At 32.6% G+C, this 72,089-nt stretch overlaps 3 protein-coding genes across 19 annotated transcripts in view; 2 read left to right on the top strand and 1 right to left on the bottom strand.

Moving 5' to 3' along the window:
- The window catches only part of LOC107902032 (15-cis-phytoene desaturase, chloroplastic/chromoplastic), a 12,046-nt gene extending 121 nt beyond the window's left edge, over positions 1 to 11,925 (top strand). The window contains exons 1-18 of one of the 8 annotated variants that reach the window (XR_005903613.1): positions 1 to 42; positions 158 to 361; positions 446 to 578; positions 1,310 to 1,398; positions 1,955 to 2,012; positions 2,310 to 2,465; positions 3,772 to 3,920; positions 4,693 to 4,812; positions 5,202 to 5,415; positions 5,499 to 5,601; positions 6,097 to 6,144; positions 6,705 to 6,750; positions 6,991 to 7,178; positions 7,568 to 7,730; positions 7,986 to 8,119; positions 10,976 to 11,032; positions 11,144 to 11,197; positions 11,264 to 11,925. The exon at positions 1 to 42 is cut by the window's left edge and continues 121 nt beyond it. Coding sequence is in view for 2 of the 8 variants with exons in the window: in XM_016828261.2 (XP_016683750.1) it covers positions 200 to 361; positions 446 to 578; positions 1,310 to 1,398; positions 1,955 to 2,012; positions 2,310 to 2,465; positions 3,772 to 3,920; positions 4,693 to 4,812; positions 5,202 to 5,415; positions 5,499 to 5,601; positions 6,097 to 6,144; positions 6,705 to 6,750; positions 6,991 to 7,178; positions 7,568 to 7,730; positions 7,986 to 8,045 (1,689 nt within the window). In the remaining 6 variants the exon portion in view is untranslated. Of the gene's footprint in view, positions 68 to 157; positions 362 to 445; positions 579 to 1,309; positions 1,399 to 1,954; positions 2,013 to 2,309; positions 2,466 to 3,771; positions 3,921 to 4,692; positions 4,813 to 5,201; positions 5,416 to 5,498; positions 5,602 to 6,096; positions 6,145 to 6,704; positions 6,751 to 6,990; positions 7,179 to 7,567; positions 7,731 to 7,985; positions 8,273 to 10,975; positions 11,033 to 11,143 lie in introns of those variants that run through there. The other 7 variants (XR_005903614.1, XR_001685573.2, XR_001685575.2 and 4 more) reach the window with 7 other exon arrangements.
- Positions 11,926 to 32,157: 20,232 nt separating this feature from the next.
- Positions 32,158 to 34,285, top strand: LOC107902041 (WAT1-related protein At5g40240). 3 transcript variants are annotated; one of them, XM_016828286.2, is made up of 7 exons: positions 32,158 to 32,463; positions 32,546 to 32,614; positions 32,712 to 32,825; positions 32,917 to 33,127; positions 33,591 to 33,749; positions 33,848 to 33,996; positions 34,064 to 34,285. In XM_016828286.2, the coding sequence occupies exons 1-7, from the start codon at positions 32,267 to 32,269 to the stop codon at positions 34,191 to 34,193; spliced, it is 1,029 nt and encodes a 342-aa protein (XP_016683775.1). In that variant the 5' UTR covers positions 32,158 to 32,266; the 3' UTR covers positions 34,194 to 34,285. The 3 variants fall into 3 exon arrangements, with proteins under 3 accessions (XP_016683775.1, XP_016683783.1, XP_016683793.1); XM_016828294.2 differs by having other exon boundaries at positions 32,166 to 32,463; positions 32,549 to 32,614; XM_016828304.2 differs by having other exon boundaries at positions 32,166 to 32,463; positions 33,848 to 33,974.
- Positions 34,286 to 34,580: 295 nt separating this feature from the next.
- On the bottom strand, positions 34,581 to 49,060 carry LOC107902060 (DNA topoisomerase 3-beta). 8 transcript variants are annotated; one of them, XM_016828327.2, is made up of 15 exons: positions 48,837 to 49,060; positions 48,651 to 48,707; positions 47,239 to 47,342; positions 46,688 to 46,781; positions 45,610 to 45,709; positions 45,022 to 45,265; positions 40,169 to 40,331; positions 39,961 to 40,080; positions 39,178 to 39,257; positions 37,865 to 38,143; positions 37,451 to 37,619; positions 37,243 to 37,371; positions 36,914 to 37,126; positions 36,637 to 36,816; positions 34,581 to 35,474 (listed from the first exon to the last, which is right to left on the bottom strand). In XM_016828327.2, exons 1-15 carry the CDS (start codon positions 48,861 to 48,863, stop codon positions 34,815 to 34,817), a joined length of 2,619 nt encoding a protein of 872 aa, XP_016683816.2. In that variant the 5' UTR covers positions 48,864 to 49,060; the 3' UTR covers positions 34,581 to 34,814. The 8 variants fall into 8 exon arrangements, 7 of the variants coding, with proteins under 7 accessions (XP_016683816.2, XP_040935284.1, XP_040935283.1 ...); XM_041079350.1 differs by lacking the exon at positions 48,837 to 49,060 and adding an exon at positions 46,403 to 46,547 and having other exon boundaries at positions 46,688 to 46,776; positions 48,651 to 48,671; XM_041079349.1 differs by lacking the exon at positions 48,837 to 49,060 and having other exon boundaries at positions 46,688 to 46,776; positions 48,651 to 48,683.
- Positions 49,061 to 72,089: the final 23,029 nt, after the last annotated feature.

The following is a 72,089-nucleotide window of genomic DNA, read 5'->3' as shown; positions in this document are numbered from 1 at the left end:
ACCCACTTTCTATTCAACTTAAGTTCTTTACCCACCTTTGCTGTAACTCAATCTATTCCTTCTCTTTGTTGGTGTTCTATTGATTTACTTTTTCTTGTTTATGTTGATAAACGACAATTACCCATTTCTTGTTTTTGCTTATTTGCAACATCTGCAGTTGAATTCGGTCATCTGAGCTTTGGGATTGGTCTTGAAGAAAATGAGTCTCTGTGGGAGTGTTTCTGCCCTGTCCTTAAACTTACAAAGCAGCAAGATAAGCATGGGAAGTGTCTTAGCTTTTAGAAGTGGTGAATCCATGGGAAATACCTTGAGAATTCCCTTTAAAAAGAGGTCAAGTAAGGGTGCTGCTTGTCCTTTGCAGGTTGGTTCGTTGTTGATGAATTTTGGGGTAACTTTGTCCTCTTGTAATAGTTGAATCAATAATTTTACCTTTATTATGAGCCAGGTAGTTTGCATAGATTATCCAAGGCCAGAGCTAGAGAATACTGTTAATTTTTTGGAGGCTGCTTCTCTATCTGCTTCTTTTCGTTCTGCTTCCCGTCCAACTAAACCATTGAAAGTCATAATTGCTGGTGCAGGTATCAATTTTTTCTTAGTTCTTATATTCGTTTTCTTCATCTTTCGGGAAATCCATTTTCTACGCCATTGAACCTTTTTTTGCAGCTTCATAGTGCCTTTGGTGCTGCTAATTTTCTAAGAAGTTACTTATTCTTCCTACTGATGAACTGAGTTTTGGCTTGACTTAATTCCGCCTTGGTTTTTAGCTAAAATTATGAATATTTTCCAGTTGAGAATCTCATTGTCTGTCACTGGATTGTGATTTTGTGTTCAAAATGTGCCTGTTTTAAATTCCTTTTTCTGTTTGTATCTAGTTTTATTAGAAGGCTATGCCAGTTTAGGGCCTTGTGCTTTGTAAACATTGGATGGTTTCATGCGAGTAGACTTAGGTAATATAATTCAGCGTTCTTCTTCATAAGAGTCCAGAGTCTGTCAATGTATATGTTTTCCTTTTTACTGATTTTCAAGCAGGAACATGCTTTTGCTTGAGAGATAAGCGAGATTCTGCATGCTTAAAAGTTACTATTAGAATGTAAACATAGCCGTTTCGCTGTGGGTTGGTATTGATGTAATGCCTATAATTTTCTTCCTTAAGTGTTTTCTACATACTTTTTCCATGTATTTCCTTTTTGGGAAATAGTCTTGTGAATGCTATATTGGGTCATTACAGGGTTCTAGATATAATGCATGATCCATCACTCAAGTTTGTTTTTGCTAATAGAGTAGACTGGCCACTTTTGAATTTTTGCAGGTTTGGCTGGTTTGTCAACTGCAAAGTATCTTGCGGATGCAGGTCATAAACCAATATTATTAGAAGCGAGAGATGTTCTAGGTGGAAAGGTTTTTGCACTACTCTGTTTCATAGAAGTTTACCCCCATTGATATTATTGAATCATCTTAGTTCTCATTTCTGAAATCTTATTGTTCGTGACCTTAGGATATATCTTTTGAGTTCATCTATTATGAAGAAAACACAATTTTAATGGCAAGATTCGTTAGAAGGAAGCTTTATTATTTTTTGAATTACCGCACGCAGCCAGAAATAATTAGTGTTTACCATGAGAAACTAAACAGCTCCAATGACTAACTTGAGTTTCTGTATATAACGTCTTTGAACTTGCTGTTTCTTGAGCCTCCAATCACATGCCAGAAAGAAAGGGCCTTTCCTTCTAAAAAAGAAGTTGATATTCTACCAATTAAGACATCTTTTAATTTCTGCTCGTAAATAATAAAGCACTGACATGCTTACCTGTATAGTAATTGGGTTCTCTGATAGTGATTATGCTAGATATTTAGATGATTGGAAGATCACTTGGGGATATATGTTTTTATGTTCCGTTTCTTTTCCCTTTTCTCTGTCATCTGGGAGATAAGAGTTAGGTATTATTTTTAACAGGTGGCTGCATGGAAGGATGATGATGGAGATTGGTATGAGACAGGATTACATATATTCTGTAAGTATAGGTGCATTTTTTGTTTTCTCAGACTCCTACATCTGGTCTTCCTCTTTACAATTTTGAAGGTTGTAGCCTTGTTTCTGAAATCTCTTATTGGTAATTCATTTGTTTTATTTTTTTTTTACTTTATCATCCTCCTTTTTAGTACTTCAAAGTTGTAAATACATTTGGTTTTGGAGATTTAGGACAGTATTTCAACCTACTATTTTCTTTTTCATCTCCCGACTGTTTTATTATACCAAACTATCTGATACATCCAATGTTTTTTTAATTTAATCTTTTCTTTTTGGCAAGTTGGGGCCTACCCAAATGTGCAAAACTTGTTTGGAGAACTTGGCATTAATGACCGGCTGCAATGGAAGGAGCATTCTATGATATTTGCGATGCCAAATAAACCTGGAGAGTTCAGTCGATTTGATTTTCCAGAAGTTCTACCTGCACCATTAAATGGTAAACAACTAAAATGCATGGTAACTAAAGTATGTTTATGTTTGTAGAAATCTATGACAATTTGTTTTTGCCCTTACAAACAGTATGTGACAACAAGGTTTGGATCAAAAAATAGAAGCACTTACTTTTACCTATTTTCTTTTAATGGTTGGATGTATCCATGTTTGGAATGATTAATTAATATCTCGAACAAGTTTATTTGCTTGTGTCACTACTCTATCATATAGGTTTGTCAATGTATTCCAGTTTGGTTTGAGGATTGTTCTTGCCATCTATGTATATTTATTGTGAAGGACCAGTTAAATTTCTTTACATCTACTTTTGGTAGTATATATTATAGAGTTGGCATATTGGACATTACATTTCAATTAAAAGTTGTATGATTCCAGCCTCCCAATTTACCACCCTTTTTCCCTTCGTTTCCTTCATTTGTTTGTCATGGTAGAAAACATAAGACTGAAACATTAGTCTTCCCCATTAGTTTCTGATAATTACAGATCGCTTAGTTTGGGGTTTCCTGTGACCAACCTAATATTGAGGACTGCTCTTTCGATTTATTGCTAATTGATTTAAACTTAGATTTTGAAGATTATTGTTTTTCCTTTCTTGAAATCTTGAACTTGCAGACTGGGCCAATTTTGAAACCACACTTTGGTTTTTTTTTACTCTAGCTTGTGGTAGAATTTTGCTTCCTCAGTTTATGAAGTTTTGAGCTTATAAGAATGATAAAAATATGAGTGTGGTTTTACAGTCCAACTTTCAGTAACACCTGCTTATGTTTCAGCATAATCATGCTAAGGGGGATTAATCAATCCATTCTTCATCGATGAAAGGAGTCTTTTGATGTTTCTAAGTCTGCCAATGAGCTTTTGAGTGAGAAAAGCACATAATAATGATGTTTCATATAATTTTTCTCTATGTTTGCTTGTTCCCTGTTTCAATTCTTTTAGTTTTTTTTTTTTTGGGTCTGATTGATTCAAATACTAGATTATTTGCTTGGATGTTCCTTCTGTAAGTTTTTTGATCTAGGAACAAATCTCAACAGTTACTATTGTTTATTTAGTTTTGCTTGGTGCATGTATGTAGAAAGCTTTATCTGGCTGAGGCTAATTACATTCCTCAGATAGAATGTTTCTGATGTCGGAACCATTGGGGTGATTGGGAAACTTTTGTTTTTCCTTTATCAATTAAATTAATATGGAAAGTTTTTCTACAGACACTGAATGCCAGGAAAAACACCTAAAAATGTAAAAAATTACATTTTGCATCTATTTTGCTTATATTTCTTATCAATATAAACCGACAGGAATATGGGCCATTTTGAAGAATAATGAAATGCTGACTTGGCCAGAGAAAGTGAAATTTGCAATAGGACTCCTACCGGCAATGCTGGGTGGACAACCTTATGTTGAGGCCCAAGATGGTTTATCTGTTAAAGACTGGATGAGAAAGCAGGTATCTGGTTATTCTTTGATAAAATTCTCCCCTCGAGGCTAATACTACTTACAAAAATGGTATTGCTGTAAGTTTGGCTTGTTTCTGAGTGGTGAACTTAGTTCATCCTAGTGAATACATGCCAAAATGAGCATTGTTAGCTTGAAATTTGCTCATATAATGGAAATTAATTTACTGTCCTATTGTTACACTTACTTGCATGTATGGGTTACAGAGTTTCAAGCCTTTTACCTAATTCGTGATGCTTTATTTGCTTGAAAGGTGTATAAGAGCACAAGTATAATTCTCCAACAGTTGTTACATCTAGATTTGTTTGAAGCCATTTGCAGTCCTGTGTCTCATTTTCTGTGCTATATTCATAATATTATATCTGTGCATGTCTCTCCTTTATTTTAGGGTTGATGCTTCATTTTATTGAGTACAACATGAAACATCAAAATGCAAACCTTTTAGATGGGAGAAAAGCATTGCCAAAGGCTTCTAGGAAAATGGAAAAAAAAAAAAGAAAGGAAGAGGGAGAGGTGTTAATTTCTGGAATTGTGTAACTAAAGAAAATTTTAGTAACCAAGTTGCCATGTACTGAGTTATGTTTATTAGGCTGTAACTTTCGTAAGTGCTGCAAAGTGTATCGGTTAATTTATGCATTATCCTCTGCATTCATTCTAATCGTGCTTATGTCTGACTGTTAAGAATCTGGTATGAATTGCATTATTAGCAAAACTTGTTGAATGATTAAAAGACAGAAAATTGGTTTCATTAATTTTCTTTGCAGGGCGTACCTGATCGTGTGACTGAGGAGGTGTTTATTGCCATGTCAAAGGCACTGAACTTCATTAACCCTGATGAACTTTCTATGCAATGTATATTGATTGCATTGAACCGATTTCTTCAGGTATGGTTCCTTTGTTTGCCCTACTGACTTTGTATTTGTAACTTGATTATGGTGGATACAAGGTCAGCAACAAAATCTTTAAATGATCCTTGGCCGAAGTTACTTGACTGTGAGCAGTAACCTTATGCCAAAGGAATCTATATGAAACTTGGATCCCTTAATTTCCTCATCATAAGGCGTACTGGAGAATTTGAGATCACAGGTTTTTCTTGCAACTCTGATCCACTAGTCTTGAAGTAATTTGTACTTAAAGTAAGGTTGTATATAAATTTTTTGGATAGTCATGTTCATTCATTTATATTAAGGTTGTATAAAATAGAAGGAAAATTTGGTATATGACATTACACATTTACACTAGCTTGCGAAGAATTACTAAAATCTACCAACAGGAGAAACATGGTTCAAAGATGGCATTCTTGGATGGAAACCCTCCCGAGAGGCTTTGCATGCCTATCGTCAATCATATCGAATCACTGGGTGGTGAGGTCCGGCTTAATTCACGTATAAAAAAAATAGAGCTCAATGAAGATGGAACTGTGAAGAGTTTTCTTCTAAATAATGGCAATACAATCGAAGGAGATGCTTATGTAGTTGCAACACCCGGTATACTCTGCTTCCTATTGAACTATTTAGCTTCCGCTGTTACCGGCTTCTCTAATAATAGCTGATGGATGTTGAACTTTCAGTTGATATCTTCAAGTTACTTTTGCCTGAAGACTGGAGAGAGATTTCATACTTCAAGAAATTAGAGAAATTAGTTGGAGTTCCAGTTATCAACGTTCACATCTGGTTAGTAACAAACTCTATTATTTGTTCATATAACTTTTGATATTGCTATTTCTCTGTCACATTTTCCCCACCTTTTTCTCAATCTCTGTGCTTCAAAGAGGGTTATTTGAAGTAGGTACATCCCATTGACTTTCTGTAGATATTTGTTCAACTGATTCAACCTATGAACTTAACAGAAGTGATAGGGGGAGAAACTATAACTTATATCATCTTGACCACATCGGAATAATGCTGGAGAAATGAAGGGATTGTATTTATTGTTCAGCCCTTCACGAAAGATTTGCTATCATTTAAAATATATCCATTTGGCATGTCTTCTAAGGTAAAAGCAGGCATGTTGACCATGAATTGTTACTAGCTAGGGCCGCCTACACTGTTCACTTTTTTAGTATTTTAGAAGAGCATGTCTTTGTTTCCTCTTGTTATTATGTGGTGCAGTTTTGTAATTTTAGAAGAGTCCCTAATTAAGTGATGTAGAATTATCTCCATTTGCAGGTTTGATAGGAAATTGAAGAACACCTATGATCATCTACTCTTTAGCAGGTCTTCCTACTTCATCCTTTAGCACTTTCTTTTCCCTGTTCTTTGCTACATATTTAGCTCTCATGCTATTATCTGCTTGTCACTTGGTAGCTTTATGAATTTTTACTCATTCTCTTTAGGAAATTCCTATCTTCACGTTGAAATGGAAGTTGAATACATTTGGAGGAAAAAGTTACTTGCTTATAAGAATGCAGAAATCATGGAGTAGGGACATTATTGCTACCACTCTAGGTCCTCTGCCTATTGATAGCCAAGCAAACTGTTTCATAGTTTATTTTTTATTTTCTAACACTTAAGTTATTGACCATTTCGTAATAATGTTTTCCATATTCAAATAACTAGAACTAATCCCAGGAGCAGTTCTGGGGTGTAAGGAGAATGGTTGTCCTCCGTTTTCTACCAAATCAATTCACCGGACATCTTTTGTGTCGGGATTTATTGCAATAGTGCCTTTGCTCTTTTCATTTCCCTTAAATAAAGTGAATCTCATTAACGTATTTCTCTCTCTTATCATCTACTTTGTTTTGCTCTCTCTTCACTTCATTCTTTTTTGCTTGCAGAAGCCCGCTTTTAAGTGTTTATGCTGACATGTCTGTAACATGTAAGGTAAAACATCACTAAAATTGTCTTTTTTATGGCCATTGAAGTTATGTTCTTTAAGCCACCATGTTCCCTATATTTCTACCTATTACATAATAGTGATATTATTTGCAATCTTCCAAGAATTGTTCAGTAATTACAAAAAGAAATTACATATTTTCATCATATAAAAAGAATCTAACTGGATTGGCTTCTTGTGTCGGTCGTGCATGTGACTAGTAATTAATGATTTATTGTTTTATGCAGGAATATTACAATCCAAACCAATCCATGTTGGAGTTAGTTTTTGCCCCAGCAGAAGAATGGATTGCATGTAGTGACTCAGAAATTATTGATGCTACAATGAAGGAACTTGCAAAGCTCTTTCCTGATGAAATATCTACGGATCAGAGTAAAGCAAAAGTTGTAAAATACCATATTGTTAAAACACCAAGGTTAGATTGAGTGCTTTCTTTAGAATCTGTATTAATACTTTTGTTTTCATTATTTTTAAATCAAATTCTTGTCATTTCTTGAAGTGGTATGTCATGGCTGGAAAATACATGGTTGGGAATGGCTTTTCCTTATATTCATATAGAGATGCATCAAAGAGTATAGTTGTGCTAGAATGTTTCATCGATGCTAGTTTAGACAAACTTTCAGATAACCTGTAAACATGATTTATGTACTATCACGTGCCTATGTTTGCATATGCATGCATGACTACGTGTATGTTTATAAGGAACTATAAGCGCATTTTAAAGGATTGCAGCAATTATATCAATTTAAATTTGTCTTGGTGATTAGATTCCTTATCGAAACTAAAAGCTTATTATCATTTCAGATCTGTATATAAAACTGTTCCAAATTGTGAACCCTGCCGCCCCTTGCAAAGATCTCCAATACAGGGGTTCTATCTAGCAGGTGATTACACAAAGCAAAAGTATTTAGCTTCGATGGAAGGTGCTGTGCTCTCAGGGAAGCTTTGTGCACAGTCTATTGTACAGGTACACTTTGCATTTCCCTTGTGGCTTTGCTCTATCACATTGTTCTAACTACACTGGTACAACTTCCACTACTTTTTCCGCATAAGTTCAAATTACTAGTTGTCTTAGATGCCAAACTTGTTGCCACTCACCGTTCCAGGAGAGTTTTGTAAAGGTGGCAATGAGTCCATGCTTACAAGTTACAATAGGACGATGAAAATGGAAATGATCAGTTGTGCTTTGTATCAATTTTTCTAATGTATATGAAATATGCAGGATTATGAGTTGCTTCGTACTTTGGGACAAAGAAAGTTGACAAGAGCAAGCATTCACTGATGTCCTTTGAATTGAAGTAAACAGGTCACAAGTTATCGAGGATCATCTGCTAATAGATTGTTTAAGGCCACTAGGTTAGTGGTTCTTTTTTTTTTTTTTTTTTCATTTCATATAATATACTGTATATCCCATATAAAATCAGTAACTTTTGCTAAAATAGTATCAGAAGCTGCGTATAAAATTCTTGAGATATACATCATATCTTCAATATACATGATTCCCTTTTAGCTATGGTGTGGAATGCATTAGCAATCTTTTAGTGAACAAATTAAGATAGAAATAGCAAAGCTCATTTTGCAACCCCACTAGATTGAGTGATAACCTGTATGTTTGAGACTAAGGATTAAAGTAGGAGAATGGAAGAAGAACTAGTATGGAAAGCATTGGGGATATCTTAAGAAGAACTAGTATGGAAAGCATTGGGGATATCTTATAGGCCATGTTTGATTGCTGAAAAACTGATTCCTGGGCTGAAGCCAGTGGCTCGATCAGATTGGACCGCGATTAATTTTCTTTCTATTGGATTGTGACTATTTTGTAAGAGAAAATAGGAATTTGGGTATTCGAATTAATAAATGAAAAAATAATAAATTACATAAAGATAATAAATAATTAGTCACGGTGGATACCTTAATTACATAATGATAAATTTAACTCTAAATGTTTGCATTTATTTTTGTCAATTTGAGTTCATTTTTTTTAAAGCCAAATTTGGCTATTAATCTTTAAAAAAGTCATAATTTTTTTATTAAAATGTTGATTAAAATATTAATTTCTTAATAATATTGACATGATAACTCGCATAACAATCTAACATGATATTATTTGTTGTATGTCATGTTAACAAATAATTTGAAAATTATAAAAATATTTAAAAAATTCATAATTCAAAAAAAATTAATATGAAGAACATTAGGATCGTTATGTACATTTATCATGTTTAAAAAGTTTAACGTTCTACTTAGTATTTTCATTAAAAAATAATTCAATTGTGTTTACTCAAATTTGATTTTTTTCAAAAAGTTAAGAGGATAAAATTTAATTAAAAAAAGAGTAAGTATCAGAAGTTTTTATTTCAGACACCAAAAATAAAAATAAAAATTACAATTCAAACACTAATGTTACATAGTTTGGTCATATAGGCTACTTTTGTTAAAATTACAAATGACAAGCTAATGTTATAGTTAAAAATCTGTACGATAATAAATTTAGTCTTTAATTTTTACATATTATATCATTTTAGTTATAATTTTGAAATTTACAGTCAAAATTTATAATTTTTTTAAATTTAAACTTAATTCAAAAAATTTAGAAAAATATATAAAAATACATAAATATTTTCAAAAATATAATAATAAATTTAAAAATACATAAGAATAAAAAAAATTATTTGCTGACAATAAATAATAATATCTAAAATTTAAAAAATATATAAAAATAAATATTAAAAATTTTAAATTTATATTAATAAATATAATAAAAATTTTAAATTTTTAATAAATATTAAAAATATATAAAAATAAAAATTCCTCCACCTCCCTCTCCTTACCCATTCTTATCTCAATTCTAAAAAATTCGAAAAAAATATATAAATATATATTAAATAAATATTTTAAAAAATAATAAATAATAAATTTATATTTATATTAAATAAAATAAAAATCCCTCCACCTCCCTCTCTCCTCTCCCCTCCATAATAAATTTATATTTATATTAAATAAAATAAAAATCCCTCCACCTCCCTCTCTCCTCTCTCCTCTCCCCTCCCCCACCTCCATCACCATCCTTCCCCCACGCCGCCCCCACCCCCCGGTCTCTTGATACTCTTGATAAGCTTGCAAGAGGGTCATCTTCAGGTCGGAAAAACAAAAAAAAAGAGCACAAAATTATGATGGTTTAAGTTTTAAGAGTTTGCTGCATCTATCATTCCCCTATGAAAGACTAGATAAACAAAAATAAAGGAATTCATAAAACAAATGAATCACACTCTATCATTCTTTTAGTATAGAGACCACACTTTTGTAATAAAAACTAGAATTTTTACCTCTAAATTCTCCTATAAAAATCTGGGCAGTGAATACTTACACTATGTTTAGTTTATTGTAATGGAATAAAAATATAATTGAATAGCTATCTTGTGGGAATGAAATTGTAATTGAATGAAATGTGTATAACACTAATTTAGTTGGATGGAATGAAATATGTAAAAGATTAATAAAAGGATTAATATACCCTTTAAAAGATTCTTTTTATAAAAATGTAAACAATTAAGAAAATGTTCAAATGTTCAAATAATCAATATATCCTTTTGATAGATTAATTTTCTTACAAAGATAATTTATTAAAATTTTTAAATAACCAATATACACTTTAATAATAATTTTTAAAATTTAAAAAAGATTTTAATAGAATAAAATGCTCACATCCACATTATACCTTTTAATAGATTTATATATATATATACACACCAGCTTTAATTGATTAATATATTTGACTTTCCTATGACGTGCCATAGAATTCAATTTTTCATATTTAATATAAAAAACAAGTAAAATTAGTGAAACACTGAAATTGAGATTAGAAGTATTAAGGTTTATGGGATGAGTTAGTGATGTTTGTTAGACTTTTATTATTTAAATTACGATTTAAGGACAAAAATAGCTTATTGGTTCAATGATTAAGCTTCTGTATACCCTTTGGTCCTATGTTTGAACTTTTGTATAAGCAATGAGAAATTTATTTTGGATATTAAGTTTTTTAAATTTTTATCTTTTTATATTATTCTATTCTAATATTTTTTAAAAAAGAAAGTTTTCAAACAAAAACTTCCCTCACGCTCTGTTTTCCTTATTTTTTTTCCTCTCATGTTCGTTGCTCCATTTTATTAAATTGGAGATTTTACTTTCTTTGGCAACGGCGTTCTTTGTTAGTATTTTTCCGGTTGCTCTTCTGCATTCTCATTCTATTAGGATTCAAGAAGGAGACGCGTAAGTGGACTTTTTTGAATGTTGATTGGTTTCCCTCTTAGTTATTTCATTTTCAATTTGATCGATTTTTTTCTTTATAGGTTATTGTGTTTTCTTGTAATCAAATTGCAGATTGTTTTGTGGAGGTATTTCGGTCGATTTTAATGCTTGGAATCGTTTTTTAAGGTGTGTATTCTTGAATTATTTGAATTGGGGGAGGAAATTGTGGCTGAATTTCGGGTTTTGCAGCAGTTTTGGGGTGGTTTTTGTACCATACGGGCTGACACATGGGCGGTCCACACAGCCGTGTGTCATTTAGAAAGTTGGGTAAATTTCAGTCACACGGTTTGGGGTGGGTCACATGGTCGTGTGATCCCTGTTAGGAAAATTGACAGTGAGTTACACGGGTTGTGCACATAAGCATCTGTCTTGGCCACACGGGCATGTGTCCTTACCACAAGGGTTTGTGTCTTTGCCACATGGCCGTATCTCTTCTGGATCTAAATTTGACAGTGAGCTACACGGACGACTCACATAGGCTCATCCTTCAGTCACACGAGTGTGTGCCCTGTCACACAGCTTGGACCCTTCTACATAGTTGTATGGCCCATTTTTTGTAGTTTTTACACCTTTTTGCAAATTGTTTTGTTTTGGTCCCCGAGTGATTCCTAACTCATTTAAGCCTCAGTAAAAGTCGATAAGACACTAGTTCTGTTTGTGGAAGGTTTATTTAGGGGCGTGTTACCCTTCGAATGTTAATAAGAATATGTATTTATAAGATTCAATCTATTGTTCACATGAGTGCATGTTGCGATGATATACCAAATTTGGAGTACGTAAATGTATCGATGTGTGAATTGGAAATTGTATATGATGTCATTTTGTTATTCTATACCCAAAAATGAGTTTTTTTTATTCTGTACATCTGTATTGATTCTGTTATTCAAAATAATTATGTATGATTCTGAATATCTGTACTGATTCTGTTACTTGAGAATGATTGTAACACCCTATACCCGGCCCAGTCACTGAGCCCAAGAATAGGATGCCACACCACCATCTTGCATCGCATACAACATAACTCAACTCATTATTGAACATACATATTTTTTTTCCTTAATTATCATGGCATTCATACGAATTGTAGTCATACTTACTCTAAGGTGTATAAAACGTGCTAACATACATCGTACAGTCATCAAATAAGCACTAAACAAGAAATATGATCACTTAGCAAAATATGTAACACTCCTAAACCCTTATCTGTCGCCGAAACAGGGTTACGAGGCATTACCGGACAATTCAGAACAAATACGAGCAAACACATATATGTTTATCATATATATTATAATTTAATCATAATGTCTCTTGTTTGAGCCTTTGAGGCCCAAAACACGTGTTAGAAACAAATCAAGACTTAATTGGAAGCTTAGAAAATTTTTCGTGAAATTTTTAAAAGTGCAGGGCTCACACGTTCGTGTAGTCTAGGGACACGCCTGTGTGACCCTAAACACGCCCGTGCTTCAGGCCCTGTCCTACCCTGTGTAACTCTCTGACTTAGGTCACACGGCTAGCCACACGCCCGTGTGCTAGGCCGTGTGGACTCAAAATGAGTCTTTTACATCAAGTTTACCAACCTTGCAAACCTTGAACAATAAACAATTCATAATCCAATTATTCAACCAATCCAAATCACAATCAAATACCTTTAATATATGCTAAATTCATCAATCTAAAGACCTAATCAAAGTATGTTTATAGTTATTTTACACATACTAATTAAATAATCTATTTATATACCAATTAAGCCATTTCTAAGTTCATGCTAAATTCAACCAAAATACATCACTTAAATGCTTAAAACATAACACATTTGTTCTTCTATATATATTCAACCCATTTCATATTATAACATCATTGCTACATTTCTCAAAATAACTAATATAACATCTTAGGTACATGCCATTTACCAAAAAGAAAATATACTTCACCACTTGAGTTCGGGATCGGCTCTAGGTGCTGATTTAACGATTTGACTTTACCTAACCTACGCACGGAAACAAACCGTACGCTGAGTATAAACTTAGTGGTATTTTTATAATCCTAATACTTATTAAACAAATATTTATAATATTTAAATACATATTCACACATAACCAAAGTCTTTCAATAAATAATCAAATTTCATAACACATCAATTATCATATCTTCTATTTCAATCACATAATTGCTTTTTGATAACATTTCACAGTAAAATTCTCAATTCAATTTCAGTATCAATATTCAATTCATGAATCCATGATTCATGCAATTTCATGCATTAAAATTACATATTTTATTTCATTATTCATTCAAATCCATATTCAATATCATTCGATATCAATCAATTGGCCAATTCATTTGTAAATCCCTATTAACACAACTCAGACTTAGATGAATACACGGATCCAACCAAAACACACCAATACAACACTCAGTGTCTCATCGACTATGCTGAAGTAAAATAATACGATACTCAGTACCTCATCAAATTTATCCGAAGTAATAACACGACACTCGGTGTCTCATCGACTCGAAGTCGAAGCATCCCTGAACACTTTCAATCCTATGGCATGCCAACTATATCCGACTTAGTCCAATACAGTTAATAGGGTTTTCAATTCATTTCTCAATTCACAATCAATAGATAATTCAATATATAACACCCCTTAACCTCAAACCGTCGCCGAAACAGGGTTACGGAGCATTATCGGACCTATCAGACAATTTACAATTAATTCAAAATAAATGGCATAAATATTTTGATTTAATCATAAAGTCCCTATAATGGACCCTCGAGGTCCAATCACACGTTAGAATCGAATCGGGACTTGTTCGGGTACTCTGAAAATTATTATTATTATTTATTGTGCAAACTCAATATAACTCATTGATAAATATCTAAGCTTCCCTACAAATTCAAATCAAGACCAATCCAAACAAAAATCACAACCAATCCAATTCACCTTTAAATACACTTAAATTATACTTAAAACATTTACTTAATATTTTAATTAAATAAACATTCATAATATCATTCAAAATTTTACTAACTAGCTTTATTCATTTTTCTTTCCAAGTTTAATACCAGACTTACCAAATTTGTCAAACCATTTCATTTAACTTAGTACCAAAATACAAAATATCATTTATTATAGCTAAAATCATAAAACATTTTAAAGTGACCATTACAACACCTATGTACATGCCACTTTTACCAAAAGAAGAATACATCACCAAAGTTTGATGCTGGAGTCAGGATCGTTTTGGATGCTGGACTAGGACTCTGGACTCCTATCGACCTGCGCAAGAAAACAACCGTACGCTAAGTATTTCATACTCAATGGTATTACCATAATTTAAATTATAATAACAAAAATAGAATATAATTATCAATCATGTAACGATTAAATTTCTCAAATATCAATTCATTCTTAAACTTTCACTTATTAACAATAACAATAGAATTTTTTTTTAGCTATTCTTCAATTTAATTCACATATCATATGCCTCAGTTTCAATCACTACATGAACATTTATTTCATGCGTTTCACTTCCAATCTCAATTGCAATCCACAATTCAACTTTCTCATTTTTTTTAATATTTTCAATAGTATAATCAATCAATTTATTTTAAATTTCTCATTTAAGTTGTTCTCCCTATTAAAAAACTCGGACTTTGGCAGATACATGGATTCCAACCCAAACACACCAGTATGGCACATTGTGCCTAAAACGGTACTTAGTACCTGATCAATATATTAGAAGTAGTATACGACATATAAAGTGCCTAAAATGACACACAAGGTGCCTGATACGACACACGAGGTGTCTGATATGACACATATAGTGCCTGATCGGCAAAGCCGATAAATTCCTGTACTCTTCCAATCCTATGGCATGCCAACTATATCCGACTCAGCCTGGCTAGTTAATAGGGTATTCAAATCATTTCTCAATTTCAATTTCACTTTCAATGTACAATTTAATTCGATACAATTTCCCACTTTCCAACAATATACTATCAAATATTCATGCATAATCATACTTCATCTCAATTTCATTCAATTCAATATTGGTACTTGCCTTATAATTTTACTACCATACACATAAATTTAAATATAACATTTAATAAATAGTAGTTTGAATTATAGTAATACAAACCATGAATTTCTCGTTTTATTCCTCGATAGCTTTCTCCTTTCCTTTGTGTGCCGGTGCTTCGAATTCCTTGTTAGCTACGAAAATAATAATTTACACTATTAATTGAAGCACTAATTAATAATAATAATTGAATTTCTATCCAATTTATACCCTAATTCTAATTAACTCATTTATTTTTCTAACTCAATTCATACTTTATTTCTATTCAATTTCCTTCCATATTCTACTTCACTATTCATTGTTCATATTAAAACCATAATTTTAAACTACTTTCAATTTAATCCCTACTATGTAAAACTTATAACTTACTTTACAATCCAATCCCCTTTTTCAATTCTATCTTGAAATTCATTCAATTAAACCCCTAATTCATTATTTTGTTCAACATAAACTATATTCAAAAACCTAAAAACTTCCAAAACCTCAACTTAAATTCAACAAAACTTTATTCTAAAGCTTTTAAAACATTAAATTTAAGTAAAAAGGATTTAATTGACTTACCTATTAAAGCTTTAAACCTTCAAACCTTAGTTTTTTCTTTTATTTTTATTTTTCTCCTTTCCCCTACTCTATTTCGAAATGCTTTCTGCTTCTTTCTCCTTTCATTTTCCTTTCTTTTGTTTTTATTTCTTTACTTTATATTATAAAAATATAATTTATAATAATTATTTAATTAATAAATATCTTTTAATTATAATACAAGTGTAAATACATATTTTACTACATTTGTATAACTTTATCACCCTACATCTGGCACCATTTGATTTATTTATTTTATACTTAATTAATTAATAATTATAAATATCTTTATACTTAAAATTTAAGTAATTATATATTTATTTTACAAGTGTATAAATATATGCATGACACATGTATAATTTTTACACCCTACATTTATCTTTTCTTAATTTATTCCATAATATAATAATAATAATAATAATAAATATCTATTTAATAATAAATATATGTATTACAAATGTAAACATATGTATTTTATATTTGTAAATTATCATCACCATCCACTTGCATAATTTCAATTTATTTATCATATAAAAATCTTATAATATAATTATTTTAAATTAATTAAACATAATTTATATCTAAATAATTAATTATATAATTAAAATATAACATAAAAATCTTAGATTTTTATTACATATATGCCGCCTCATTTCTTGTTAATGGCTTAATTGTCATTTTAATCCTTTTTATTTTCCATTAATCTATAATTCAATTTTTACCCCTTATTCAATTTAGTCCTTTTTACTATTTTCTCTAAATTGAGCTAATTTCACTTAATTAAAGCCTAATTAAACACACTACTAAACTCACAAATATTCCTAATAATTATTTACGAACTTGGTTTACTAAGACGGAGGCCCGATATTGTACTTTTTCGATACCTGTGAGTTTTGGGTCATTACACAATATCAATTCCACAATAATCACATAATCCCAATTCAATCTCAATTCTGAAACCAATCACATTTTCACATATACTCACAATTTCAATTCAATTCTGTAACAACCAGGTTTTAGCTAAATCGAAACAGTGGTTTTGGAACCACAAATCCGAGGTCAAAAAATTATTTTAGTATTATTTTTGGTGTTTACAGCATGACAGTATGTATGTGTAAAAATTTCGTGAGCTAATTTTATCGTTTAATAGCTCAATTAGAGAAAAAGGACATAATCGCGTAAAATGCAAAAGTTGCATTCTACTAGTTAAAGGTGTCAATTGGCCTTGGATTTTAAATATGATGGCCTTAAATGGAAATTAAACCATTTTAACTGTGAGTGGACAAATATGAACATTAATATGATGATTTTAATGTTTTAATACTAAGGTTAATATGGTAATTTGGTTATTTAACTAAAATAAATAAAACAAAAACTATAGTCATCTTTATTTCTTCATCTATAACCAATTATTGAAGAGAAAATAAAGCTTCCATGTCCATATAGGGTTCAACACATTCTTGTTTTGATTAAGGTACGGTTTTAGCTTAGTTTTTTTTATGATTTCTATATTTTTGTAATCATTGCAGCTCAATCTAGTTAGCCTGTACCTTAGATTTTGAATTTTTTAAAGATTTTGAGAGTTCCCATTGTTGAATCTATGAGTTATTTGATGTTTAAAGATGAAATATGAGAGCTTTATGATAGATTTTAATGTTTTGTAAAGTGATTTTTGACAAAAATGTCAAATAGGGATTAAATTGTGAAAAGTATAAATTGAGGGGTTGAAATGTGAAATAAATGAAATTTTAGGGCTGCTAAGGACCCTATCGAAATTCGGAACTCATGAACTTAGAAAGAAATTGTGTAATTTGTGTTTTTATGTGTTAAGGACTAAATTGTAAAAATGTGGAACTTTAGGGGCTGAAGTGTAAAAATGTCTAAATATGTGTTTGTGGACTGAATTGAATGAATTGGTGAATAAATGAGTTAATTTTTAATGTATATAGATCAAGAAAGAAAGAAATCAGATTTAGATCGGGGAAAATCAAAGGTTATCGAGTAATCGACCCGCTCCGTCAATTCTGAATACGAGGTAAGTTCGTACAATAGGACTTGAATGAATTTCTATTTATTTGATGTATGAATTTGAGATAGTATATATTCTATTGGATAAATGTTGAAATAGTAAAGGAAATGCGTGGATTGAGTAAGGCAAGTTGCCTAACAAGACCATAGCCGGGCTATGACAATCAAATAATAAGACCATAACCGGGTTATGACATGTGAATGAAAAGCCACGGCAGGGCCTTGGCAATGTATATATGTAAGGCCATAGTTAGACTATGGCATTGGAAAATCAATGAAACTGTATTGTAAGCAATTGTGAAATTAAGTGGTTCGATAAAAAGTATCGATGAGAAATAGAAATGTCTCGGTACAGGTATGTACAAAAATTATTCGAATATCGAACTAGTGAAAGTTGAGAATTGATGAAAGATGATATGGATAAACTTTATGTTAGCTTGTGAATTGATGACTTAAATGTCTATGACGCTATATATTTTGAATTGGTAATGAATGTTGTGATTCTTTCATGTTAATGTATGAACTTACTAAGCTTTATAGCTTACTCTATTTAATTTTCAATGTTCTATAGATTTACGAAGCTAGCTTGGATCAAGGGATCGTCAGAGACTTCATCGTGCTATCGATAATCTATTTTGGTACTTTTGAAGTTATGTATATATGGTATTGATATGTATAGGCTTAAGTCACTTTGGTATGTTTGATGTATATGTATTTTGGCCATTTGAGTTGGCATAAAATGATGAACTTGATGATGCTTATGAATATGCAAATGGATATATTTATAATGTTTGGTAATAGGCCAATAATGAATGAATGGGGTTGAATTGGTACGAATGTTTGGATTAGTTTTGTCTAATGAATTATACATGTGAATTATGCTTAGAAAAGCAAGTTAAATAGCTTGATATTTGAATAGGTAAATAATATGGATTTGAGTATTGAAATGGTTGATATGGATTTGGCATGTTTATGTATTGGTTGATAAACTTTGGATACATATTTGTGACTTAAAATGATACCATATGAGCTTGTATAGGTATGTGCAAAATGGGTGGCAAATTGGCTTTGCAAATGGCCTATTTTTGTCCACACGGGTAGAGACATGGGCATGTGTCTCAACCGTGTGTGACACACGGTCATACTACACAACTGTGTGTCCCCTGGTGTTGAAATTAAATTGAAGTCAGTATGCTCCACACGGTTTCACACATGGGCGTGTGACTGGCCGTATGGTATAAGTCAATATACCCCCTAAATAGCACACGACCTAGCACATGGTCATGTGTGGCCATTTCGTAGGGCACACAGGTTGAACACACGGGCGCGTGGTTGGCTGTGTGACCCAAGTTAGTATACCTTCTAGTTTTTGCACGGCCTAGCATACGGGCGTGTCCTCGGCCATGTGGTACAAGCCAGTATGTATGCTCTGTTTCCACACGGTCTAAGACACGGGTGTGTCTACTAGCCGTGTGAGGCACATGGCCTGTTCACACGGGCGTGTGACCCTTATATGATTGAAAATTTTTTAAGTTTTTTGAAATTTTCGTATGTTATCGGTTTAATCCCGAATGATTTCTAAAGCATGTTTAAGGCCTCGTAGGCCCTCATAAGAGACAATGTGATTGTATTGAATAATGTGTAAGAATGATTGCTTGAGGTTGATAAATGTAAGCTATGTGTTATGTTTTGATCGGTAATATTTCGTAACCCTATTTCGGTGATGGATATTGGTTAGGGGTGTTACAAATTCAATTCAATGCCACAATACCAAACTCACCTCAATTTCACTTACCATACATAAAAATAAATACAACAAATAATTTTCATTTTTGGATTATAGAAATACAAACCGTATTTTCCGAGCTAATCCTCGTTGACTTTCTCTTTCCCCTTCTAAGCCGATATCTCCAGCTCAACATTAGCTACGGAAATCGAAACAATTAAAAATTATCAATACAACATAATTCACATCAATTATTTCAATTTCTATTCAACTTTTGAATAAATTCTAATTTAATCCCTAACAAAAACTAACTTTGTTTTATTTACAATTTATTCATTATTTTTCACTCAATTAACACTTAAAAATAAATTTAACTCTCTAATTTTCATTATAAATCCCTAATTTCAAAATTCTTTCAATTTAGTCCCTACTACCTAAAACTTATGATTTGTTTTACAATTCAATCCTTTTCTCAATTCTAACTTAAAATTGTATCAATTCAAACCCTAATTCTTCAATTAATTCAACATAAACCACATCTAAAAATCAACTAACTTTCAAAATTTCCACATAAATCAAGAAGTATTTTGTTCTAGGATTCCAAAAACATCAAAATTACAAGAAAGGGGATTGAATTGACTTACCACTTGAACTTCAAACCTTAAAACCCTAATTTTCCCTTCTTTCTTTCTTTCTTTCTTTCTTTCCTTTCTTTTTCCCCTGTTTTCGTTTGCTATTCTGTTTATGTTCTTTATCTTTGTTTTAATTTATTTCTTTTTATTTTATGTTATGTTTTATTATATTATTATATTATATTTTAGTAATAATTATTATTAACTTAAATAATAAGTAAATACATACATGTATTACAAATGTATGCATAATATTTATTGCACATGTATTTTATTTTTACCACACACTTGGCACTCATAGTTTAATTGCTAATTTAGTCCCTCAATTTTCTCTAGTCTATAATTAAGCTTTTACACTTTATTCAATTTAATCCTTATACCTAATTACTCTTAATTTAAACAAATTCACACAACCAAAACCTAATTAACCACACAATTAACTTCGTAAAAATTTTTAATAAATATTTTTGAATTCTTTTTACGAAAACGGAGACCCGAAAATATACTTTTTCGATAACCATAAATTTCGGGTCGTTACAAAATATGCCAAAATTGTTACGTAGGTAACCATACTAGTAGAGTGGTATCGATAATTCTCTCAAGTGGTATCGATATCGCTTAGAAAATCGATACCAAATTAGCTTACTGATTCTCATATTAAAAACTCAAGTTTCAGAAAATATCAGTACCACTGAAAAAGTATCGATAATTTTACCTCGAGTATTGATATTCGTGGCAAAATATCGATACCAATTGATGAAACTGACTTCATGCACTTCGAAAATTGCAGAGGTATCATTTTTAAAACCCGAATATTGATACCTCTATTCCAAACCTTAAAAACACAACATATATCATCACATAGGTCTTTCCAAGCTGGTTCAAAATATCATGTATCGAATACTACATAAATTTAGCACCAAAATGTCCCAAATATCAGTCCTAACATCATATTTCAAGTCCACAATTTCCAAGTATAATAGGCATGCAAACAACCAAAAATCATAGCAAAACCAACATAATATCTACCACATTTCCTTTTATTCCTAAAACAAAAATACTCAAATAGCACCTACTAATAGCAACTAAAGTACTTGGCTTGGATCACCCATCAAGACCACACTGCTCACATCGGCACTACTTATCTGCAATGGTTAAAAAGGAGTAGGTGAGCTTAACAAGCTCAGTGAATGCTCAGAGCAACCATTACGCAAACAAGTCATTATGCATAGACTAAGCAGACATGTCACATATTCATAACATATTTAACTCTAATATCATATTTCACACGTTTGATCATCTTCCATTATACCATTACACATTTATCATATTAATCACATAATTATTTAAGAATTTATCATATCGCATATAAATCACATTTAATCACATCCGGTCACATTTTATGATAGTTTGGCTCTTGAGGTTATGAAACATAATATGGACTCATCACCACACATTAGATACACAGGTCTCTAACACACGAAGATGACTCATGAGCCGAACATGTCCTATAAGTGAAGCATATATCTAACACTCTCCAACACACTAAATATACATATCCCTGTGAATGGAGCTTAGCTCATATTCCCTTATCTCTCCGAAAAACTGTCCCTAGGCCTCAACACTCTAAAAATCACATTGCAAATGTGAGTCCCCAAAATCCTATGGCATGCCAACTATATCCAATGGTTTTATAAGATCATAAGGCCAAAATATCCACATTATTATCACATATTTTCTTATCGACTTTTCGTACATATTCACTGCATATTCAAATCGTTAGCACATTATAATCACTGTCATATGGTATGAAAACATACCCGCATATTTACTGTCTCATGGCATGAATAACATTCCTATATATTCTCTTTCATAACAATCATTACAAGCTTATGGAACATGTCATAGCATCTCATATGTGTTCATATTTTCACAATTACACAAACACACATATATCACATTTAGACATAGGCGTGAGAACACTTACATTCAAAATTTAGAGTAGGGGTTTAGGCTACCTCTAAATTCCCAATTACACAGTGAATCATCTACGAGTAACTATTCCAAAACACTTACCAGAAAAATGCTTTCGCCAAAAAGCCGAGAGCTCAGACAAGCTGTCCTTTGCCTTTGTCTCTACTCTTTGAAGGTTCTATTGACTTCTAAACTTTGATAGGAGAATAAACAAGTTTTCGACGTAAATTCGAGAAACCCACAAGTGAAGAAGATTATAAAATTAATGAGGTTTTTGGGTGTTTTTCTTGATTTCAATGGAGGTTTATTGATTAGGAGATGGTAGGAATCAAAAGAATATGATTTAGGATTCAAAATTGAGTGGAAACACCTTTGGAAAAACAAGTGATGGCAACACAAAACAAATGTGAAAAACTTTTGTGAGTTTTGCTGTAGGTGGGGGTTTTAAGGTTTAATTTCAAATTTTGGCTAAACTACAACATAAATGCTCACAGTTTTGACCCTGTTACGAATCAGTCCTTTTTTAAAATTAAAGGTATTTAAAACTCATTTTTAGAAATTGACTTAATTTCCTAATAACCATTGTCGAAAATATTATCGTTTACCAACCTTATGAAATTCTGAGCACATATAAGCTAAAATTTCCAAAATACCCTCAAAATTTTTAGGCTCAATTTTGGGGTATTACACTAATTGTGATATATTTTGAATATCCGTATTGATTGTATTATTTGCATTTGCATTTGGAGTTGGGATCTAAATAATCTGAATATGAAGTGAAGGAAGTTTGATTTAACAGTTTTAACTGCATTATTTGATTTGGCGGTAAAATTACAAGATTTCAAGTGGAAAATGACCACAAAATGGTGCGAATTGGTTATTGGGTCCACCATAACCTAAAACTAGTGTTAGAGGATGGAAGAGCCTAGTGAACCCTATTTGGTGTGACAGGATGAACGGAGATGATGTGTAGCGGTTGGAGAGGTGAGATTTCGTTACATTTGTTTTGCACCTGAGTATGTATTATGTATATGCCTGATTTTAATATTTACGTACTGATTCACTTACTCGTCGTGTATGGATTTTATAAACTACCTAAGATTTTAGTGTCTAAGGATGTTCATTTGACATCTTTTATTTATGTTGTTTTAGAATCATACTATGGCTTCGTAGTTCACTCCTTAAGTTTCCTTTTGTCAAGTAAAATACGAAGTTAGGTATCGAACTTAGGAAATTGCAGAATGTTAGTATATTCCGTTCTGGTTTGCTTAAATAAGTTTTCTATAGTACTTTTTTCCAATTCAGTTAGTTTGTAAATAAATTTAAGTAAACTGCAGTATGAGATTTTTCGGTTTAAGTTTACTGAATTATTTTCGTACTTTTACGTCGTACCACTTCAACGTTGGAAGAAGACTTGGTCAGAAATTAAAGATTTCTCTCATCGCCCACCTGGTCAGAAATGGGCCTCGAAGAAGACTTGAAATTAAGGAGCTAGAATCAACAACGAGTCAGGTAGTGTTGTGGGTTACTTTGATTTGTGTTCTATTTCATTTGGACGTGGTTTGGCTTTTGTGTGATTGTTGAGGTATTACATGTGACTTAATACGCTTTTGTGGTTAAGTCTTGTGTTTCTGTCTGTGAGATTTTGGGTTTGAATTCACTTCCTGAAAAAGGTAAATTGGACCCGTAATACTGTTCATTTTATTAGTTTAAGGTTAGGTATGGTTCGGTAACATGCTAAGGATCAGAGTGCGCAACAGAAGCGTGATTGCGATTTGTGTGAGTTTGCGACTATCATGTTTTAGGAAAATTCCAAGAAAGAAATTTCTTTAAGGAGGGGGTGAATTGTAACACCCTGAAATTGGGGTTAGAAGTATTAAGGTTTGTAGGATGAGTCAGTGTCATCTGTTAGACTTTTACAATTTTAATTGCGATTTAGGGACAAGAATGAGATTGTTGATTCAATGGTTAAGCTTCTGTGTACCCTTTGGTCCTATGTTCGAACCTCTGTGTAAGCAATGAGAAATTTATTTTGGATATTAAGGTTCTTAAATTTTTATATTTTTATTTTATTTTATTCTATTCTAAAATTTAAAAAAAGAAAGTTTTCAAACAAAAACTTCCCTTAGAACATTTCAAACAAAAACTTCCCTCATGTTCTGTTTTCCTTATTTTTTTCCTCTCACTTTTGTTCTTCCATTTTTATCAAATTGGAGGTTTTACTTTCTTGGGCAACGACATTCTTTGTTAGTATTTTTCCAATTGGTCTTTTGCATTATTTTTCGATTAGAATTCGAGAAGGAGATGCGTGCGTGGACTATTTTGAATGTTGATTGGTTTCCCTCTTAGTTATTTCATTTTCACTTCACGGGCTGACTACACGGTTGTATGACCTTTGTTAGGAAAATTGACAATGAGTTACATAGGTTGTACACATGGGCGTGTGTCTTGGCCACACAGACGTGTGTCTTGTCCACACGAGTGTGTGTCCTTACCAGACGGATGTGTGTCTTGGCCACATGGTCATGTCTCCTCTAGATCTAAATTTGACAGTGAGCTATACGGCCTGCTCAAACGGGCGTGTCCTTCAGCCATACGGGCGTGTCCCTCAATCATACGGGCTTGTGGCTAGTCACAGGGCTTGGACCTTTCCACATGGCTTGGCCATATGGTCGTGTGACCCTATTTTTTTAGTTTTTCCACCTTTTTGCAAATTGTTCTGTTTTGTCCTCGAGTGATTCCTAAATTGTTTAAGCTTTTGTAAAAGTGGATAAGACACTAGTTCTATTTATGGAAGGTTTATTTAGGGGCGTATTACCCCTCAAATGTTAATAAGAATATGTTTGTATAAGATTCAATCTATTGTTGGCATGAGTGCATGTTGCTGTGATATATCAAATTTAGAGTATGTAAATGTATGGATGTGCTAATTGGAAATTGTGTATGATGTCATTCCATTATTCTATATATGAAAATGAGTATTTCTGATTCTGTACATCTATATTGATTTTGTTATTCGAAATAATTATATTTAATTCTAAATATTCGTACTGATTCTGTTACCTGAAAATGATTGTGATCTATTCCGTATAGCCGTATTGATTGTATTATTTGCATTTGCATTTGGGGTTGAGATTTGAATGATCTAAATACGAAGTGAAGGAAGTTTGATTTGATAGTTGTAACTGCATTTTTTGATTTGGCGGTAAAACAACAATAATTCAAGTGGAAAATGACTACAAAATAGTGTTAATTGATTGGTTGGGTCTATCATAACCCAAAACTGGTGTGTAGAGGATAGAAAGGTCTAGTGAAACCTATTTGGTGTGATAGGATGGAAAAAGATGATGTGTAGTGGTTAGATAGGTAGGATTTCGGTGCGTTTGTTTTGCATCTGAGTATGTATTATGTATACGTCTAATTTTAATATTTGCGTACTGATTCACTTATATGTGTATGGATTTATGAAGTATCTAAGATTTTAGTATGTAAGGATGTTATTTGACACCGTTTATTTACGTTGTTTTAGAATCACGCTGTGCCTTCGTAGCTCACTGCCTCAGTTTCCTCTTTTCAAGTAATGCGCGAGGTTAGGTCTCAGACTCAACAAATCAGAGAATATTAGTATATTCCGTTTTGGTTTGCTTAAATCAGTTTTCTATAGTACTTTGTTTCGATTCAGGTTATTTTGTAAATAACTTTAAGTGAGCTGTGGTATGGGATTTTTCAGTTTCAGTTTACTTAATTATTTTCGTACTTTTACTTCGTATCACTTCAACATTATGATTACCAAATTCATTTTGGTTTCAAAGTTATTATGTAATTATTCTTATCTGGCCTTAAGATAACTGAATGACATTTCAGTCTTTAGCTATCTTGGTGGCCAATGTGACCCCAAGAATCTGGTCAGAACTCCTAGGCTGGGTTTTGGGGCGTTACAGTGTAAATTCATAAATAATATTCAATTTATATATACAAAGGTATATAATATTCATAAAAAAACCTCAAGAATTAAAACCTCTAGCTTTGCATCAACGTTGGTTTTCGAAGTTCATTGTGGACAAATTGTTCTATCTATTTTAGGACATGTACGCTGCAAATAACTGTATAATTGAAGCTAATTTTACCACAAGGAGAACCTATTTAATTCAATGACAACTTTACAATTGAGGCTGATTTTAGAGCTAATACTCTTACTTAATTCAATGTCAAATTGTCTAATATTCTCCCCAATAATGTAGCAGTAGTAGTAATAATTGAATTAGCAGGTTCAATTATATCAAAACTCTTTCTTTTCTTATTTAAAAATATAAAATTACCTTTATCAAGATTAGGTGATTGTGTGGTCGAGACATCTATCTCATCTTGGGAAACCTCTGCTTCATATCTATTTTCATTACTTCTTCATTCATCTCGTTTTCACCATCCACTACAAGAAAATAGGGCTTTAGCGGCGTTTTTAGCGGCGTTTTATCAACAAACGCCGTAAAAATTTTAAAATATGATTCATAAGATTCATAAGCCTATGAATCATAGATAATCTTCAACCTTTCTATAAGATTATTCACTTTTCAATTTAGTTTCTTTCCATTCCGTTCCCAATGCTTATCATAAGCCTAAACAACATTATCAATTCCTGACTTAGTGTATTTATCCATAATATAGATATATCCATCCATAGCATACGTAAATTTCTCACATATAGTACATCATTCGAACTCATTACTCCCTTTTCATCAAATTTCATTTCAACTATGAATTTACCATTTCATTACCTTTCCTCACCTATTTCATATGCGTAACACACAAGTTATAAGCATAACATCAACCATGACTACAAACTAGTGCATTTAAACATTACTCTTTTGGAATCAACTACTTGATAAACCATTTCATAAGAAATTACATACTTCGATTTATTCTACCTTTTTATGAACATAAGCACGTTACCAATTGAGCACTTACCATTTCAATGTATTTCATTAAGATTAAACATGATATCATTCAATCATAAACTTGGCAAAAGCCTAAGCACCAACAACAATACATGTTAGCATAATTGAATATAATTCATATGAACTTAACATAGGTAACCATTATACTTGAGCATGATCCAATTGGATTTATCATCCTTCATAACATATCATGTTTTCTATGTATCACCATTTCAATGAGTTCCATGCATACATGTCTTAGTTCATATTGAACACTTACCATTTTATTTGCATAACACATAAGAAATAAACATAACATTAACCATAACCACAAGCTAGTGATTAAACACATAACTTAACAATATCATCATATGGTAAGATATGGTACATAAACATAGCATCACTTAAACCATACTTTTCATAATTATGAATGTTCATATCTTGATCATCAATACATCATACCTTTGCATAATTGTTGTAGTGAAGTCAACCAGAACCCTTACCGAATCTCACACAAAGTGTACTAAACGATGGTCGTAACCATCCCTTTTCATATTCGATGGTCGTCACTATCCCTTTTCATATTTGATGGTCGAAACCATCCCTTTTCATATTTGAGGATTGTCGATACGTCGTTAGATTTTCTATTGAGGCATGATATGATAATATAACATAATAGCATTTAAAAATAAAAAATAAAACGCTATTTGAACGTACAAACTGACCTGGCTAAATTGCAGAAATGACAAAGTATAAAAGCATTTCGGAATTTTCTATTATCCTCGATTTTCCACTCAATCTTGATATGCATCCATTTTTGTTTGGCCGAAGCTTGGAGCTTCTCCCTTTCTTTATCTATGGTGACATTCGTTGTTTAAAGAAGAATGAAGAAAAAAAATCATAATTTTCATCTTTATTTTAATTATAATACTTATTATTAATTATTTTAACCTTTATACATAAATAAAACAAAACTTTAAAGTTCCCTTGCCGTCCCACTATCTTTAGGATGGCTAATTTACTCAATAAGGTCATCCAATTATAATTTTTTAATTAATTAACACCTTTAAACTAATAGCAATTGATTTTTTCAACTTTTATGATTTAGCCCATTTTGTTTAATTAACTATCGAAACGTTAAAAATTTTCAACAAAACTTTAATACCACCTTAATGAAATTCCGAAAATATTTATAAAAATATTTACGGCTCAGTTTATTGAAACGAGGTTCCGATACCTTATTTTCTAAAACCACTTGACCTTAGGATCTTACCACTTGAACTTAATTAATCATTCATATCACATAAATTACCATAAAAAAATCTTTTTAAAACCATATTCGACTCATAAATATTCATAAATAATATTTACGAAATTACTCGTCAGATTTGTTGTCCCGAAATAGTAGTTTCTGACACTATTGGAAAATGGGCTGTTACAGGGACCAAACTAGACACCACCAGATTCTAGTGATGGGCGCAATAGCTATTCATGTATATAGAGGGGCATCCTTAGAAACCATGCCTCATGGTTTAATTTGATTATGTTTGTATTGAATCTTAAATAGTTGTCGGATTATCTAAGGAATCAACGTTGTAAGAAATTATCACTAGTGTGATATGAGTTTTAATAGTGGTTAGTTTTTGGAAATTGAGGTTGTCTAAGTGTGTAATTAAATCAGATCAGAAATTTTGTTAAGTTACTTGGTTTTTTTGTAACATTTAATACCCAGACCTAACGATCGGGTCAGATATAAGGCATTACACAAACCTACATATTGTGAATGAACCTTGCGCCTGTTTTATTTCGCTGGAAGATGAAGTAAAGTATAATATCTGTATTCGCCAAATATCAATAGAACTGTCTATCATTTTCTCCTTTTTTATTACCTAAAATGTCGACAACTTCAAACTTCATTCTTGATAAAGTCATTGCAAACTCTTTTCATTACCTTTGATTATAATTCGAATTCGTTGCTGCCTAGTGTTCTTGAGGCCATTGGCTGCTACCCCTTTTTCAGTAAAACTTATTAAATAAAATCTTAAAGTACTATTTTCGTGAGTCCATTCGTCTTTCCGGTAACACCACATTTTGTCGGTTGACCCGTCGTACTTGAGGTGTTGCAACACAGGCCTATTATCGAATTCATATCAATTCCATATTTTTAACATCACCATGTACATATCATTCATCCGTGTAACAATTTTACATCCATTTGATATTGCGTATATATCCGTATTTATCATGTATTTCATATTTTCCGATTTAATCCTTTTAATGCCAAAATCATCAAGATTACATAACAATTCAAACTAATAAGTAAAATGCTATAATAAAATCATATCATGAATTAAATAAGTAAGTCTCATATGAACTTACCTGATAAAAACAAAAAAAAAGTGATGAGGACTAATTTGCAATTTTCTTATTTCCACATTTATTTCCTAATTGATTCAAGTCTTGATTAATTGAAGGACTAAAGCTTGAAAAGCTCAAACCCTGTTTCAAGTCTTGATTAATTGAAGGACTAAAACTTTAAAAGCTCAAACCCTCTTTCTCACCCACCCACGGCAAGGTTGAAGAAGATAAAGCCAAAATTGTCATCTTTTTTCTTTTAATTTAATATATATACTAAGTTTAACTCTTAATTAACTTAATTAATTAATAATTAATTAACACTAATCTTAATTAATCAATTTGGGGATAAAATTTGTCCACCACTACCATCCACTATATTAAAAAGGGTCAAAATACTTAATTGGTCCTTCAATTAATTAAAATTTCATAGTGATTAACTTTTACTAATTTTACAATTTAGTCCTATACATTAATTAGATTTTAATTTGACAAAATTATCTATCCAAAATTTAATTCACTTATATAATTACTTCATAAATATTGATATTAAATATATATGGGCTCGATTTACTTAAATGAGGTCTCGATATCTCATTTTTCAACACCACTAATTTTAGGATCGTTACACTTGTACCTTAGTTAACTATCCATTTAATAAATTATAAATTGAGATTCAATATAATATTATAATAGACTCATAAACATTAAATAATAATATTTGTGGACCCGATCATCAGAAAATGAGATTCTGAAACCATCATTCTTGATACTACTGAAAAATGGGTTATTAATTTTTTTTTATAAATTATCGATTTTCTTTAAAGGGTAATAGTGAGAATTCTTATTTATCTCTTATTTATCTATACTTTTTCATTTCTAATAACAAAAAATAATGAGTACCACAGTTAAAAAAAAGGGCAAATATACTTTTCGAAATTTCGTCTTAACAAAATGCATGTAATCCATTCAAACATCAAAATCAAACTATAAACTTAAAGTTTAGCAATGAATAAAAATAATAATTATAGCAACAAATTCCTCTGTATGAATTATAAAAATCCTAAATAATATTTAAAATGATTTATCATAAATATTAATATGGCATGCATTCTTATAATCGATTATTGTTTTACCTTCATATTTGCAGAGTTTTCATCCTTCTTTCCCTATTTTTCATATTTTTCATATATTCCATTTTTATTATATCTGTCATTATAAAACAACTCATTGTCACTCCTTAATTTCTTTAACTCAAAAGAAGTAACCATTGTAAAGGAGAAACTATTGATTGCTTATGGTTTCTCTATACCAGGAACATGATTAACACTACCATCTTAAAGAATATGTGATGATACATTCTAAGCTTTTTAGAACTAAACTATAACTGAATCAGATAAATCATTGATTCGTTAGTTTAACCAATTCAGTAGGTTTAATTAAATAAATCATTAAAAATTCATAAAAAGTAAAAAAATTAAAATTAGAAAAAAATCTTAATCAATCTAATTTCTTTTTTTGGATCGATATCTCAACAATTTCTTAATTTAATCGATTTGATCCGATTCAAACAACCGTGACATGTTATGATCCATTAAAACTTAAAAAGAAAATTTATGTATTCATACCAGTACATACACCATATAAAGACAATTTTTTAATGGACCAGAATTTAATTATAATTTTTTTAAAAAAGATAAAATGTAATTTTAAAATTATAATATTTTTAAATTTTGGAGGGTTAAACTATAACTTTATTGTTTTCAAAGAGATATAATGGGATTATAAATTTTTAAAGAGTCAAAATGTAATATTATTTTTATATCAATCTAAATTCCATAACTTTTAAGGGTTAAACTATAAATTTATCATTTGATGGATCCAACCTAGTGCCGCCCCTGCTAACTAACCCTTGTGGAATCCATTAAATTAAAGTACAAAATAATAAAGAATGGGAAATAGCAAGTGGAAAATAAAATATAAAAGAAGATATTCATATTTGAAGTCAAATTATTCCTTGATTCAAGGAACACTTGATTTTTTTTAGAGGTGTTCATGGGTGGGGTCGGGTTGGGTTTGAGCCGAGCTTAACTAAAACTTATGTCTATTTATTGGGTCTGGGCGGGACCGAACCTAAAAAATGTGCCTAAAATTTTTCCTAAGCTCAACCTGGATAAAAATATTAAAACTTGGGCCTAGCCTGACCTGCCCGTATTAAATTTTTATATTATTTTTAAATATATATAATACATCAAAAATACTAAAAATATCAAAATAAATATTTTCTAACAAATTAAAAATAAATTTTAAAAAATATGTAGACTTAAATAACACTAAGATAGATACAACTTAACAAGCAAATGTCTCTAAAATAATAAAAAAAAATTAAAAATACCTTTAAAATAGTAACAAAATTAACAATAAAATAAGTTTTATACAATATCCAAATAATAACAACAAAATAGTAGCAACATAATAGTAAAATGGTAGCAAAATAGGAAGAAAACAACAAGAAGATAACATTCAAAAATAAAAAAAAAATACAGATTTTTTTGTCTTTTAGTAAATTCGGGCCGGGCCCGAGCCCGGACTAAAAATACCTTACTCGAGGCCCTATCCATTTTTTAAACAGACCTTATTTTTTGTCCAAATTTATTTTTCGAGCTTATATTTTTATCCAAACCCTCTTACATTTAGGGCGGGTATGGGCGGGTATTCGGGCCGACCCGAATAACCCAGCCTATAAAACATCTCTAATTTTTTTAAGTGGAGGTTGAATGGGATATGATCACCAACCACAAAAGTAAGAAGCACACCAGAGTTTGATGTTGTGTAATAATAATTGAATGCCACCAAGAAGAGTTAGAAAGCAGAGGAGATAGAGATGTCAAGTAGAATGCAGTACTGTTACAACCATGTTCTGCCATTGACAGCCATGGTTGCTGTGGAGTGCACAAATGTAGGGTTAAACGTTCTATTCAAAGAAGCAACAGCAAAGGGGATGAACCGCTATATCTTCATCACTTATTCTTATGCTGTTGGAACTCTTCTTCTCCTCCCTTTATCCTTCGTCTTTCCCAGGTTTTCCTTTTTGTTTCTCTTCTTATTATCATCATCCAGTTTTCACATAACACTATTGGAGTTTTGCTTGTTTTTGATGCAGTAGTAGAACAGTGATTCCCTCTTTGAAATTCCACCTTGGCTCTAGAATTTTCCTTCTTGGCCTTATTGGGTAATTGAATTTCTTTTTCTTTTCAGTTCTGGAAAAGATTTGAAGATGGAAAATGAAAACTAGATAACTTTTTTTTTTGTTTGTTTTATTTTGATAGGTATTTAGCTCAAATATGTGCATATAAGGGTATAGATTATAGCTCCCCAACTCTTGCTTCTGCCATCAGCAATCTTGAACCAGCTTTTACCTTCATACTTGCTGTTCTTTTCAGGTTTCTTCTTTCTACTTAACTTAAATTCAATAAAACCAAATCTAATTCTTCTTGTTTTCTACCTTTGATTTGATACTTTATAATCAACAAGATTGGAAAGAGTAGCTTTGAGAAGCTCCAGCGGTCAAGCTAAAATCATAGGGACTATAGCATCAATTTCAGGTGCATTACTAGTTGTTCTTTACAAAGGTCCTAAAGTTTTAGTTCAATGGCCCTTGGAATCTTCAGAGCCAAATTGGGTCATTAGTGGGATCTTACTTGCTACTGCCTATCTTCTATTTTCAATTTGGTACATTGTTCAGGTAAATCATTCATGTCCAATGACTGTAAAAGTACCATGAAATCCCTGTTAACAGTCAGATTGTATTTGGCTTTCTTTATTAAAAAAATTGGCAAATTAGTCTCAATATGTTAGATTAGAGAGCAAACAGATAATTTTATTAAAAATTTCATATATTTTTATTATTAAAAAATGACGTGACAGATAGAATAATTAGATAATTTCATGTGGAGTGTCACGCATTACTCATTTTGACATAAAGGGACTAATTTTTAATGTAGAAATTAATGAAATTTTTAATAAAATTAATTCAATGTACAGAAATTAATTTGCCCATTTTTTTAATATAAGAGACAAAAAACATTCTGACTATAAGTATAAGAGCCTCATGATACTTTTACCCTCCTACAAGTCATTGGATCCTCTACGATACTCAAAAGTTTCGTATAAACTGAACTAAATTTTGGATTTCGAAAACTTGTCAGACCCAAGTATTGGAGATTTACCCAGCTGAGCTGATTGTTGCACTGTTTTACAACTTATGTGGAGCAATTATCTCTGTACCTGTTTCCTTAATAACACAACCTAAGTTGAGTTCTTGGATACTAAGGCCTAGTGTTGCAGTCATTGCAGTACTGTACTCGGTAAGAACTTAATAATTAACTATAATTTGGTAGATACATATAGGCAAGTATATGGAATAACTTAGTATTTAATATTTTGAATGTGTATTTTGTGTTAGGGTGTTTTCCAATCCTTTAGCTCACTTGTGGTCACATGGGGCCTTCATTTGAAAGGGCCTGTATACATTGCAATTTTTAGCCCTGTATCAATCGCCATTGCTGCTTTTATGAGTGCAATTTTCCTTGGTGATTCTCTGCATCTTGGAAGGTACTAAAATTCTCTTTTCCATAGCTTTCATGTTACCAATTTCATATATTTTATCTTCAATTTGCAGTATTATTGGAGCAATTATAATATCAATGGGATTTTACGCTGTAATATGGGGTAAAGCGAAGGAAGGTGGAAGGGATTCATCATCTAGTGGTAAAGTTCACCTGTTGAAAGTGGAAGACATTGTAGAATAGCTGAATTGATTATTAATTGTTCCTGGAATCATCAAATGATTAGTTCAATGGCAATTGCAATACAATAAGAACACCAAAAGGGGTTTTGGATTTTCTCGGAATTTAGAGTAGATCACACCTAATGGATCATCTCTATTGTCTTCCATTGAAAAATAGTAATGTGGAGCTCATGAATGATATTATCATTTCAACCTAAATAATCCAATACTATTAGCAGCTCCGACAATCCTATACAAGTACCTGATATGAACACGACACTACAAATATAAAAACAAATATGATACCAATACATGAACATGACAAAATTAATAATAACACAATTATTTCAAAAATTCTATAATATGAACTAATTTAAACACAATAATGGTACAAAAAACCCACAAAATATAAATAATTTTTGTTAATTCTCAAACTGAGACCTCAGAAAGGAAAAATTCTCGAGTAATTTTGACTGTGGCCTAAAATGTTAGGTTCTTTAAGGACTTCTTTTCATGAACTGAAGATATAGATTCGCCACAGCAGGAATCTACTTGCAAAAAAAAAAAAAAAAAAACACAACTGTACACTTCTCCAGCTAAAAAACCAACGGATTTGAAAGCCAAAGTTAACAGAAAATACAGTTCAAAAATCTCGGAAACTCATTCTAGGGTCGACCTTTTTTCCAGCTGTACGCCCTGTTCCCCTATATCCACCTCTACCTCTACCTGTTCCTCTTCCTCTGCCTCTTCCTCTTGCACCAAAGCCTCGGCTAAATGATTTACCATGCTTCACCTCCACAAGTGAATGAAGCAACTCGTCACAAAGAATGCAACCAGTATGCAATGTAGCTCCATCTTCCAAAGGAGTTGTTTTCTTATTAAAATCTACCTCTATGATTGTTGAGTCACATTCAGCACAGCGGTCTCGGGTGGTGGCAATGCGGTGAGCACCCTCGGGGAGTAAGACAAGGCAATTGCATTTGTTGCAATACAGTCTCCATTTCGGAGCACTTACTGGGTCTAAAACTAGTGTTCCGCTGCATTCAGGGCAAGCACAGACTCCCTGGGCCACCACAGAATGTCGGCATGTGGGGTGTGGGCAGAGGAAGCACGGCATGCCTGCTCCCTTCCCCAACTTCCCTGTACTACCTATCTTTGCAGAACCAAAGAGAGTGTCTATTCCTTCAAATGGAGGGCTATTATAGCAGTACGGGCAAAGGGGGAATGACTTGCCTTCCGGACCGGGCAAGGAGAAGATCAAAAGCTCGAAATTATCCAGTGGACATGTAAGTTCCTTGTACAACTGTAGAAAATTAAAATGTAAGTCAGAAGGGACAACGTTAAGCACAGTCAATGATATAGATATGATGACATGACAATACAACCACTTATAAGGCTTTTCCTGCCATCAGCTTTCAAAACAACCTATAAGATCTGAAACATTGCCACACAATATGTGGCCACGTCTATATTTGTGTCATTGCTTGCGTTCTTTTGCATGTCAGTTGTGTAAATACAAGCTCAACACAAAATATTAAGTTACCGTGTTTAAAGATGTCAAGTTTATTACTGTTGTATTTTATTGAATATGTCATGTTTGTGCAATGTTTTAGTATCTTATTCAAAATTACCAAGTCTAGAGTACTATAATCCATGCAATTCTGTACGGCACATCAAGCTATTGAAAGAAAAAGACTAATCAAATCGAATCACATTTGCTATGCATAAGTTACATTCAGCTCTAATTTTCTTATAGATTAATTTCTTTAAAAAAATCAAAGACTAGTATTGTACACTCAGAAGACCAACATGGCTAGAGATAACAAGTTCAATCTTTCCTGTCATGTCACTGGGATGCCCCACCTTCAAATAGGTTTCTTTACAAGAGGAACAAGAGAGAGAAGACGAACCAGGCGCCTAAAGTTACGTATTGCTCCCTCTGCTCCATTGTGTTTGACCTTTCTAATCATTTTTTGTTAGATCAAAAAGGTCCTTGTGTGTGAATTTTTCAATCTACCAAACTCAACTTCGAACATCTTTTTAAAAACATACTGAATTTAAAATTTAAGAAATACGTTCTGGAAATTTTGAAATTCTATATTTGTAAATCTTATTTATTTAAGATGTTATTAAAAATAATGATCAAACTTATTTTAGTCTGATCCAAAAAGCCAATAAGGGAAACAAGTTTGGATGAGGAAGTAGTACATTCTAGAATCAAACCATGCAGAGGAGGAAATGAAAGAAAAAGCGAGAAGGTGGGGGGATGGAGTCGAAGATGAACTAGGCAAGCTAAGGGAAGACATTTACCATATACCATAGTGCTTAACTAGTTTTCCTTCTAATACAAGGATTTTGCGCAAACACAAAATCTATGTGCCACTTATATGCAAGGACTAACATCCACACAAAACATGCTTTAGTGAAAATATAAATTTTGAAAAGGTCTAGGATTTCAGTGTTACCTTGATTGTGCCTTTTTGAGGAAGATAGTAAACTTCTTCACATGTGCCACAAAACATACGTTGTGGTTGTGCAGAAATGTACTTCATGTACCGCAAACATTTACCACATCTACTAAGATTACGCCCCGAATCAGCTAGTGGAGAGAATTGTGCTTCAAACAATGCATCCATGTTCTCTATCTGGAAAAAGAAGGGGGGAGTTAAAGTGATGAATAAATAATTCTAAACTACAATATCCAAAAGCAATCATAAAAATCAGTAACATAAGCTCTCAAACCTGCTGAAGAAAATAACAGAATTTTTGCATGAATTGTTGGAGTACATGCTGCACAACACGAGAATGATTGGCCTGACCCTTAGCAACCAAAGTGATCTGGTGCTCAATGAAACTGCGTATGTCTGGCAAACAAAGATCCGGATCAATACATTGATAGCCTCTTATCAATGTTATGCCTAAAGTAGTTGGAACCAACCTCCTACCAGCTTGAACCTGCATTTTAAGTAAGAATGAAATATCAATCTCGTGCAAAGATAAACTAAACTATTTTGCATACCAATGCTAACCATCACAAGGGTAAACTTAAATTAGTTGCTTAATTTATAAACCTGAACATAGTTCCGTTCACATATGTTGTTTATATGCACAGGTATTGATGCATCTGTGCCTATCCCGTTCTTCTCCATTAGAGAAATGAGCTCACTCTCACTGAGATAATCAGGAGGTGAAGTTTCACCCTAAGGAATTTACAAAATCGGGCATCAGTATCAATATTTGAACACTTGATGATTCGCTAAATGGAACTGCATATATTACCTCATATAACTCCACTCTTGAAACTTCAATTTTCTCTCCCTTTGTAAACTGGGGTAGATTTTTCTCATTTATGGCCAACCATGGCATAATATATGTAAATCCTTGTACTGTGACACGCTGCCCAATGCAATGGAAGAATTCTCCACCAATTGAAAATTCTATTTTTGTCCTGAAATAGGCAGCAAAGATACATATTGTGAAAGAAAAGCGAATAATAAAATATAATTAACCAATAATAATCAAAATGTTTCGGTGGCAAATCAACAGATGAGAAGATGGCTAATCATGCATTAGAACCACAGAATGTTTCAGTGGCACCAATTGCATTCATTTTTTACATTGATCACAATAGGATATAAGAAACTGCTGGAAATAACTAAACTAAATAAACAAGAATACGCATTAGGCTATTACCTCACATATTTGCAGTCAGGAGACACAGTTCCCATAAAATGTTGACAGATATACTGATATAATCTCCAAGAATCATTCCCAAGAACATCCTCAGTTGCTGGTCGCATTGGAGTTATAGGAGGATGATCACCAGCATCTGTTCCTGTCCGTGGTTTATGATAACCTTCAGCAAGCAGTCTTTGGACACAATCACGCCATGATGGATTGTTCTCTAGTACCTTAAGCGTGCCTTCGAAGTCAAATGATGAAGGATATGCTGTACTTTCAGTTCGCGGATAGCTAAACCGCCAAAATTCCAAAAGGAGAATAAATAAATAAAACAATTACTACTGAATACAATGGAAGTACAAAATAAAATGCAGTTATACATGAAGTAAAATGCAACAATGTTATTTATCGTAATACTTTCTTAACCATGCGTATTAGAACCAGGAATAGTAATTAATGAATCTAAACCATAACCCCTAATTTTCATCATTCAAGGCTCCAAAACATCAGTTAAGGAAGCACCTGCAAATTCAGAAAACCATTAACCCATGATTTAGTTAGGTATATAAAGACTAATCACATAGTTTTTAATTTATTATTGTATAGTCTAAACAATACAATGAAAGTATGCATGCCTGTGTATATCTACTTCCATCAAAAGGAGACATAGAACTAAGCTCCAGACAAGACAACCCTCTTAAACCTAGACACACACAATGCTTTGTACCAATCCTGACAACCCTAAAAGAGAAAAAGATTCAGAGTATATAGTCTTACAGTCACCACAAAACAGAGTTTAGTACTGAACTTTAATCATCAATTAAATATAAATGCAACAGAAGTACTAAATCATCCAGATTTCATTTCCAAACCCTATGTTGAGTCTAGGTAAAACTAATATCATTCTATTAAAAAAATCAGTCATCTAAATAGCTAAATCTTTAGCAACAACATTTAACACCAGTTCCAAAGACTCAACAGGTCATATCCAAGAATATCGATACAGAATCTATATGCTTTCTTCATAATAACAAATTACAATGGAATAGCCAAAATCAGTAAGCTGTTGACAGCCTAGAATCCTAGCTGCTCAAAGCCAATATTGACAGCCATGAGATTCTTCCATTCTCTGTAAATTAGGGATTGTATATCATTCCTTACCTGCCTTAGATTTTTCTCTTTGTATAAATACCTATGTAATCATATTTTTGTATGAGTGAAAATTATTCAAATCCCTCTAAAATTCATCTCTCAAATATTTAATTTCAACATAAGCAAAGATACAAAGAAACTCATTGTAATCTAAAACAGTGAGAGAAGAGGACCTTATGAAGCCTTGAGTGTATAAGCGTTCAGCAAGTTGCATGGCTGTCTGAGGTCCATAGCCTAATGCACTTGAAGCAACCTGAACAAAATTAAGAAGGGTTATCCTGATATATTTTATTTACTTATGGTGTAAACCATGCAAGAGTCTAAAAAATTTACTTCCAAAGGTCCAAAAAGTTGGGATTACCAATTTGAAATTTTCAATAATTTTTTAGAAGAAAGCCGCTTTGAGGAACAGCAGAAGCAAATGTTAAGATACCTGCTTCTGTTATCAATTACTTTTATTGCCCTTTTTCTTTACAACTTAACATTGTGTGCTGATATTGGACATTTTATCTCAAACAAACACTTCTTTTTAATCATAGCAATGCCAAATGCCCACATTGCAACCACAAATTTTCTCCATATCTTTCAAACTGCATGCCTTTAACCATGATTTTCATTCACACCAACAATGTCACACTAGATCTTATAGTTACAAAAACAGAAAATTCAGCAAGATCTAATTTGTCCATAAGGAATCAGCCATGCAACAATAGAACATCTTACAAAAAGAATGTTACGTGATCGAAAGCAATCTACATTCACTCTTTCCTCATTGGATACATCAATATGCTATTCATGTAACAACTAGCCATAAAAAGCAAAGATTTTTATACCCATATATGGTCCACCCAACATGTCCGAAGTAATTTACAGTTCTTTTAAGCAGCTATTCAAGAATCAAGTAGAAAATTACTTTTACAAGTAAAAAAATAAGAGCAATTCATAATTCTTCTAACCTTCAAAAGATTTACTGTATTGAGACCAGAAGGTCGACCTTTAGTTTCCTGTTTTTCTGATACAACAATTACTTCAAGAATTCCATCCTCAGTCACCAACTTTTGAAACATCATAGCAACCTGAAAATATACCAAATATCATCAGTTAGCATAGCTCGTTAAAACTCCAAGAGAAACATCAATAAATTCTTTTTTTACAAGGACTCACATCTATGTCAAACAACTTTTGACGTTTCCATTCTAGCTGGAGCTCATAACCATTCTGAATAATATAAGGATGTAATGCCCAAAATTTTTCAGGTTTGAAAGTATTAATTTGCAGATAACGCTGTACGCAAAACCCAAGGGTAGGAGTTTGACATGGTCCATAGCTGGAATAAGCAATTAATTAGAAGATTATGTAGTGCACCGAAGTTGGCCAAAAAGATTATCAGTTGCTGCGAAGCAAAAAATAAACAAACCACCTTTATGGGATAGTAGTCAGTGTAACTCTAGAGAAAGAAGACAAAGCAAAAAGAAAACAATCAACATTGCCTAGTCTAAAGGTAAAATGAAAGGCTAAAAGTATAAAAATAAGCAAGACCATAAACTTGCAGATAGCTGTACAGAACAAGAAATCTAGAAAAGAAGCTAGCTAAATCAATATCCAGAAAACAAAAATTGTGAATAAGCAAAGGTAAAACAACACCAAGAATGACGTTTCTGTATGTTCAGCATGGGGCGCCCTAAATCAATGGAGCTTGAGTTTAAAGCGGACACTAGTAATGATGAAGGATAACTAAGAAATAACTGTTAATTAATGGCCAAAGAAACAAGGGTGGGAGCTGAAAGAAAGATCTGGTTGTTCAAGGTACGCCAGAGGAGGGGGAAAACTCCCTTTTACTTTTTTTTCCCCAAACTATTTTTACAATTTTTAATTTTATTCCTTTTTTAAATTATTAATTTTAGTAACTTTTATTTTATTATTTTATGTCTTATTAAAATTTTAATATTTTTTATTCACTTATTATATATACACACATCTTAATCTAATTGAACAAGTTTTAGGAAGAAGAATGATTCTCTCTTCTTACTTCTAATCTGAATACAGCCTTTTTAAAGAATAGCAGGAAAAATAAAAAAGGAAATAATCTCTAGAAATTAGCCTATCCCTAAAAATTAGTAATTTGATTATGGCTAATAGTACAAGGAAATTCCTAGCACTAATGTAGAAAATCTGCTTAATTTAAAGAATTCCAACACTCCCCCTCAAGCTGGAGTGTAGATGTGAATCAAACCCAACTTGCCCATAATTTCTTCGAACATTTTTCTTGAAATGCAACCCCTTACCAGGAGTCCCTTTTAAGTATCTCAATATCCTGTAGGCAGCTTCCAAATGTTTATTCCGTTGATATCTCCCCCTGTCTACTTCTTCTCCATCCTTATCAGTTCCTAATTTAAGGTTGGGTTCCATAGGAGTCTTGTCTATGTTCTTTGGAGTTTCTACAGAGTCAACATTAGAAACAAAGGCATTGTAGGATTTAGACAAGTTTCCATAGGATACAAACCGAGAAATGGGATGTTGACTGCAGCTCCTAGTGCCCTTTCTTACTGCAATTGGAGGATGGATGGAAGATGGAGGAGAAACTTCTTCCTCAGGACAGTCCTTGGGTAAAGATGGCATAGGCACTGCTGTTTCGGTCTCAGGCAGCTGATGTCTCCGAGAGTATACACGAAGTCCCTGAGTTTTTCCTTGTTTTTCAGAATGAGTGGGCTGTTTTTCTTCATTAGTATGATTAATCACCCTTGTTTCTTGTTGCTGAACAGTGGAGATAGGAAAAACAGGTTCCAAAACAGGAATAACAGTGGCTGTAGGATTTTCAGCAGGTTTTGTAGTTGTGGTAGGGCTGACAGGTTCCAAAACAGGAATAACAGTGGCTGTAGGATTTTCAGCAGGTTTTGTAGTGGTGGTAGGGCTGATAGAGTCTTGAGGTATAATGAGAAGATTGCTCAAGGTCTCATCTTCACTAAGTATCTCCCCCTGAAGATGAGAGGCTGAAAAATATGGCTCGTTTTCGAAGAAAGTAACATCAAGGGACACAAACATCCGGTGTAAGGTTGGAGAGTAGCACTTGTACCCTTTTTGTGCAGGTGAATAACCAATAAAGACACAAGTGTGAGCTCTAGGATCAAGTTTAGATCGGTTAGGTTGATGGTTGTGGACAAATGCTTTGCAACCAAATGTTTTGGTTGGGAGATTAGGAGCACGAAACAAGGGAAAATTTTTTTGAAAAGTATGTAAAGGTGTTTGAAAGTTTAATACCTTTGATGGAAGTCGGCTTATAAGATAACAAGCAGTGAGGACAGCTTCTCCCCATAAATACTTTGGTACACCCATAGTAAACATAAGGGCACGAGCCACGGCTACAAGGTGTCTGTTTTTCCTCTCGGAAACCCCGTTTTGTTGAGGGGTGTCAAGACAAGAACTTTGATGTATGATTCCTTGCTCAGAAAGATAAGGACTTAGGATAGAATTAAAGTACTCTCTCCCATTATCAGTTCTAAGGGTGTGAATATTTGAATTGAACTGAGTTCGAATCATTGAATGAAAATTTTTGAAGACTCTAGAGACTTCGGATTTTTCTTTAAGGAGATAGACCCAACAAACTCTAGTGTGGTCATCAATGAAAGTTATGAACCACCTAGCCCCTGTGATGTTTTTTACTCGACTGGCTCCCCATAGATCGCTGTGAATTAAAGAGAAAGGTTGAGATTGAACATAAGGTTTCAAAGGATAAGGGACACAAGTATGTTTAGACAGTTGACAAACTTCACAGTTCAATGAACTAATTTTCTTATTTAGAAATAGTAGAGGAAACAGTTTCTTCAAGTACATGAAATTCGGGTGTCCTAGTCTACGATGCCATAGCATGATAGAATCGTCTTTTGATGTAGATAAGGCCATCCCTTCTTTTGAACTGTTTTTGTTCCAAACATATAAGCCATCATTAACTTCAGCAGTGCCAATCATCTTCCCCGATTCCTGTTCCTGAACCACACAACCGAAAGCAGAAAATTCAGCAAGTACTTTTTCATCCTTGGTAAGCTTGCTAATTAAGAGTAAATTACAGGAAAAATTTGGAACATGTAAAACTTTATCAAGGGAAAAATTTTCAGTAAGTCTCACTGTCCCCATTCCAGCCACCGGCGAGTAAGATCCATCAGCTATGCGAAACTGAGAGTGATCATGACAAGGTAAATAGGTGTGAAACAAACTTAGATTACCTGTCATGTGGTCGAATGCACCCGAGTCTAGTATCCAGGAAGTTGTGATAGGTTCGTGTGTAGTATTTAAAGCAGTACCTTGAATAGCTAGTGACCAACTGGCTGTAGGAGTCCCGAGTAGTTTATGAAGAGCCTCAAGTTGAGTTTTGATTACCCTAACATTCTGAGCATCTTCTTCAGTAGTAGATATCATTGCTGCCTTGTTTTCTTTCTGTTTTTTTTCTTCAGGATAGCCATGGAGTTTGAAACATTTCTCCTTGGTATGCCCAACCCGATTACAGTGGCTACACCATGGCCTTTTTGAACCAGAATCAATTCCATCTTTGAACCTTTGAGATTGAGGGCCTATTGAAATAAGAGCAGAGTTCTCGGAAGGATGATGACCAGCTACGGTCAATGGTTTTAATTCTTTTGCGTCTCCCAACATAATAAGACGCCGTTTCTCTTCCCTCATTACTTCAGCAAATGCTTCTCCTATGGTTGGCAGTGTGGTTCTGCCTAGTATTTGTCCTCGGACCTCATCAAGATCACGATTTAGTCCTGCTAGGAACTCATAGAGACGTTCTTTGTTAAGATGATCCATGAACTTGGTGTGTTCCAAGCCCTCGCCCCAATCAACTTCATAATACATGTCTAACTCCTGCCATAAGATCTTTAGGTTGTTGTAATATTGAGTGACTTCAAGTGTTCCTTGTCGAATATCTTTCAACTTTAATTTGATCTCGAATACTTGGGAAGTATTTCCAAGATCCAAGTAATTCTCCTTGATTGCATCCCACATTTCTTTGGCAGTTTTGAAAAAAAGATACGTTCGGCTTATATGACCTTCCATCGAATTTATAAGCCAAGCCATAACCATTGAGTTGTTAAGCTCCCAAGTTGCATAACCAGAGTCTGTTGATGCTGGTCGAGGAATTTGTCCATTAATGTACCCAATTTTTCCTCGGCCACGAAAAACCATAAGGACAGATTGTGACCATTGCAGAAAATTTTTTCCATCTAATCGATGATTTGTGATTATAAGAGAAGAGTTAAGGTCACCTTGTGGGATTCCTTGACTGTGATTTTGAGTTATTTCTGAGATCTCAGTCTCAGAGAAATTTTCGGTGTCACCCATGGGAGTAGGGTTTCTAACAAAGAAAAACAGAACAAGAGAAGAGAAGAAAGAGCAGGATCAAATGGATTCCTGATGCTCTTGATACCATGAACAAGTTTTAGGAAGAAGAATGATTCTCTCTTCTTACTTCTAATCTGAATACAGCCTTTTTAAAGAATAGCAGGAAAAATAAAAAAGGAAATAATCTCTAGAAATTAGCCTATCCCTAAAAATTAGTAATTTGATTATGGCTAATAGTACAAGGAAATTCCTAGCACTAATGTAGAAAATCTGCTTAATTTAAGGAATTCCAACACTAATGTATCTAATAATCGTTTTCTCTTCTCCCTGTAATTCAACTCACTGCAATTGTTGCTTTTGTATTCAAGCATGTATCCTACTATTGATTTTAGCACGACCATTGTTTCCAATCTCACTAGAGCAAACCTCACATGTCCTTCCAAATAGACCCTACATTATCAAAATAGAAAGGGCAGAAATATAAGGCAATGACTAATTCATATGTCAATAAAATATTATCACCAATAGAACTACGATGTAATCCTCGACTCTGGTATAAGCAAATGAGAACTGACACGCACAAACTTCTCTGTGGGCATAAAATTATTAAGCAAATAAAAACCCCAAGGAAAAAAATGGAAAAAGAACTAAAAAATGATAGGAGAGGTGAAAGAACCAACGAGATAACCCTGGAGTCAAGATTCCCATATTTTCCTTGAAAATAACTAGTTTGAAATCGTGTAAATGCAACACCAACTTTCAAATCTATCTCTTGCCGAGCATCCACAGCAAGTGCCTCGTGTCTGTTTGGTTCCACCAGGTTGTCCATAGCCTTCAAAATGTCCTTCTCAGTCACAGAAGAAAACCGAGCACGATAAACCCTTTTCTTTGCCTCATTCACTGGAAATCTCGTACATTCAATGACTGCAAGAAATTTATAATGATGATAATGAGTTAAATAAGAAGACATGCAAATCTGTAATTCAGTCATTGAATGTATGTGCAAGAAATCTCATACATTTAAAGACTGGAAAACCCGTACATCACTTTTCAGTATAATCACAATTGGAAAAACAAATAATTTTGTTCTTTCTTCTTCTTTTTCCAAAGTAATTATAAAACAGTAATACAGATTAATTTACAGGGAATAAGACATGGTACCATTTATCCTCTCATAAATTCGCTTAATAATTTGATAAGTTCATGGACCAACAAACTTCACAGTGATGTACATGGAACTACAAAAAGCAAAAAGAATATATATATACCTTCAAAACAAATGTTCTCTCCTTCACGATCACAATCCAACCATAGTACCAAATAACCACAACCACGCGCTTCTTGACTTAAATGTTTAGAAATATGAGCCTGATTAACCAAAAAAGTTATTAGAAATTTATATTTAAAAAGGAGTTATTGCTTAAGAAATATTGCACCAGAACAAGGAGCTAAACACACTCGTCACCAAGAAATAAAATGCAGATCGGACCATAATGTGATGGAGAAACAAATTTTTTGTTTGCCCGACCAACTCCAACTATCAGGTTTACTGTCATATACTTTATGCACTGTGACTATGGTATGCGCCTTGGCGTAAAATCTAGTCACAGGTCTAGACGAGAAAGAATTCTTGCTTCGACCTATGGTTACTCAAAAGGGCAGATTCATCCTTGACTGAACCCCCTCTCATAATAACATTTCTTTTGATAGAATAATTGCTTTCCTCTTTATTTCATATTGGCAGCCTTTTATAGACTGTTAATAACAAAGGAAAGAGTCCTAATTGACATAAAATAGAATTCCTAACTTAGAGTTTATGAAGGAAACAAAAACCTAATATAGTAAAACTAAAACTCTTAGTAAAACCTGATATAATAAATAAATAAAACTAAATACTCCTATTGCAATTAAAGCGTCCATATCAGACTACAGCAGGTTGGAAGGTTTAAGTAGGTCAACATTCCAAGTTAAACTACATCCAAATCCTTACGAGACATGAATTTTAGAGAACTCATATATGAAATTAATTTACAATTCAAGTGCAAATTTTCATTCACTCACTAAGTGCATAAGGCAGACATATCTGATAATAATAAACTAATCTGTGAATTTGCGTAGGCATTTCCATGGCAGGAAGAGAGACACTTTTAATTCCATCACTAAATTGCTGAGATACATCCCGGAATTCAGACATATTTGTCAACTACTGCCATCACATGAAATGCTGAGGTCATGATAATAGGAACACAATTCTTTTAGTAATGCCAAGTTGACACAAAAATCACTAAAAAGAACAACAAAGTAGAAAATTATAAAGGTAGATAGGAAGCCACATAGACTATATACCCTGGGGTTTGCTTCTGTCTTGACAACTGAAGCTTGAAATAGGTCCAGAGGATTAGTGGCGTTCCAGTCTTGGTAAGACGCTGGAAAATCTACACTAGATTTGTACAATAAAGAAAAAAGGAAAAAAATATCATCACCAGGAATCAAGATAATCAATTATACAAGATAAGGCTACAATAGGTAAACATAAAAAAAGTAACAAACAAAATTAGCAGTTCTCTAACATCTACAAGCCATTTTGTTATGGAGTCAAACTGTAAATTGCAATATTGCTTAGACTAAATTTCACTGCACCATATAGCTGCATATGTTCTTCCTGAATCAAAAGAGTCAAACTTTACGTAATGTCTTTTCCTGTATCAAAATATTCACTCAAGCCTTGTCATACTATTTTTTAACTAGAATAGACATAAAATAACTTCAAAAGGAGAAAAGCATCAGCATTCTGGGCACCTAAATATAATAAAACCTCAAGTGGCAGTCAGCATAAGACAAGAAAACCAAAAGAAAATAATCTTTTTTTTTTTCAGTTTTTCAGGGAGAAAAAAGACCTGAATACATGTCCAATAACTGAAGTAACTTTATAATGGGCATGAAAGCCAAGAAACTTCCCGTTGAACTCGTGGACTTCCGTACTACCTTTCCTTGTTGACATCTGACAAATGTAATAGAACTTGTAAGTAACTAGCAATATTCAATGGCAAAAACTGAAAATTTGGCACAGCATTTACAAAAAGGACAATGGTATCCTAACCAAAACATGAAATGCTTCATGATTAGTACTAATATGCTAAAATGAAACTGATATAAGAAAGAAAAAGGAAAAGAAGATCGATTTAGCATTGCATCCGACACATAAGAGCACTATGCATTACTTCTACTAAATGTTATTTTAAACCAAATCCAACACTGACCAAGGGGTATGGAATTTTCCAAACAGATTATTGTTCATTCAAAAAAGAAGCCATTAGTAATGTAGCTCAAGAACAAATATTAGAAGGAGAATCAAACAAATCAAGCATTGATTGAATTCAGTGATGTCAAGGCGAGAACCTAGGTACTAAGACACAGCGCAAATGGCCATTGCCGCCTCAAGGTGAGGCGACTTCGATCAGGCGAGCACTTGGTGCGCTTTTCAGGCGCCTTTGTTGCAAAGCCAGACGCAAAAAAAGTGCACTTCACTAAAGAGCCATTCCATTCTCCATTCCCGTGATTCTTTTTTTTTTTTGACTTATAAAACAAAAATATAATAAAATATAATAAATGACATTTTTAATTAATTATGGACATAATTTTATTATATAAAAACCTAGTTAACTCTTAAAAGTTAAAACTTTTCAAGAGAAGATGAAGATGAAGGAAATTTAGAGCTAGTTTCTGATGATGATATTTAATTTCGTTCTTATGGTGTTTTATTTTACAATGCATTAAGTAAATTATTGAACTTAAACTATTGAACAATGTTTTGAATTTATAAATTGAATTATATTAAAATTTGTGTACATTTTACATTTTACATATAATTTATATTTATGTGCTTGCGCCTTGGTTTACGCAGGCGAGCGCTTTTTTTGCGTCTCACGCCTCATGCCATATAGAGGTTCTAGCGCCTCAAGTGTGCCTCGTGCCCTTGAAAACATTGATTGAATTTCTATAATTCAAAAGAAGGCAATGCCAACATTCTCTTAAAGGGCTTTCTAATATAAAATTCAATAATTTGCTTTAACTTACGTAGCCTAAAATAAAAATTAATGGAACTAATTAAATCTTCATAAATATAGAACATTTTCTTATTTCTCTAAACTTCGTTTTCTTTTCGAATGTCTGCTCTCGGAATGAAGTCAATGGTCAATAACATCCTAAAGAAGAAACCTAATCAAGATTAAATATTTCAAAGTTCAAATTTACAGAATCAGAATAATTACAAGGGGATTTCACAAAATAAGAGAGAGCTTAAGCATACCTGGCCACGAGAGAGTACGGAAGCAATGGAGAGTGCGATGCTAGGCTTCTCCGCCACCTGTAAAAGCAGTGAGAAAAATCAACTTAAACAATAAGCATGAAGAAATTTATTTTATGATTAATTTTATGCATTTAGCAAAAAGAAATTGAAATTGAAAATTTTCAAAAGCTTTGTTTGATTGATTACCATTAGAACTTTGGGAGGCGAAGACATATTCGAATTTAAACCTGATTTTTCCAATTTCCAGTTCCACTATATTTGTTGAGTTTTTCAGCTTCAACTTTGGCTCTAAATAATAGGCATCGCGAAGAAAAACGACGTAGTTTTTAGTTTAAATTCTCTCTATCCCCTAGCACGCTTATTAATCCCATATCGGTCCAAACGTCCCATAGATGATCCGGTGTCGGGATTCTTTTTCCCCACTAGAATTAAAATTCAATATATTATCTGGAATAAATATTATAATTATATTATTAGTATTGATTATTGCTGATTATATTACTTAAAAGTTTACATAAAAATGAAAGAAATGTTTCGTTATAATGGAAAGGTTGAATGTTTAATATCAAATTGTTTAATTTTATTGATTTTATTAAAAACATTCCTAAAAAAATATAAAAAGACTCTTCACTTATTTTATATAAATAATTATTTTTTAATCATATTTCAATGAATTGATGTTTGGTTGATTAATGACAGAAACTTAATTAAAAATTTAAATAATAGCATAGGTGTTACATGATAAATATGATACAAAATCCAAAATAAATTTATTTAAAATTTTAATTATTCTACTCAATTTGTATGAATCAAACCTTTAATAATAATTTTAAAAAATTTGATAAGCTCCTTGTATATATCTTTGAGAGAGGAGGATAGGTTAAAGTGTTGGTTTCAAATTGGTAAGGTTTTCCAACTTGCAAGACAAAGGAAGAACTATGGGAAGGGTTATGACTAGTGTTCAATGCATCTATGCGTTTGTAGGAATTGATCATTTTAGTTTGTTGGTTGTCTCAGGCCTGGGTTTGAGCTCTCGATTAGTATAACAATATGTCCCATTTTATGGCTAAGGCCAGTAATAAAGTGACCTGGCAAAGACCTAATAAAGGTGGTCAAAAGATTTGTTGATTTCATTCTTATTCATTGTGGGTTTGAGCTTTGAGGGAGGAGTAAGAATTTAAAAAGTCAAGTTACTTAACTTTGTTGTATTCTATGAAGGATTGTATCCTTAAGGGACTAAACTCCGCCACTTAAATGGGAGCGAATTTTGAAAAAGTTGAATTATTTGACTATGTTTCATACCCTAAGGAATTGCATACTCTAAAGGATTGAGCTCTACTAATTAAGTGGGAGTGAGTTTTCGAAAAAATCAATTTATTTCACTTATTCTATACCTTAAGGGTGTGTCATTTAAGGGATTGAGCTCTAACAAATAAGTGGGTGTGGGTTTTAGAAAAGTAAAATTATTTGACTATGTTCTACCCTTAGAGGAATTATGTCCTCTAAGGGAAAAAGTATAGTGACTACGAGTTTTGGTAGGAAAAAGTACAATTGTCATGATTTGCAAATCATCATGACATTTGTACTTTTTTCTTAAAAGGCAACTTACATTAATGCAAATTAAACATCATTTAGGGAAATGGCACTTCAGCGTAATGATGGCGAGTGGAAATTTCTAATTTTATGATTATCCCACTTGAGACAAATGGCTTGAGATTATTAGTTCGTTGTGTACATGCTCTATTAAGGAGGAAAGGCGTGGTAGGTGGTTTTAAATATCTATAGACTGCCAAATTAGAGAAGTTTGTCATTTCATAGTCTCATTTGACTTCAAGTATTTTGATAGGGTTTGTGTCTCTATATATAGCTAATAGTGAACAAAAGTTAGGACTTTTAATTCTCTAGTGCCTTTGTGCTTTCTTCTTTGCATTTCTTCTTGAATCCTTCTATCAAACTTATTTTCTTTGTTTTGTGCCTTTTTTACCTCTCTTGATTTCTTCTATGGTAACTTAACAATGTCATTATTTTGCAAAAAAGAAGATATATTTGTATCTTTATTTGTTACTATTTGGTTTTCATCTCTTATTACATCCATCTTGTAATGTTGTTTTGATGAGATATAGGCCAACTCGTAGTCAATTGTTACCAAGGGGATGGATTATGATAATAATCTTTCTCATTGTTAGTTAAAAGCATAATTTGGAATTGATGATAAATTCTTTCACTAATTTATATGTGATAGTTGAATTAGTGTTGTTGGTTCTTTATTCAAACTTCTCAGAAAGTGATTGAAGATATTCAACAAGTATTTGGGTAATGCAAAAAAAAAAGAAAAAGAAAAAAGAGAGTAAGTTTTAGTGGTGGAAAAGAATGACAATGTTGATTGGGGTTTTGACCCTCAATGACGCTTGAGTTTCATGAATTGTAATGGTATGCCACTCTTTATAGGGATGAGAAGAAAATAATCAATTATTCCGATGAAGTGCTTTTTTCTTGCTTGCACTGTAACCTCCTAAATCCAACCTAGATGTTATAGCTGAATCGTAGAGATTAAATTGGTCACCTATGCGACTATGCTACCCTCTCGTTAGTTGAAAAACCTTAAGTACTCTCTCTTTTAGGAAAAACCACGGTTTACCTTTGTTAATTTTGGGACAACATTCATTAATTAAATCAACTATTCTCATGCCATATTATTAGCATTAGTATGGTTTAGAAAACACTTAACTTATCGTACATTATCGAAAACTTTGTTATCTTTTATTGCAGCAGAAAATTTGGTATTAACAAATTAATAGTTTTAGCCAAATATCATGCTTTATCCAATTTCAAGTATTCCTATAAAAACCAAATTTATATGTCAAGTATGCATGCATGAAAATCCCAAAGTAGAAATACAACTCAACCATAGTTTAAATGGTTTTACAATCCAAAAACCAAATAAACTTAATTAGAACCCAATCAAAATAATAAAGTTCGAAGTCCGTCATATGTCTACATGCCATGTCCGATCCTAGTCACGAGCATTATCGGTGAAGGTTGAAACTATGGGGTGAGCTAACTAGCTCAGTGTGAGTCAAATCAATACGAACATTCAATCATACATGCAAATATCATTCACCATTATTACAATTGCAACACAAACATGGCATAAATATTATCATGCATAAATGTCATGGACATATCATAATGCATAATGGATTCTTATCTAAACCAACCGCTACACACCACGAGTTCCCCAGAACCCCTCTACCAAACTCCAATCATTGCGAGCAAAGCTCGATTTGGTTAAACCATAATAATTCATAATGCAGTTATACTGCCATTTAACATAAAGTGCGATATAATCGCCAATCTCCTCAGTACTTTTGGTGTAGTGCACTGACAACATATATGTGGACTTAATATGCCACCTTTACGCCACAGAACTCCTCTGTCATCCATAAAATCCCACCCCATGCACACGCGATATGTTATACAAATTCCAATCAAAACGTATTTCCAGTACATTACCATGCTCAACAAGCCCTCATATTATCATTCATTCTCATTCAGTAAGAGCACTTATCAAATAGTCAGTTTGTCACACCCCAAAATTAGGCCTAGAAGTTTTAAAGGTAAATTAGGAATTTTGGCTCAATAAAGGTTTAGAAATTTTGTAGCATGGTAACACGAAATTATTTTCAACTATAGCTTTTTGAAATCAAATAAAATTTTGAAAATAAGGTAGAAAGAACTTTAATTTTGAAAAGAGGATTGTTTTGTGAAAAGGGTTAAATTAAGAGTAGTTTTAAATAAATAAACCAAGTTTTAAAACCAGCCCAATTTAACCCCCCCTCTTCACCCTATTTTGACGTGTAGAAATGAAGAGAGCATTCTTCGCCTATTTTGTGTCGTCCCTTGAAACCCCAAACTTCATTCATCTATTTTGATCCTCCAATTTTGATTCCCAAACTTCATCCATTTGATTTTTATCATCACCCAATTAACAAACCTCCATAAAATTTCAAGAAAAACACCAAAAACACCATTGATTTCATCATCTCTCAAGCTTATGGGTTTTTTGGATTTCCAACCAAATGTTAATTTTTCTCCCATAAAAGGTAACAATTCATTCTCCTGTTAGTTTTTTTTATGCAATCAAGTCTATTAAATAGAGTTTTTACCCATGAATCGAATATTTTGAATAAAAGCCAAAATTTGAGTTGTTAATGGTGGATTTCAAGATTTTGAATAAAAATGAGGTTTCAAAGTGTTTTTCCATTAGTTTTGATGTGAATAGAAGGTTTCTAAACATTCCTTAAAGTTTTGTTAAAGAATTCCAACGTTTTATTGAATTTTCGTAAAAATTGCCATAGTATGTTGAAAATTTTGGAACCATTAATCTGTATAGTTTTGGGTAGCTTGAAGGTTGAGAATCAGTCATAGATGAATAAGTAGATAAATGAAATTAGATTTAGGCAAAAATAATAAATAGAGATCGAGATATTTGAGTTTCAAGTTTGTTATGTCGAAAGTTTTGGTTCCAAGAGAATCTGACTTAAGCTTGTGTTTTTGATTGATTTAGGAAATTCTTTGGCTGAATGTTTATTGTGCTTGTTGTGTGATTTACTTGTTGAAGCTTCGGTTTCGTTAGAACCTTCTACAAGTAAAAAGAAAGGCAAGGAAAAGCTAGTTTGAGCTTTCGACAATTAGGCAAAAGCGTGATCGGTGAGTGTTTGGAATCACTGCTTGTAGACACGATTCATAGTGTTAATTGGGAGCTTAGTAGTAACCTAAAACCCTACTCTAAGTTCTGAGTGTAAGCTTTCTTATACCCTTCGTTTATTTTGCAAAGTGTGTGATTGTGTGATGAGCATTGAGTTCTAAGTTGTGATAATGTGACATGTGATATATATTGTGATAGCTCTTGTGAATGTGTTAGTTTTGGGAATATTAAACATGTCAAATGAAAGTGATAATGTTGTATTAGTGAAATAAATGTGTAGTGAAAGTGTGCAGAAATTAGTAAGTACATATGTGTTAAATTATGGAATGTGATACTATTATGACAAGTAATATGTGGAAATAATTGTATGTGATATATGATGTAGCAATTTTATTGTACACATGTCAGATTTGATAAATGATAGCTTAACGAGCATTATTGTGGCATTTAAAGTGCAATTAAATGTGAATATGATAAGTGCGCATTGTGTATGAGATTGTGACGTGAATTGATGAATATGAACAGAGATTATATGCATGAAAAAAGTAATTAAATGTGTGTATTTGCGGATATTTTGGCCTTGTGATCTCTTGGAATAGTTGGCATGCCATAAGATTATGAGTACTCACCTTTGTGTTTTGTGATATGGGCAGTGAAGCCCTGAGACAGTTTGGAGAGTTAAGGGAATGTGAGCTAAGCTCTATTCATTGGGACATGTTGGTGTATTGGAGAGTGTTTATCTTTATGCTACACAGCTTTTTGAGTCATTGGTACGATAGAGATCTGTGTATCCAATGTGTGGTGATCGAGCCCACTTTTATGTTTCATGTTTCCAAGTTGCCAAATTATCATAATGTGATTAATATATGAAAATGTTGTGTAAATGCATGTGAATATATAATCTAGACTTGTGAGTTATTAAAGCATGAATACATTGTTTTATCCTGATAAATTATCGTTAAATGAATTATATCAATATGAGTTGAGTGTAATTGCATGTGAGAGTATATACTAGTTTTATGATTTAATGAAGCATGAATATGTTATTTTGACTTGCTTAGAATATGGTTGTGAATGTGTTGTAGTATGCTTATGTTTAACCTTTGAAGTTGTGTATACTTTGTGGTTATTTTGATGTTCACTGAGCTTGTTTAAGCTCACCCACTCTTTCTAACCATTTCAGATATTTAGCGTTTGCAGTGTGAGCGATGTGAAAATTCCAAGGAAGTTATCTAAGTTAGGCTTAGTGATTAAGTAGGTGATATTATTCCTTTTATTTTGACTGGGGGAATAAGGCAATGCGGTAGACTTGTTGTTGATTATTGTCATGATATTTTTGGATGTTTGCATGATTTCATTACTCATAGAAATTATGGATGTATGCCATCGGGTTGTTCGTTTACATGGTTTAGTTTGTTGACGATTTATTAAACTGCAAACATGAACATTTTATTGATGATTGTTGAGGTTTTATGAACTTACTGATATGGTATGTGCTTAATTGTGTTAATTACCCTGTTTTGGTATAATTTTTGTTACTAAGTACAGAGGTATCGATAATCGGGCATAAGTATCGATACTTCTAAGCTAATTCAAATATGTAGGAAAACAATAGCTCATTTTGGTATTGATACCATTTCTCAAGTATTGATACTCGAGTTAAATATACCAATACGTGTTGGATTTGTATCGATAATTTCTAGGTTTTAACTTTTGCAGGAAAATAGAATGCTGATTTGGTACCGATTTTCTAGTCCGTATCGATACATATATGAGAAATATCGATACCATTGAATTAGTATCAATACTTATGTGATTTTTTGGTAATTTTTGTTAAGTGGTCTTAAAGCATGCTTCTAATTTGTTATGGACCTGTTTTTATGTATGTTTGGCATAACTTAATGTCGCCTAGGGTATTCTTGGCTGGGAATCTCTATAATTAATTCAAACTTGATGACGTTTGCATGCTAATGAGACGTTATGTGATGTGTGATGTTTTGACAGTGGTGTAACATCTTGTTGCTCGATGATCGAGCTGGGTATAGGGTGTTACATAGTTTCACCGTTAATACGGTATTTGTAAACTGAAAAATATATAGGATTTTTCCTATGTAATTTATCACCTTTTTACTTAAATTCGTTGTTAAAACTAAGTAATTGTTTAATAAATTAATGAAATATGTGAAAACATGAAATTAGGACATAGAAATTATTAAAATGTGATTTTATGCTTTATTGTATAGTTTTCATGCATAAAATGGTTTATTTTATATTTATTTGAACATATTATATTTTTAAGACATAAAATGGGCCATGATTGATTAAATTAAATAATAAAATATAAAATTATATTTAATAATTCATTTTAAAATATTTCATTAATAAATTGGGTTTTAATTAATTATTTAAATTGGATAAATTTTATTCTTTGGTCATTTAATTTATTAATTTATTTTGGACAGGTCTAATAGCTTTGTTGGATTACAAAAACCGTCTAAATTGAAGACCAAGTCAACCCAATTTTGGCTACACATGGCTGTCCACATAAACCATTTTTTGGTTTAATTACACAAGGTCTTTGTAATGTTGAAGAAATTAGAGATTTGCCCGAAGATTTATAATTGACCGAGTCTCAATCCTGAGTTGTTATGGCATTTAAATTGCTTAAAAATCAAGCAAAATTCAACTCAAAATCCACTAAGCATGGCTAGCCACTCATTGGAAAAGCTCAAAGAGAGTAAACCTCTCTATTTTTAGCAAACTACTCTCCTCTCTTCACCTATAAATAAGACTTCATTTGATCCTTATCCATCATCCCTCATCATTCTCTCTTTTGTCTCAATTCTCTTTAGCATTTTCCATTCCCTACACCTAGCATCATCATTTCATAGAGATTTTAGAAATTCTCTTAAAGAGCCCTTGGTCAGCCAGCTTGGAGAGCCATCAGCAAAGGAGGAAAGTGAAGGAGCGAAGGAGCCTCGTCAGTCAGAGTCTTGGGCGACAGCCACTTTGATTTGAGTTTAATCTTTCTTTTCTTTAATTTAATCTGAAAATGTTTGCTATGTGTTCTTTGTTCTTGTTTACAACAATGTTAGCTTAATTTTATTTAAGCTAGGATGATTGCTTTAGTTAAATAATATTTATTTGATTCATGCTTATAATGTTTATGTCTTAATCGATTATGTTTTCAATTAAAATCAAGTTTGCATTTCGTTCATACGTGATTGAAATGCACCTGAATTAGCTGAGTGATCCTAACTAGATGACGGCTAGTGGATACATAATTGAAATGTGCATGCTCAATTTAGATCCTAACTCGATTAAATTGCAGGTTGCATAACAACTCTAACCAAGCTCTGTTATCTGCATAGTTTTTAGATTTGTGTGATTAAACTATTTCAAACCTAACACGTCCCTGTTACCTCACACAAATGCTAAGAAACCCTTAGTAAATAAGGATTAGTAAAATGCATATTTACTAAGTAAAGGATTCTGAAAGGACCTAATGTGGTTTCCAAACTCATGAAAGATCGAGTTGCCATGGAATGTTTTTCCGAATGTTTTTAAGCATGTTGATAATAAATTGAGTTTAATTAAAGTAATTGTCCTAGTTTATTTATGTTATAATTGTTGCAAATTGTGTTTAATTTTGCTAAAATCTATTTCATTCATATAGTTTGCATACTTAGGATAATTTGCATTAGAGATCATTGCATTTAGTTTAATATATTTAATTTTCATCATCACTTCTCAACCATATTGTGTTTTTATTTACCAAGTCGTTAGTATAATTTTACAATTAAGTGATTTAACACAAATACAATCCCTGCGGAGAGATAACTCAATACTTACTTATTATTTGATAACGACTGTGTACACTTGCCTAAATCTACGTGTTACAGTGTCACTCAAACATGCCATAATTTCCATATCAGCTCATAAACACTATTCTCAGTAAATGTATAGCAAACTTTCATTCTGTATATTTCATAGCATTTCACCCAATCATACGTTCCATGCATTCAAAATTTATTTTCATTTTGATTCATTCTATACACATAATTGACATATAATATATATTAACAAACCATTCATAACAGTACCAATCAAACAACCATTCAGTCAATCAAACAACTTTGCAAACATGCCATTTAGTTAGGGCTAGTAAAGTACTTGATTCGACCACTATAAAATCATTTACTAGCCATTTATAAGCCTGACCAGCAAGCTTAATCAATGCTTATAACATTTAAAATATTATTAAAGCATTCAAGTTACCAAGTTAATACCCACACCTTATTTTTCGCACTACTGTAGCACCACTTGCAAAACTCACGATTTCTCCTTAATACCTTAAATCGAATCTAAATTAGAATAAATATTTTGTCGATTTAGGACGTTGTAAAAACCAACCTTAGAACACTTCCATAAGGGTTTAATCAAATTGATGTTATCATAAAAAAAATTCAGATCCAAAAGCGACTAGGCTACTTACATTGGTTTAATGTTAAACATACGCACGAACGTCTACTGGCTTCACTGTTTATTCTAGGTGTTTAAGTCAGCACCTAACATGATTAAAATACTGAAAATCAGTAGCTAAAAAACAATTGAAAAGCCTAATCTAATTTGTTAACACGATCCCCAATAATCAAATTGAAAACTTCTCATTAACCTGCAACTATCACACTTATGCTTCTCGATTGTCAGATCTGAGTTGGCGAACGATCAAGATCAAATTTTCCTAAGTCAAATATGATTAAAGGATGCTTAGGAAGGGTTTACGAGACCAAGATCTTACTGAAAATAGATGTTAAAAATGAAAAAAAATAGCTCCCTTTTGGTGCTTCTAGACATGGCGCACCACCACTAACAGTGGCAATTCGAGGTTGTTTTGTGAGCCTATTAAAAACACTTTTGAAGGCTAGAAAATTACCTTAAAGTCATAAAAAATTACCCCAATTCTAGATTTGGAAAATTGTGCATTTTATTGAAAAATTGGATAAGTAAAAGAAAATGACACTTGATCTAATAAGAAGAAGTGGGCGACAATGAAAACCTTTTAGAGCAGCAATGGAGACCGATTTTAAGTGTCAAAAATTTTAGATTTAAGGTTGTAAAGATTATGATAAAGTGATAGTAAGGAGAGGAAGAGAATGGTCCACAAACCCATCGTTAAAGAAGGAAAAATAGGTGGTGGAGCTTGGTGGTTTTGGCGATGGCACACAAGGGAAAAGAAGAGAAAAATTGAAGAGAAAGGGAGAGAGGAAGAGGAAGGGGCCACTAGGGTGGAAAAATAACTACCAAAGGTTGAAAAAAAATAAAAGTGATATTTATACCTAGGTTTACTAGGTAGGGGCAACACAAAAATAGGGAAAAGGAAAAAATTTAGCAAAATTTTAGTTATTTGGCAAAGGAAGGGATTCAAACTTGAGACCTTAATCTAAATACTTTACTTAATTATTTTTCTTTTAGCCATTGGGCCATTTACTCATCTTTGAAATAATCTCACAAAAATTTAAACTAAAATTTGGGGTGTTACAACTCTACCATTTTAAAGAAATTTTAGCCTCGAAATTCATCTGTTTAAAAAAGGTGACAATACTGAAGCCGAATCGGATCCTTGAGCTCCCAAGTAGCCTTTTCGACTCCATGGTTTCTCCAAAGCACCTTGACTAAAAGAATTCACTTCCTCCTTAAAAATTTAACCTCATGATCTAAAATCTGAATAGGCTCCTCCTCAAATATTAAATCTGGTTTGACTTCGATCTCTTCAACTAGAATAACAAGAGAGAGATCAAATTGATATTGCCTCAATATCGAAACATGAAACACATCGTGAATGTGATCGAACTCAGGAGGCAATTCAAGCTGACATGCCACAGGACCAATTCTTTTAAGCACCCGATAAGGTCCAATGAACCTAGGGTTTAACTTGCCCTTTTGACTGGACCTCAAAACCTTTTTTCATGGAGTAACTTTAAGAAAAACCCAATCTTCTACATTTAATTCAATGTATTTGCACTTTAAATCGGCATACAACTTTTGCTTGTTAGATGCTACCTTTAAGCTATCTCGAATTAACCAAAATTTACCCTCAGTCTCCGAAATCAAATCTGGACCCATAAACTTCTTCTCATTCAACTTAGCCCAACACAGAGGTGAACAACACTTACGACTGTAAAGAGCCTCGTAAGGTGTAATTTGGATATTTGACTGGAAGCTATTATTATAGGCGAACTCCGTGATCGGTAGATGCTCTTCCCAACTACCTTGAAATTGAAAGTAGGGTAACCCACTGGCAAATTCCATTGTCACTCTTTCCTACTTCCATTGCGGAATATGAATCGACTGTAATAACTCCAATGGAAACTGATGCTTAGCCTTAACTTGTTGGCAAGTCAAGCATTTTGACACCAACTCAGTTACTTCCTGTTTAAGACCTGGCAACCAATACACTTCCCTTAAGTCACAGTACATCTTACTACTACCAGGATGCATAGCATATGGGCTGCTATGTGCTTCTTATAGTATAGATTGTCTCAAAATCTGATCTTTTGGTACATAATATCTACCTCTAAAGCACAAAATTCCATCAGAATTAATCCCAAAGTCCTCAATCGACCCATCCTCAACTTGTTTAAATCGAAGTGTTAAAGATTTATCCAAAACTTGTGTATCTTTAATTTCCTGAACCCAAATAGGCTTTACTTGCAACTCAGCCAGAATAGCCTTATCATCGAATAAACTTAAACAAACAAACATAGCCCTCAAATCAGTCATTTCCCTTCTACTCAAAGCATCGACCATTACATTAGCTTTCTTAGAGTGACACTCAATCATACAATCGTAGTCCTTTAACAACTTAATCAATTTATGCCACCTCAAGTTAAATTCCTTTTAGGTAAGGAGATATTTAAAACTTTTGAGATCTGTGTAGATGGTATACTTCTCACCAAAAAGGTGGTCTCTCTATACTTTAAGAGCGAAAATGATAGCTACTGATTCCAACTCATGAGTAGGGTAATTACACTCATGTTGCCCAAGCTGTCTCGAGGTATATGCCATTACCTTACCATCCTTAATTAAGACACATCTAAGCCTAACATGCGAAGCATCTCTATAAACAACGTAAGCTTTACCAAATTCTGGCTAAATTAGAACAGGAGCTTTAGTCAACATGAATTTTAATTTCTCAAAGCTGACTGACTGCTATTTTTCCCACTTAAATGTGTTTTTCCTTAACAAATTACTTAATGGGACTGCTATCAAGGAACACTCCTTAACAAGCCTTCGATAATACCTAGAAAGACCTAGAAAACTCTAAATCTCTAAGACACTCTTCGGTTGCTTTCAGTCCAAGATATCTTTTATCTTTTTAGGATCCATGCAGATACCCTCAGCTGATACCGCATGACCCAAAAACATATCCTCCTTCAATTAGAATTCACACTTACTAAGTTTGACGAAAAGCTACTTTCACGAAGTATCTGTAGAAGCACACCCTCAAATGCTTATCGTGCTCAGATTTTGACTTGGAATAAACCAGGATGTCGTTGATGAACACAATAATAAATTAATTTAAAAAGGTTGAAAGACACGATTCATAAAATCCATAAATGCAGCTGGTGCATTAGTCAATCCAAAAGGCATGATAAGGAACTCGTAATGTCCATAACGAGTAAAAAAATAGTTTTGGGAACATTAAATTCTTTCACTTTTACTTAGTAATACCCGGACCTTAGGTCAATTTTAGAAAAGATAGTTGCACCTTTGAATTGATTGAATAGGTCATCGATCCTTGGTAGAGGATACTTATTCTTTATGGTTAGCTTATTCAACTATTTGTAATTGATACATAACCAAAGTGTACCATCCTTTTTCTTCACAAACAAAATCAGTGTGCCCTATGGCAAAAAACTAGGTCTAATGAAACCCTTATCTAACAGTTCTTGCAACTATACCTTCAACTCCTTAAGCTCTTTAGGTACCATGCAATAGAGAGGAATGGACATAGGTGTCGCTCCTAGAAACAACTCAATACCAAATTCCACTTCCCAATCCAGAGGCAACCCTGGAAATTCCTTAGAAAAACATCAGGAAATTCTTTTAGTGTACAAATACTATTTATAGAAGGTTCAACTACGCTTGTATCTTGCATGTAAGCCAAAAACGTTTCACACCCCTTTCAAACCATCTTCTCCGCTACCATAGCAGAGATCATACTAGATAATTAATTTCGATTTTCCCCAACCATAATAACCTCTTTTCCAAACTCAAACACCAAAGTTACACTTTTTAGTGCACAATCCAAGAGGACTTGGTGATCAACCAACCAGTCTATTCCCAGAATCATATCAAATTTTTTAAAAGGCAATTCCATTAAATTGGCAGGAAAAATCTCCCCTTGAATTTCTAAAGGGTATCTTCTATATATTTTATTTACAAGTACAGATGATCCTAAATGGCTAACTACAATAACAGTGTTATCAGTTATCTTAACCCCAATCCCCAATTTTACAGCCATATCACATGCAATATAAGAATAAGTAGATCATATATAAATTAATGCAAAATAATACACCGAATAAATAATGAAGGTACCTGCAATGACGTCACTCACATCTCTATCCTCTCAGCATCTAGCTGTATATACCAATGCAGGTTTCCTAGCTTCAGCCTGATTCCCACCCTATGCTGGTGCTTTCTATCCCTGGTTACCACTCCCATTTTGGTTTTGATTACAACCCCTCTGAACACCCTGGTTACCCCTCTGATTTTGACCCCTAACTGGGCCCTGATTCTGAACTACAGCTTGCATCTGCTCATTTTGGTGAGGACAACCCTTAATTTTCTACTCCATCGAACCATAAACCAAGCAAGCACCCATTCTTCTTCAACAGTCACCCGGATGGCACCTCTCACAAAATTGACATACTTGAATTCCCCTCTCTAGTACCCACTTGTTCCCTATTCGGTGGTGGCCTAGTCTTTCTAGCTTGCTTAACAAGTTGCGGATTAAGGCCAATAGAGCCTGCTTTTCTCCTAGTCTAATATTTCCTATTTACCCTTTTTCTCGCGCTTAATCTCTTTAATAATTTTGGTCTTCTCAACCAGAGCCTCAAATATACGCTCTTGATGTGAAGCTACCTGCACCTTAATATCATACCTCAAGCCCTCCTGAAAATAGAAACTCTTTTCCTGTTTTGATGCCACCATACTAGGTGCATAGTGACTCAACCTCAGAAACTTTGCCTCATATTCAGAAACTATCATGTCACCCTGTTTAAGTTCTATGAACTCCAAACATCGAGCCTCAACATAGTGCGGACCCACAAATTTACCCTGAAAGGCATCCTAAAAATCAACCCAGTCAATATGCTCTGGTAGCGTAACTCTAACCACTAATTACCACCACATGTATGCCTCATCCCTCAGCAAGGTTACAACACCCTTAAGTTTCTACTTAGGCGTGTAGTCCAGATCATCCAATATACATTTAATGGTCTCTATCCAATATTCGACCACTGTAGGGGTAGTTCTAGCAATACCCCTAAATAACTCTACCCCACTAGAATGAAGCCTCTCAGTAATTGTCCCATGACTACTACCATTGATTAGGGCCTCAACGACCCTTTGTAAAGCTCTTAACAAAGCCCAAATTACCGAATCATCCTCATCGTATTCATTATCATAGTGCCGATTACCCATATTCCCACCTTCAATAGTGGGTCCACTAATAGCCTAATTCAGTTTAGTATTCTATACGGGCTCTTAAGACGTAGATGACTCAGTCAAAGCCATTGGAGGTTTCCTTCTACGACCCCTCCTACCACAAGTTATCATTCCACGGGTATTGATTTTGATGTTTTGTGGAATCTACAATTTACAAGTAAGAATATCTTTATTATTTTGTTTAATCTTTTAGCGCACTCTTAATTAAAGTTATTTCATTTAAAATATTATGCACTAGTTTCTAGTGTTTTTATAGAGTTTCAATACTATTTCTATGGGTACGACATTAGACCTTCGGACTTCGTCATTTCCTGAAAAAAATATTTTTTTTCAAAATAATATGGTTGTTTTCCCCAAAATTTTGCCTTTTTATGTATGCATGCATGCAGACTCATTTTTGAAAAAGAATCAAAATTCAGTTTGAAGTTTTGAACCTTGGCTTTGATACCACTAAATGTAACCTTCCAAGCCCGACCAAGACGTTATGGTCGAATTATATGTGAAATGCTACCTTATCGTTCGTTGAAAAACCTTAAGTACTCTATCTTTTAGGAAAAACCCCGATTTACCTTTGTTAATTTTTGGAAAACATTCATTAATTAAATCAACCATTCTTAGGTCATGTTATTAGCATTAGTGTGGTTTAGAGAACACTTACCTCATCGTACTTTATTGAAAATTTTGTTATCTTTTATTGCAGCGAAAAATTTAGTTTTAAGAAATTAATCGTTTTAGCCAAATATCATATTTGTCTGATTTCAAGTATTCCTATAAAAACCAAATCTATATATCAAGTATGCATGCATGAAAATCCCAAAGCAGAAATAAAACCCAAACATAGTTTAAATAGCTTTACAGTCCAAAAATCAAATAAACTTAATTTAAAACCCAAGCAAAATAACAAAGTTCGAAGTCCATCGTATGTCTACATGCCATGTCCGATCCTATTCATGAGCATTATCGGTGAAGGTTGAAACTATGGGGTGAGCTAACTAGCTCAGTGTGAGTCAAATTAATACGAACATTCAATCATACATGCAAATATCATTCACCATTATTACAATTGCAACACAAACATGGCATAAATATTATCATGCATAAATGTCATGGACATATCATAATGCATAATGGATTCTTATCTAAACCAACCGCTACACACCACGAGTTCGCCAGAACCCCTCTACCAAACTCCAATCGTTACAAGTAAAGCTCGATTTGGTTAAACCACAATAATTCATAATGCAGTTATACTGCCATTTAACATAAAGTGCGATATAATCGCCAATTTCCTCAGTACTCTTGATGTAGTGCATTGACAACATATATGTGGACTTAATATGCAGCCATTACTCCACAGAACTCCTCCGTCATCCACAAAATCATACCCCATGCACATGCGATATGTTATAGAAATTCAAATCAAAATGTATTTCCATTACATTATCATTACAGTAGCATGCTCAACATGCCTTCATATTATCATTCACTCTCATTCAGTAAGAGCACTTATCAAACAGTCAGTTTCACCATCAATACGGTGTCGCTCAAACATGCCATAATTTTCATATGACATATCGCGACACACACTTACGCTTCATATGATTTCAAGCCTCATTCTATATATTTCATCTAATCATACGTTTCATGCATTTAAACTTTATTTTCTTTTTGATTCATGCTATACATAGAACTAACATATAATATATATTAACATTCCATTCATATCAATACCAATCAAAAAACAATTCAGTCAATCAAGAAACTTTGCAAACATGCCATTTAGTTGGAGCTCGTAATGTACCTGATTCAGCCATTTTAAAATCATTTACTAGCTATTTAACTAAGCCTGGCCAACAAGCTTGATCAACGTTTATAACATTTAAAATATTATTGAAGCATTTAAGTTAACAAGTTAGGACCTACACCTTATTTTCGCACTGTTGCAGCACCACTTGCAAAACTCGTGATTTCTCCTTATGACTTTAAATCAAACCTAAATTAGAATAAATATTTTTTCAAGTTAGGACGCTGTCAAAACCAACCTTATAACACTCCCATAAGGGTTTCATCAAATCAATCTTACCATAAAAATTTTCAGATCCAAAAATGACTAGGCAACTTACACTGGTTAGACGCGAAATGTATGCGTGAACGTCTAATGTCTTTACTGTTGATTCGAGCACCTAATATGATTAAATACTGAAAAAGCAGTAGCTAAATAACCATTGAAAACCATAATCTAATCAATTAACACAATCCTCAATAATCTAATTGAAAACTTTGCTTTAACCCGCAACTATCACGCTTACGCTTCTCGATTGTTAGGTCAGAGTTGAAAAATGACCAAGATAAAGTTTTCCTAAGTCACACATGATTAAAGGCGGATTAGGAAGGGTTTACGAGACCAAGATCTTGTTGAAAATAGATGGTAAAAATAAAAAAAAATAGCAGTCCCCTTTTGGTGCTTCTAGGCACGACGCACCGCCACCAACTATGACAATTCGGGGCTTTTTTGTGAGCCTATTAAAAACACTTTTTAAAGCTAAAAATTTACTGATGTTTATCGATATTTCTTGGTTGGATAGAGGAGGTCATTCTGCAAAATGTTGTCATTGGTAAAAGTACTCACTTGGATTAAGATATTAAGGGTAGGATTTAGAGAACTTCTTTGTAACTATCATAATGACTATGTTGTGTTAATTTATGATATTATTGTCTCATATAAGGACAATGTGAATGCATGTCTATCTCCAAGAAATCTTTAGGGGATGCAATGCTAGTTATGAACATATAAAGATTCATTCTTTTACTGAATAGGCAAATTCAAAAGATGTTGTGTCTATCATAATTCAAAAGGTGATGGTGTAAGTGAGAGTTTTGTTTGTGGCATTGGTAAGTCCTCATTTAGAGGTAAAAGTGGAAAGGCTTTCGGTATTGGTGAACAAGATTAGAATATTCTTAGGCAAGAGCAAAGATATAATAACCACAAACTAGAAAAAGAAAAAATTAGACGAGAGCTTGTCTCAACGAGTGTTTGGGTTTTTTAGAAGAGTTGTTCAAAGTGAGCAAAAGATGACATAAGCTTAGCAACTAAAGCTACATTTATTTCACTGAAATATTTTTCAGAAAATGATTTCTTGAAAATGGATTGATTTTTTTTTTTGGAAAATCTGATATTTTCTAATGTTTGAATGGTTCTGCATAAAAGATTTTCCCTTTTTTTTTAAATTTTTCTTGAAAGCATTTTCAAAAAATTGTTTTAATGAAACAAACACAACATAAATATATTTGTTACAAAAATTATAGTAACATTTCTTTTTTATAATAATAAATATCATATATAAACTTAATAATAAAAAATGCCTATTTAAAACTTAAATTTAAACTACATATATTACGCATATGAGAGTAGATGTTGACAGGTTAGACTTGGAAGGGATAAATGAAGCTAAGCATGACTTTAAAAAATACTCATATTTATATAATTAAAATATTCATAATTTACTATAAAACATTTATTATTAAATATCTATAAATTGTAATATATAGTTATTATTAAAATAATAATATAAATATTTTTCAATTATATAATAAGAATATTATTTAAAATATAAAAATATTGTTGTAAAAATTTATTATTAAAATAAAATTTAATATTAAATATTTTATTAGAATAATAAATTATATTATTAAATATAAATAATTAAATATGTATGTTTAATAATATTGAACATTATAATATTTGATATTAATACTTTAATATTTTTAAAATTTAAAATTATAAATATAATAATATTAGGTGTGATCCTAGTTATTTTTTATATAAAAATTAAAGTACTCATAAAATAAATTTTTTGAGAAAATGGTTTACACCTTGCAAAATAATAAGTAAATTTACAAAAATAATTAGCTTATTTTTAGTTGACCTAAGAATTTTTCATAAAACAAACATAAAAAAATCAACAATGATGAAGACGACAACAATGATAGGGACACAAGCTAACCTTTTTTCCCTTTTGGAACTTCAATAAAAGCCAAAGCTTTGCTCGCATTTACACAAAGGTATTTATGTATATTAATTATTTTCTTTTATTTCCTTTTCGATTTTATTTATCTTTTATTTTTTTCTATATTTGAATTTAATGTTATTCATCATATTTGGAGTTTTAATTCAATGATAAAATGTGCTTAGGTTTGCACTTTGTATACTGCACAATGTGAGAGATTAACTGTAAGAAAACTTTTCATATTAATCTTTCTTATAATAGACAACTTATATGTATAAAGTTCCCCAAACTTGAAACCAACTTGGTGGTGACATTTAGCACTCAAGCTTTATAACTGGTTAATGGTCTCAACAACTATCAAAACTTCTTGAACTATAAGTACTTTTGATAAGTAGTATATGTTAAGGTGTCATTTCTTGTGTAAACATGTGAAATTCTTATAAATCAAACGCGGTGACTAAAAGTTTTATTGTTGTTCTTGAGGATGACAAGTGTATCATAGAGTTGCATGAGTTTGTTCTTAGCATATGCAAGAGAAAGATAGACTAGGGAACTTGAGATCACTTTTGGGAGATAAAGCACATAGTGTGGGTCTCTTGGTTTCCCTATCCATGGTGAGTCTTCCTCTTGAACTGTTGCCACATCTTTACGATATATTTAATGAAGTCTTGTGCACATATTTTTTAAAAAACCTTCGGGTGTAATACTTTGCTCTTTATGAATGTTAAATACTTTCTTGATAGTGTTGCTCCCTTTGATTTTTGATGAATATTTTAAGCTTATGCTACTTCAAAAACCTCAAGGTAATATTTAAAATATTCAAAGATAAAAAAGTTGACTTTACATTCTGTTTGGTGTTTTACATTTACTACCTGCTTCTTGATTTCAAAGCAATTTGTAAAATGCTTTTTTTTTATATCAAAGCATATAGATAATTAAAAGGTACTTACACCAACAGTCACTCAACTTTGGGGTAGCTGACAAAACAGTCACTCAGGTTTCAATTCAGTCACTCAACTTTTGAAAAATAAAAAAACAGTCCTTTTAACCATTTTCAGTTAAAAACGTAACGAAAAATGACATGGCAAATGACAGATTCCGTGTTGTCATTAATCGTCTAGCTAGTGGGTTAGCACCAATTTAAACAGCCCCTTTAGCACCAATTGGGGTTTAGGTAGTAGAAGAAAAAAGAAGAAGAAAGAGAAGCAGAGAAGGAGAAGAAGAAAGAGAAGAGAAAAATTGAGATGCTGACCGTGATTCCGATGTGCTATTGTGGAATCCCAGCTAAATTAATCACGTCTTGGTCCAATGACAACCCAGATAGGAGGTTTTTTGGGTGTAAGAAGTTTGGGAGTGGATTTCAAAAACCATGTCATTTTTTCATCTTGTTTGATCCACTATTGATGCCCCGTTAACAAATTGTGTGATTGAGTCTTCTAAAAAAATAGTGAGGACATTGGAGGATGCAAGGAGGAAGAAGAGAAAAACACAAGTTTTGGTGCTTGTATTTGTAATATTGTTACTGTTTTTTAAACCTAAACCAGCTTATGTGATAGCTGGTGTTCTTGTTGTTGTTAGCATTGAAAACCAGCTTATGTGGCTGCTGGTATACTATTTTGTTATTCATTCCTGGTGAATGGAAGCTAGGGGTCCTAAATGTAATGGCCTGTAAAGGGTAGAAGCTTACTTACAAACTTGAAAGTTGAAAGACTAATTCTAATGGGAAAGTATTTGGTTATTGTAATGGTCTAGTATTCTCACACATTTTCATTTCATTTCATTTGATTTTCTAAATGTTTAATCTTCTTTTAAAACTTGAAAAAGTATTTGGTTATTGTTTTTAATTTTCTTACATTGCATGGATCAATGCTCATTTGTTAAAAGAGATAAAACAGATGAAAAAATTAAAAACACATTGGTTAGCATTAAACTTCTTTCATATATTAAGGCCAAACTATTTACAAAAGGAAGGGCAAACTATTGCCAAATTTGCCTACAATTGAATACAATTGAACAAATTTGAATTATAGGAAAATTTACAAAAAATTTCAGTGACTATATGTAATGCCCGAAAATTTGAATGTTTTCATGTTAATGTCTGTTAATAATTAAGTTTTGATATATGTGGTTAAGTGTTCGCTTATATGTTTAGGGTCGGGGGTTCGAGTTTCACTATTGAAAAGTTTTGCGATTTTGTTTTAAATTGACTAAATCCCTACTCTAGAACTATCGACTTAAGTTTACTTCTGTGTAATTTTGGTTTAAGAATGAGCCTGTTGGTTCGATGGTTAAGCTTTTGTATATCTTCTGGTTCTGTGTTCGAGTCTCTTCGCATGCGTTAAGGAGATATTTTTTATGTTACTTCGTAAAAAGGCTATTAGTTTCTGGTTGTTTAAGAATATATGTTCTTAAATGTTTTCCTTTTCCTTCCTTTTTCTTCTTTTGTTCTTCTTTTCTTTCATCTTTCATTTTCCTTCTTTTTGCTTACTTCCATAAATTGTGCCAGGTTAAATTGAGGTTTCTCCATTGCTTGTTGCATTGTTGAAAGGTAATTGCGTAAGTTCTATCTTCATTCTCTTTTGTTTTCGCAAGTTTTTGTTGTTGTTCTTCGAAGTTTGAAATTGCTATTATGGTTTGAATTTTCGTTAATTGTGCGATTGGGGTTTGTTAATAGAAGATCTTGCGGAAAATGTTCCCTCTGTGGTCTAAGTTCTAGTAATTGCTATTGATTTGTTTATAAGAGTTAGTTTACTTTTTGGGTTAGCACCGAAGTTTTCGACCTGTGGGGTTGACAGTTATTTTTTTTCTAAATTGTACATTTAAATCATTAATTGGAACCCTTCTTGTCATTTTTAGGCTTTGGAATCACTCCTGTTGCATTTGCGTTGAATTTGTATCATGTGTGTGTAATGAAAACTTGACTTCTTTTGTGAAATTCAGATGCCAAAAAACATGGCTTCGACACCACAAGGCCGTGGGCCAGGCCTAATTTGAATCAAAACAGAAGAATATGCAAATATTTGAAAATTTTAGAAATAGGGTCACACCTGTGTGTCCAGACCATGTGGCTTCCCCACACGCCCATGTGGCCAGACCGTGTACCTAACTGTGACCATGTGAAAAATTTTGCACCTAAAAATTTATATGACACATGGCCTTGTGGAATAGCTCAGGCCGTGTGCACCTTAAAAAGCGTTTAAAATAAGGAAAACTTTTATCCAACACTTGGTTTCCAAGCCAAATCAAAATCAACCATTTCCATACTTCAAAAAAAAAAAAACTAGCCTAAAACATGCCAAAACAATCAACCTATAGGTTCTAAACAATATGCCATTCAAAGGCACCTCAACTTAAAACAATTTACTATCACTCCATAGCCTAAGCTTACTTCACTACAACCATAAACATTTCAACCATGTCAACCACACATTACACACTCACCATTTAGTTACTTCATTCTCAAATTATACCACTTAGTCACATTCCTTCACAACACACACTTAAGAGACCGAACTCACCTATTAACACAAGCATAAACCATTTATTTCAAAACATATATATATACGCAAGTATGTTAGGCATAAGCTTGAAACATAACAAACTACCATACAACCCTATACATGCAATTTATAATCATTATTCTAACTTATTCAAAAGCTACCAAAATTGTCAATGGATAGTGTGATTATGCTCCGACGAAAATTCCAACCGATCGAGCCTTCCAGTGATCTACAAAACAAGGAAAACAACTATATAAGCAACTAGTGCTTAGTAAGCTCGTATAAAGGAAACTTAAACTTACCAAACATTTTAAATTAAACAACCAAATGTACTTTCATCATGTCATATGCCTAACTTCCTTTGCTATACACACCACCTTATATGGTTAGTAAATATAACATTATATGTAAGTTCTAAGAAAATCATGGCATACACATAATAAGCATTTAGGCTTTCTATATCATCCACCACACACACATATATATATCCATTACACATTCTTCTCATTTGAATCCACATAGTTAGTAGATGATAAGTAAACATAACATCTATGGAACATAACATATATTAAGAAATAAATTCCATGCATATTTCATCCATCATATGATAATTTCTCATCATTTTCATTTCATATATGCATATCCATCTTTCCATTTTATATGAACATTAGTAACATTAAGTTTTTATACATGCCTTTCCATGAACCTTTACTTACTGTTGAACTGTGTAGAATAACATCGAATACTTGGGAACACCTTTCCATATAACCATAACCTTTTCAATAATGCTCACACGAGCTGTGAAATGGGCCTGCTCACTCGAGCTATGGGTTGGGATGTTAGTTATACAATGCTGTTCACATGAGCTGTGAAGAATCTGCAACAAATGCAGGACCTCAGCCATCGGTAGGACTTCCAGGACCAGCATCCGAAACATATAATCCCTAATGACATGTCATTTGTATCTTAAGTGTTCACAAGGTTTCAAATGTGTCTCTTTCCATATCCTTATCCGTGACCTTCATTTTCACATTAGCATTTCAATATTTTTCCATGAAATTCACATTTTCCATAGTTAACTTTAATCCCCTTTTTGATAAAATATCTCACATAACCATTCATGAAATTTAAATGTTCTTAAATTCATCATTAACTCACTTTAATCATTAAATTCAATTACCCATGTAATACATAATAATCACGTCACTTACCTTAAATATTTAATAGCAATTTACAATTTTACCATTAATGAATGATTCAATATACGAACTTACCTGAACTTATAACATCTTCTAACACGATCAGACCACTATTCCGCTACTTTGACTTTTCTGCTATTTGTGTCCGCTAGAGTTGTTTCCTGATCTAGATAAATATTTTTATTCAATTAACCCTATTTCAACATTTAAAATAATAAATTTAACTTATAACCCTTAAGAATGAAAATTTATGAAATTGCCATAAAATTTTACCTTTTATGCAATTTAGG

The sequence above is a fragment of the Gossypium hirsutum genome, chromosome A10 (assembly GCF_007990345.1).
Source record: "Gossypium hirsutum isolate 1008001.06 chromosome A10, Gossypium_hirsutum_v2.1, whole genome shotgun sequence".
Taxonomy (NCBI): domain Eukaryota; kingdom Viridiplantae; phylum Streptophyta; class Magnoliopsida; order Malvales; family Malvaceae; genus Gossypium; species Gossypium hirsutum.
The sequence above is the reverse complement of the archived record's forward strand: the minus strand, read 5'-3'. Positions and strand labels throughout refer to the sequence as shown.

Coding starts and splice junctions, on each gene's coding strand:
- LOC107902041 (XM_016828286.2), top strand. CDS start 32,267: ATGTCAAGTAGAATGCAGTACTGTTACAACCATGTTCTGCCATTGACA. Junction 32,464..32,545: donor TTATCCTTCGTCTTTCCCAG/GTTTTCCTTTTT, acceptor TTTTTGATGCAG/TAGTAGAACAGTGATTCCCT. Junction 33,128..33,590: donor CAATTTGGTACATTGTTCAG/GTAAATCATTCA, acceptor AAAACTTGTCAG/ACCCAAGTATTGGAGATTTA.
- LOC107902060 (XM_041079344.1), bottom strand. CDS start 44,341: ATGGGTGACACCGAAAATTTCTCTGAGACTGAGATCTCAGAAATAACT. Junction 38,144..39,177: donor TACACTCAAGGCTTCATAAG/GTCCTCTTCTCT, acceptor TTGGCGGTTTAG/CTATCCGCGAACTGAAAGTA. Junction 36,817..36,913: donor TCTGTTATTTTCTTCAGCAG/GTTTGAGAGCTT, acceptor TTCTTTTTCCAG/ATAGAGAACATGGATGCATT.